The following is a 72,089-nucleotide window of genomic DNA, read 5'->3' as shown; positions in this document are numbered from 1 at the left end:
TAAGGGGCTGTGAATCCCTTTCCACAGTCCCCACATTTCCATGGTTTCGCCATGGTCTAGGTGATCTTCTGTCTCTCCACGTTTGACGATCAGTTGATGCCTTGTCCACACACAGAACATGTGAAATGAAATGGAAATCACTTATTGTCACAAGTAGGTTTCAAATGAAGTTACTGTGAAAATCCCCTAGTCGCCACATTCCGGCGCCTGTTCGGGGAGGCTGGTACGGGAATTGAACCGTGCTGCTGGCCTGCCTTGGTCTGCTTTAAAAGCCAGCGATTTAGCCCAGTGTACTAAACAGCCCCTTCATGTGTACACCTGCTGTGAATAGTATAGTATTTTTTCAGGCTGTGTAACAGGTTAAAGTTCTTTCCACAGTCAGTGGACTGGAAGTGATGTTTAAAATCTCTTGAAGCATTCAAAATTAGCTAAAATTTTTTGTTCCAGATTCAACGGCCAATGATATTCATTTCCTGAGAATTAAGTGACTGTCAATTCTTAACTTGATGTTTAGTTTGAGATACCGGCTTCAAACTCCTTCCGATCTAACATCCTGCAAAAGATGTTTACAAACGTCATCACTGTCAGTGCAGAATAGAAATTCAGAACAGACAATTCTATCAAACATTCTTTCCTCTCTCTTTCCCCCAAATGCTCTCAATCTCCATCCCACACACTCTCCCTCCATTCTCACTCTGCTGTATCTAATATTCACCCTCCCAAATCTCCTGACGCTGCATATTCAGGCTGATTGACAGATCCATGCTCACTGTTTGCTGTCCTGGACACAGAGGCTGCCAGACAGATAGATGTCTATGTTACTGGACGATAAGTGTGTGTAATATACAGTCTGGATTCACTTCCTTCCCCTCCCAATTCTCCTGAAGGTGCTGATTGATGCTGATCAACAAATCTAAACTCACTACAACCTGCACAAGAGTAGAGGCTCTCCATCTAAGTATATTTACTGATTAGAGGTGGGGAGATTCTGTGGAAGAATTTTATTCAGTCATGGAGTGGTCATGACCGGGAACTCGCTGCCCACATGGGTAGTGGAAGTCAAGATGATCAAGAATTGAAAATGGAATTGAAGAAGAAAATAGACTTTCAGGGGAACAGGGATATCGAGGGGGAATGGGACTGACTGGATTGCTGTACAGAGAGTCAGCATTGACTTGAGTTCCCAAATGGATTCTGTCAGTGCTGCAATGACTGTATGTCTGGAAATATATAATGTAGCTACAGTACTATATTACAAAACTAGAAATAATAATACATGTATTTTATGACAGAACCATCAGTAATACATCTAATACATTCCATATAAGAACAGTAGACATATGTTAATGTCTTTAAGGGGGAGAGAGACCTGGGCCAAGCTTTGCAGAGTCTGCGCCCTCCCTGGATTCACTTCCTTTCCCTTCAGTTGCTGCAAGTGACCAATTGAAGGTCAGAATGAGAAAAGAAATGGAAAGTGGGAGAAAATAAAGTGTTTTACTCACAGATGTTGGAGACAGGAGGACGTTTCAGTCTGTGAAGCTCATTCAGGGTTGGAGGAACAACAGCTTTGCTCGGCACAAACCTCCATGTCCAGCTTCCGCATTGAGACAATGGGGGAGCTCTGATTGGCGGAGGAGCAGAGTTCTTCCGGTTCTCCTAACTTCCCATTGGTCAACACCTCAGCAGTAAGGTCAGCAGAGGTGTACTCCCCTGCACATGCGCAGCTGCCTCTCTCCTTGGACATGCGCAGCCCTGAGCCGAGGGGAGAGAGAGAGAGATCACGAAGCGGCTTCTCGCTTTGGCCGGAGCCGGTTGCCTGGAGGAGGTGCAGGGAGCGGGGAAACGGGTGGGGGTGAGCGGATGATCAGGGCACGAGAGCCCGGAGACGTCACCGCGGAGCAGGGTGATTGCTATTGGATGATTCAGGCAGGGCTCCATAATGACGTCACAATGCGGAAGTTGCCTAATTAGCTCCAGATTGAAACTTCCTCCTCTGTGCAACATAGAATTTCCAGTGCAGGAGGCCATTCGGCCCATCAAGTCTGCACCGGCCCTTGGAAGCAGCACTCCACTTAAGCCCCACACCTCCATCCTATCCCCGTCACCCAGTAATCCCACCTAACCATTTTTGGACATTAAGGGCAATTTAGAATGGACAGTCCACTTAACCTGCACATCTTTGGACTGTGGGAGGAAACGGGAGCGCCCGGAGGAATCCCATGCAACACTGGGAGAACGTGCAGATTCCACAGAGACTGACCAAGCCGGGAATCGAACCACGGACCCTGGCGCTGGTAAACAACAGTGCTAACCACTGTGCTATTGTGCCACCCCTTCTGGGAGGAAATCAATGTTTCCTCCTTTCCATTGCTTTTCACATTCTGGGGGGTAATTGGTGACTTGCAGCAACTAAAGGAAAATAAATCCTGTCTGTATATTACACACATTTTTAGTCCAGTAATATAGACATACGTCTGTCTGGCAGCCTACATGAAGATTTTGAGGCCTCTGTGTTCTGGACCAGAAGCAGTGAGCACGGATCTGTCAATCAGCCTGAATCAGCACCTTCAGGAGAATTGGGAGGGTGAATGAACATTAGATATAGCAGAGTGAGAATGGAGGGAGAGTGTGTGGGATGCAGATTTAGAGCTTTTGGGGAAAGAGAGAGTAACAATTGTTGAATACAAACTTGAATTGTCTTCTTAATTTCTATCCTGTGCTGACAGTGATGTCTTTCTGTAATCTTTTACAGGATATCAGAAGGTGAGGATTCACATACAGAAATCTCAAACCCAAATTCACATCAAAATCTGACTGCATTACTCAGGCACTCGGGTGCAGAATATTCTTGTTTTTTAAACCTGGAAGGATAAGTGTTTGTCCGTTCTGTCTGCTTCAGAAGGCTTGAACCATCAGTGTGACTGGAAAAGCACCGAGACACACTCAAACACCTGAGTGAGAGTGTTCCACTGACTGTGGAAAGAGCTGTAACCAGTTACACAACCTGAAAAAACATTGCACCATTCACAGTGGGCAGAGACCGTACACGTGTAAGACTTCAACTGATTGGTCTGGAGACACAAGGGCACCTGCACCATGGAGAAAGGGTGGACTTGTGAGGACTGTGGGAAGGGATTTAGGTACTCGTCTCAGTTGAAAACCCACCAACGCAGTCATGCTGGGACTAGGCCATTCAGCTGCCTGAAGTGCAGAAAGGGATTCAGTGATTCGTCCAGCCTGCGGTGACACCAGCGAGTTCACACCGGGGAGAAACCATTCACCTGCACTGAATGTGGGAAAGGATTCACTCAGTTACATAGTCTGCAGACACACCAGCGATTTCACACAGGGGAGAGGCCGTTCCCCTGCTCTCAGTGTGGGAAGGAATTCAGTCAGCTAGCCCACCTGCTGTCACATAGGCGAATTCACACAGGTGAGAAGCCATTCAGATGCTCTGTGTGTGGGAAGAGTTTCATTCAGTCATCCAACCTGCAGGCACACCAGCGGGTTCACACCGGGGAAAGGCCATTCATCTGCTCTGTGTGTGGGAATGGATTCACTCACTTAGCTACCCTCCAGACACACCAGCGAATTCACACCGGAGAGAGGCCATTCACGTGCTCTGTCTGTGGGAGGGGATTCGCACACTTACCCGCCCTGCATAGACACTGCCGAATTCACACGGGAGAGAGGCCTTTCATCTGCTCTGTGTGTGGGAAGGGATTCATTCAATCATCCAGCCTGGTCAGACACAATGTCACTCACACCAATGAGAGACCTTTTAAATGCTCTGACTGTGGGATGGATTTCAAAAGCTCTAAGGTACTAATGATCCACCAGCACATTCACACTGAGGAGAGACCGTTCAGCTGCTCTCACTGCACAAAGAGGTTTAGAAGGTCATCCACATTGCGGAGACACCAGCAGGTTCACACCGGGGATAGGCCATTCACCTGCAGCGACTGTGGGAAGGGATTTGGTTATTCATCGACCCTGCTGAGACACAAAGTCACTCACACCAATGAGAGACCCTTTAAATGCTCTGACTGTGGGAGTGCCTTCAAAGGTTCTGAGGATCTGTTGTCCCATCAGCGCATTCACACTGAGGAGAAACCATTCAGCTGCTCTCACTGCACAAAGAGGTTTAAAATGTCATCCACATTGCGGACACACCAGCGGGTTCACACTGGGGAGAGACCATTCACCTGTACCGTCTGTGGGAAGAGTTTTGGTGACTTATCGACCCTGCTGAGCCACAATGTCACTCACACCCATGAGAGACCCTTTAAATGCTCTGACTGTGGGATGGATTTCAAAAGCTCTAAGGTACTGATGATCCACCAGCGCATTCACACTGAGGAGAGACCGTTCGGCTGCTCTCACTGCACAAAGAGGTTTAAAACGTCATCCACACTGAGGAGACACCAGAGAGTTCATACCGGGGAGAGCCATTCACCTGTTTCGTGTGTGGGAAGGGATTCACTTGGTCATTCCATCTGCTGAGGCACCAGCAAGTTCACAAGTGATGACAGGGATTGTGATGTCTGCTGATATTGCTGCTGTTAATCACATCCAGAACTGAACCCTGTTCATTCTGAGAGTGGGTAAAGTGGGAGGGTCGGAGGGTTTCTTTCTGCTGGACTGGCCGGGCCCACATTTTTGTGCCCAGTGGGCTGATGCTCTTTGACACTGGGAGTGTTTGGAAACAAAAAGACCTTTATTGTTTGGGTGAACATTAGTATAGTTTTAGGTAGGCTTAATTTAATCTTTCTATGCCTGGAAGACAGCTGCAGTTAGATTTTAAAGGTTGTCTTTGTGGGGGGTTAGCTTCAATCCCAGCTGAGATATTATTGTGTTTCGAGAGCTTTCTCATCTGTCACGCGAGGGGGATATTAGGAAACTCGGTTCAGAAATGAGACCCCAATGTAGCAGGCAATTTAGGGGTTGAACAGACGGAGGGGAAAAAAACCTGCCTGCACAGTCAGAGGGATACACCCACACCTGGCCAAGCTACATTGTTGCAGTCAGACTTTTAAAAAAATTAAATACTTTTATTCTCCTCCTTTTTCACATTTTCTCCCGGATTTACACCCACCAACAACAAACAATAATCAACAACAAATATGTCAAACCCCATAACAATAACAACGATCCCATCCTCCCACCAACCCCCAAACATCACCCCGCATGTTTACATAAACAAATGACAAAAAGGAATCAGGGATTACCCATAGTCATCTTTAATATATACATCCCCCCCTCCCCCCAACCCATCCCCCCCCCCCCCCCCCCAACTAATGTTCGATGTTATCCAGTTCTTGAAAGTGCATAATAAATAGTGCCCATGACTTGTAGAACCCCTCCGCGCTTCCCCTCAATTCGAACTTAACCTTCTCTAGGGTCACATATTCCAACAGGTCCCCCTGCCACGCCAGGGAACAGGGTGGAGAGGCTGCTCTCCATCCCAGCAGGATCCGCCTTCGGGTGATCAACGAGGCGAAGGCTATGATATCTGCCTCCGCACCCGTTTCCAACCCTGGCTGGCACCCCGAATATGGCCTCCCGGAGACCTGGGTCCAGTTTCACACGTATCACCTTGGAAGTTACCCTAAACACCTCCTTCCAGTACTCCTCTAGCTTTGGACAGGACCAAAACATATGAACGTGATTAGCGGGGCCCCCCCGCAACGTTCACACACATCTTCTACTCCTTCAAAAAATCGTCTCATCCTCGCCCTCGTGAGGTGTACTCTATATACCACCTTCAGCTGTATCAGCCCCAACCTCGCACATGAGGTGGAGGCATTCACTCTCCGGAGCACCTCACACCAGACCCCCTCCTCTATAACTTCTCCCAGCTCTTCCTCCCACTTTGCTTTGATTATTGCAGTCAGACTTAAACCCGTTTGTGGGATGCCCCAGATCCATTGTTCTTTGGGACATTCCAGTCTGACTAGCAATTAGCCCATTGCAGAGTCTGATGGCCTCTTTGTCCATCAATGGGAGGTTTGTTGCATACCAACAGCACAACTCTGTTCTTTTGTATAAATGGGAGTGGGCCATCAAATCAGCCAAAATAACAGTTATAAGTTGAAGTGTGGAAACACCAGAAAACCTGTGTTTGAGGGGTTGGGTGGAGTTAGAGAGAGAGAGAGAAGGAATGGTGTTTTAAACAGCTACAGCCGGAGGTTTAGGAAATAGACTGAGAAAGCTTTTTCACAGTAACTTCATTGGAGTGTTGATGTAAGCCTACTTGTGACACTAATAAAGATGATTATTATTATGAAAGTTGCCACCGAGGCAGTCTTTGGTAAAGGGTCATGAATGAATGTCCATAACAGAATAAAAATTGTTTTGTTAAATGCAAGTATCGCCTTTGCCTGTTTGTGCAAGTGGAACGAGAGCTGCATGTTCATGTAAAGTTATGTTTAATGGGAACTAGTGCATTAAGTTTATGAAACTACATGTAATCTTTTAATATTAGGATTGAAGTTTAAAAGTTTAAATATAATTTTTGTTTTAATAAGGTTTGTTTACAAAATAACCAAGCCCTATTTATTTTATTATCACTCCTGGAACAAATCGATCTTTCCGCACTACCTTAAAACTTTAAAAGGTTCTGGTCCAATATTTTAGCCACTGGTGAGAACTGACCAGGCGTCCATAACAAATTGGGGCTCGTGGTTGGGATATTCTTATGCATAATTCCTTGTTTGGCTTGGGGTTATCGAACTTAAAGACCGTGGGTGTGTGTGGATCGATTGCCTCCTTTCCCGGTTTGAAATATTGAATAGGGAGTGACTGGAGATGGTCCTTGCAGTTGTTATAAGGTCTCCTGGGGGTGGAGGAAATCACTCGGGAAGATTTAAAAGGGAAATCGAAAGCAAAGCTTTTGAGTTTGGCAGAGGAACTGTAGTTAACTCTGCCAAAAGGGCCAAAGAAGGCAGAGATAATACAAACCATGGTTCAATATCTAAACTTACAGTATCATAGTCTAACCCATTAGAATTAGCTCAAATCAAATTAAAAATTAAAGAATTGGAAATGCTGTAAAAACTGAGAGAAATAGAGATGGCAAATGAAGCCAAAGAAAAAGAGTTTTTCAAAGGGAAATGGAAATGAATTGGAAATGGAAAGGAATAAGATTGAAATGGAAAGGGAAAGATTAGCAAAGGAAGAGAGAGAGAGATTGACCATGGGAGAAGGGCACGAACGGGAGAGAGAATGAGAACTGTAGAAACTGGCACTGGAAGGAGAGTGATAGAAATCAACCTTTTGAGTTAGCTAGAGATGATAGATAAAAGGTTTAAATAAGAGATCATTAAGAGTAATTGCCGAAATCATATTAACCATGAGAGTGAGAAAAGCTGACTAGCTGGGAATTGATCAGATAAGACCTAATTTTCAGAATTTGCAATCGAACAAACTGCTAGAGTCCACAAGCTCAAATAGCAGACAGACCCTTTGTGTTAAAGAACTGGGCTAAGATCCCAGTTCCATTTCCATGGTAATGCCAAGTCAGCCCATAGTGATACGTTCTGATGCGAATTGTGTTTCACTCGGACAATGTTATGGAAAATTACCCCAAATCATTTATCTCTTAAATTGACAGACAGACAGTGTGGTCGAATTGAGCGAATTATCAATTAGTTAAAGCCAATCACAGCTGTAAAGAGGGCAACACTTTAAGATAGTAATCTCCTTAAAAATCAATTGTTGGAATGAGAAAATTCATTCCGGAATCACTTTTACCTATTTTCTAAAACCTATTCTCTCTGCTTGTTTTGCAAAATCACCATTTTATTTTGTTTTAAATCACGCAGTCATTTTGTATTGTGCATCTTGATTTGGAGCTGAATTACCAAAAACTATTATTGTATTTTGAATTCAACGATCTGTATTTGCTAAAGACAATCTATCAGACTAGCTTGCTGCAGGGCGAGTTGGAACTTTCTGAATTTTGTACTGAAAATCGAGCTTAGCAGTAGACACTATAAGCTGACAAATAAAGTTTCAAATATCTTTAGCGAGAAACACAGTCTGGAATCTCTGTTATTGGGGACCTGAGAAGGGGTGACACATATCCAGGGTTCCGAATAGACGCAGGGATCCATCAATTGGCGAGCCAGCCAGGGGCCGACCTGGATTCTCTCAGAGAGCAATGATGAAAAATGTTGGAGACAAGGCAGGAGCTGAGAAAGAAATCCCCCCTAGTCAAAGGTTTAGGAGGGGCATGTTTAAATATATCCAAGGCTTTCTAAGAGTCGATGAGAACGACTTTGAAGCTTATTTTATATCCTTTGAGAAAGTAGCTAAACAATTGAATTGGCCAAAGACGACGTGGGTGGTGCTTGTTCAAATAAAGGTTGCAGGTAGAGCTAGTGATGTGTTTGTCTCACTGTCAGAGGAGGTATCTGGGCATTATGATGTGGTGAAGAAACCAATATTAAGTACCTATGAACTGGTGCCAGAAGCCTACAGACAGAAGTTTGGAAATCTAAGAAAAGAACCAGGTCAGACCCATATAGATTTGGAAAGAATTGAACAAGCTAATTTTGATAGGTGGACAAGAGCACTAAAAATAAACCAAACGGATGTGGCACTTTGGGAAATAATTATTTTGGAGGAATTTAAAGATTCACTTCCCGGAGTAGTGAGAACTCATATCGAAGAGCAGAGCTCAAACGGCTAGACAGGCCGCGGATATGGATGACGATTTTGAATTGGTTTGTAAAGCAAAGTTTAGTGTTGATATCAATTTCAATCTGCGAAGGATAGAAACTGGGTATATGAGAAGTTCACAGGGGTCCATGCAGAGGAGGTGTAGTTGGTGATTGAGGAGAAGGACCCTTGCACTCAACAAGAGGAGCAGCATCAAACAGGGTGGTACTGAAGCATTCTGGGAGAAATCAGTGCAATCACTGAAACTTGGAAGGGGATTGAGGAGGACCCACTGTCAAAGAACGGAATAGGCCCAAACATTACATTGCTGTAGTGTTTCCATCCCTCACTCCTCAAACCCAAAACAATAGGGAGAGAGACTGCACCAAACCTGCGAGAAACACTCTTCTGAGTGTGGATTTAAGAAGGCAGCTGATTGGTGAGGACGTTCTCGTGAATATTTTCCAATCTATTAAAGTAATTTAATATTTAACAGAGGGTTAGTCATGACAGTTGGTGGAGCTTGGCGTTCCACCTGCGAGACGTGGTCAATCATGGATGCTGACAACATCCCTGACAATTACATCTGGGGGAAGTGTATCCAGCTGCACTTGCTGACTGAACAAATGGATCGGTTTGAGCAGCAGCTGCAGGTAAGAAAGAGCAGCCAAATGGCGGGAAGCGTCATAGATAGAAGTAAAAGAGATGTGGTCACACCCAAGGTACAGGAAGATAGATGGGTGACCGTTAGACAGGGCAGACAGTCAATGCAGGAGTCCCCTGGCTGCCCCCTCTCCAACAAGTATGCCCTTTTGGATACTGATGAGGAGATGGCCCATCAGATGACAGCAGCAGCAATAGCCAGAGTGGTGGCACTACTGCTGGAGCGGGTTTGCTTCAACACAAGAAGTATAACAGGTAAGATGGATGAATTTACAGCCTGGATTAATGTGGGGAATTATGATATTGTTGCTATTATGAAGACATGATTAAAAGGACAGGACTGGCAGCTTAACGTTGTGGGATATCTATTTTTTAGACGAGACAGAGGGGGTAGTTGAAGGAGTGGGGGAGTTTCACTACTGGTCAGGGAACATCACAGCTGTGATGAAGGAGGACATCTTGGAGGGATTCTGCAGTGAGGCATTATGGGTTGAACTCACAAAGAGGAAGGATGGAATCACAATGTTGGGGTTGTACTATCGGCCTCCCAACAAACAGCGGGGTACAGAGGAACAGATATATAGTCAGATTCTGGAAGATGTGAAAGTAGCAGGGTTGTTGTGGTGGGTGATTTTATTTCCCCCATAATGACTTGGACTCCCAGGGGTTTGGATGCAGAGCAATTTGTAAGGTCTGTCCAGGAGGGTTTTTTGAAATGTTGATAGTCCAACCAGGCAGGGGACCTTACTGGATCTGGTATTGGGGAATGAGCCCGGCCAGGTGATAAAAGTTTCAGTAGCGGAACATATTGGGAATAGTGATCATAATTCCATAAGTTTTTGAACACGCATGGATAAGAACAAGAGTGGTCCTCGAGTGAGGGCGCAAAATTGGGGGAAAGCTAACTATACCAGAACTCAGCCAGAGCTGGAGAATGTGGATTGGGAGCAGCTGTTTGAGGGTAAATCCGCAATTGATATATGGGAATCTTTTAAAGACCAGTTGATTAGAGTGCAGGACAGGCATGACCCTGCAAAAATGAAGGACAGAAATGGCAGGATTAGGGAATCATGGATGACAGGGGAAATTGTGAGACTAGTCAAAAAGAAAAAGGAAGCATACATAAGGTCTAGGCCAGGTTTTTCAAACTCAGGGGCACGACCCACGGGTGGGAGTCGGGAGGGTCGCAAAGTGATTGGTTGCAGCGTTCCCGAAGGGGGAAGAAGTCCCGAATAACCGGGCCTGGCTTTTAAGAATGCCGCTGCTGGCAGTCCTCGTCTGGTTGCGGTGTTTGAGGGGCGGCGCAAGGCTGAGTTGTGTGCTGGTCACCGCACCTGGGTGGGGGGGGTGGGAACTGGGACCGGCGGATGTCCACGTAGGTGCATGATGCTGACAGTGGTGGCCCCAGCTTGGAGCTCCGCTTTGATGCTTGTCCTCTGCGTGCTGCTCGGCTTGTCCCCCGCCACCGATCGGCAGTATGTGACCTGCGGCTCTGTGGTCAACTATTCAACAGCCGACACAATGTCTGCTTGCACTCCCACAATGTGAAGTCCTGATTGGGCAGTGGTCAGCAGTCTGTGACTGGGGTGGATGCAGCTACTGGACAGTGGCAGCGAAGCTAGGCCAGGTTTGTCGGCAAGGAATACCAATCAAACCAGGCAAGTCAATACGGCTGACACATTGGGAATCGAACCTGGGATCCTGGAGCTGTGATGCAACAGTGCTAACCAGATATCTGATATAACGACTTCCTCTAATTGCCCCAATCTGTATAATTAGTGTTGACATTGTTACGACACCCTGGGTGAGAGCACGGTCAATTCCAGCCCCACAGACCCCGGAGTCCCAACATAAGTGAATTAACCAATAGTTTGTGTATTTTCCTGAGATCTTTGACCCTTGACTGCTCCAATCAATGACTTACAGGCACAAGATTGGAAGTAAAATATGAAAAACTTTATTTATAAGAAGAGATAAACATGTAATTGTAACAATGGAACAACGGTCTGCTAATCTAATTATTCCCCTCACACTATCCCACCCTCCACCCCCACACACATGGCAGGCACACAGTGGGGTAGGGAAGGGTTAGAAAAACAGGCATTAAACTGGGAATGAGAGATCGGTATCTTTGCTGAGGTTGTGATCTTTGCAGGTGGTGATCTCGGAACACGAGGTGTCGAAAACCACCGATTGGTTTGGATCTTTTAGTATCAGCCTTCAATGAGACCTCGGGCTGCAGGAATTCCTCTGGCGAGTCGCCTTTGCCAGATTGATTCTCAATATCACTGAGATAACATTAGAATTCTCTACCTGAGGGTTTACAGCTGGTTCTCCATCCACTCTGCCTTCCAACTGCTTGTCTGGTCTTTGTGCAGGGTTTCTAGCTGTGGTATGAAGAGAGAGAGAAGGGTCTGGTCTTCAGGACCTTTTAGGATTCTCAGGAGAGAAATATCAGACTGGGCTTTTCCCAGCCTTTCAAACAGAGGATTAAGCTTTCACAGGCTTGGCTGGAGAGACTGCTTGCAGCATTTCAATCAGAGGTTACTTTCACAGGCCTGGCTGGAGAATGTTTTAATCACCAGCCTTAGCTGATAGTGAGAGAGTCCAGACCTGGTCACTCCAGGGTTTTAGCAGAACTGAATTAAAATGGAGTCTGCGCTTCTTCATCGCAGAAACCTCAGAAGCACTCTACCAATCAAAATTGAGAACTGAATTAGTCCCGGAATCTCAGAAGCATTGGTTAGCTGCTAGCCAAGTCCATCAAAATGACATCACCGGACTATGCCACATAGTACACTGCACTAAGGGGGGAGTTCTCTTGGGCCAGTTCAAATAGCACCTTAGGCCAAGGCGGCGGCGGGGGGGGGGGGGGGGGGGTCAGTTTAAAACCAAAGTTTGCAGTTTCATAGCAGCCAGCAAGGCAGAAATTAAAAAGGAAAACAAGGGCAAGTAAGGATTCAAAAGAGGTTCCTCACAACATGGCTATAATGGGTATCGCTAAAACAGTACCTGTTAACATTTTGTTATTCATAATACATTCAACATATATGTGTTAATCCCCTGAGCTGGCATCCAGTCAACCTATGGTTGGCATTTTGTGATGGGTTAAATAGATGTTCATTTGTAACCCACAGTGGGACTATTCCCTTGATAATTTGTCTTAGATTTTCTCACACCTGTTCAAGCGCCCACGATCTAGAGATGCTACGGACATCATTCTTATTTGCATCATCCAAAATATCTTTTCCCTATCCCAATTAATTTATTAATGGCGACTGCATGATTTCCTAATAGAGGGGCCAAGTTTTAAATTACCCGGGTCATGCCTTGGTCGGTACCCAGTTGAGTTCAAGGAATCCCCTCTGTCAGTCCGATGGAGTGTTTTTATAATATCTTTAAAACAGAACACAAACATCTTCCAGGCATTAACACATTTACTTTTTCCTTGTTTTCCTTAAACATGTTTTATTTTCCATAGGTAGCTCGCTAAATTATGTGTCTGACTTCCTTTTCAATTTTAAAATGATCTCAGCAATGGTTTTGAGCTGTCTTCTTTAATTCTGCCAAATCTACTTCCTAAACAAACCACAGGGGTCCAGTGTGTTTGAGGTGGAATGGATTCATGTCTCAGTCTAAATGAAAGAGTTAACTCCCTCTCGTTCAAAGTGCTTCTTATTCCTCTAGTAAGTGTCCCTTTTAATGAGCTGGCAGCCCTACCTCTGATTTCCCCGATCAGGGCAACATTTACACAAATCAAGGTTAAGTTTGCCAAAACCAATAATAAAACAAACCCATAAACATTCAAATGAAGCAAAAACAACAACCATTTTCACAGCTGTAAATTTCAAACAGTTCATTCTCTTGTCGCTCGAGGACCTCAAAGACAGAACACTGCAAACTCACAATCCCTCACTGCAAATTTAGACACACACAGTTATCACTTTTCATAATTCCCTAGAAATATGGGACACATATTAAACAGGCAAGGAGTAAAACTGAGACGACACACGAGCCGACGATAGGGAGTTAACAAGTCATTAGATCGCTCACACAAACAGCACTTACACACACACAAGGAATCATTCACACAGGAAAGGATTTGTGTTCATTTTCTCTCTATTCTTTGTTGTCCTTTCCTAATTATCTTAACCTCACTAGTGACTGGGTGGGATTTAGGTTGTGGGAAACAGATTGTTACATTTTGTCAAAAATAAATACATTACCACCTGCAAAAATGCTTGTTCCTTGTCTGGGGGGATGTGACAAACAGGGGGCGGGATTCTCCCCTACCCGGCGGGGTGGGCGGTCCAGGCGGGATGGAGTGGCGGGAGCCAGTCCGGCGTCGGGCCGCCCCAAAGGTGTGGATTTCTCCGCACCTTTAGGGGCCACGCCCTCACCTTGAGGGGCTAGGCCCACGCCGGAGTGGTTGGCGCGCCGCCGGCCGGCGGGAAAGGCCTTTGGCGCCACGCCAGCCAGGGCCGGAGGGACTTCGCCGGCCGGCGGGAGTCCGCGCATGCGCGGGAGCGTCAGCGGCTGCTGATGTCATTCCAGCGCATGCGCAAGGGGGGGTCACCTAGGCGTCTACCATCGCGGAGACCTACATGGCCGACGCGTAGTAAAAAGGTTCCCCCACGACACAGGCTCACCCACCGATCAGTGGGCCCCGATCACGGGCCAGGCCACCATGGGGGCACCCCCCGGGGCCAGATCGCCCTGCGCCCCCCCCCCCCCCCCCAGGATCCTGGAGCCCGCCGGTCCCGCCGGTCAGAGAGGTGGTTTAATTCCCACCGGCGGGACTGGCATGACAGCAGCGGGATTTCGGCCCATCGCGGGCCGGAGAATCGGCGGCGGGGGGAGACCGTCGCGGCGCGATTCCTGCCCCCCGCCGAATTTCTGGCGCCGGAGAATTCAGCGGCCGGCGGGGGTCGAATTCATGCCGCCCCACAGCGATTCTCCGACCTGGCGGGGGGTTGGAGAATCCCGCCCAGGATATATTTCTCACACTGATTCCAAATTGCCCTGAATTATGCTTAAAATTTCCACATTTAACTGGTCTTGTTGAATTCCCACAAATCCACAATTAAACTTTATTTAAATTAAAATAGACATCTACAGAATCACAGACACAATTTTCTGGGTGATCTAAAACAAATCTGCTGAAATGGTTAATTTTCCTACAGAACCTAAAGGGACAGGGCGACTTGGCACGCAATGTGTGTCCCCTTTCACAATTTACGACTTCTTTTGTCCTATGTGCTTCAATTTAATTTCTGTTGTCTATTCTTTTCCCCTTCAATTTCCAATATTTGCTACTTAAGCAAAGTTGCAAGCGATATTTTGTGAAATGAGTTGTTAACGGACTCTCAACATGTTTTATCACCCAAATGTACTGGGGAGTTAAAATTGGATTGCTGCCAAACTCGTCTTATCTTTGTTTTGGAACAGACTGACCTAAACATGGGTTACTTACTTTCAAACCTATCTCTTGAATCCTAACGGTTTTAATTTTTTTTAAATCAGAGTTTCACATTAGATGAAGTTTAGTTTCCTATCCAAACAAATTGTAAACATTTTTTTTTAGAACTAAACACAATTAAAACCTCTTATTAGCATCTCAAATGGAACAGTAAATTCAAATGTTACATTTTTAACCATAACTGTTGCTAACTCGCCAGAACAAGGGAGGGGAGAATATATGACTGAATGTTTAGGGGAGCTTCTCCCTTGGTAATCGCAGGAGGAGCTGTACTTGTCCTTATCTACTTGCTCTGAATGGCCTTGGTTTAAAGTTTGTAAAAATGCTTTTTCACAGACAGAGTTTTCCTTTGAGACATAAGCCTGTATTTCATTTCCAGCTGTCCAGCTGAATTGTTTCATTTTATCGTTCAGTTTCCTGTGTCTTCAGGCAGGTAAAGTGACACCATTGCCATTCCTCAGCAAATTTGTGTTCCTTCAGGATTAGTCTTACCCTGTGGGTTTACTAAATGTCTCTCCTTTTCCTTCAATTCCCAATATCTATTGGTTCTGGCCACAGGGAGATGAGGCTCAGTATCCTCGGCCCAAGGGCGGTTGGTGATTGTGTTTTATCCACTGGGGCGGCCCCACCCTATCTGCCCAACTGTGTTGCTGCAAACTGCAGCCACCGGCTGGACTGGATTGTCTCATTCCTTTGTCTAATTATTCACTAAATATAGGCTGCTCAGAATTATTACCCCTTTTGTTCTCTATCCTTTTTTTTAGAAAATATTTTATTGAGGCATTTATAGTTTTAACATTTTAAACAGAGAGATCCAACACGCGCAAAAGCCCCACAATAACACACCCGACTTCCCCAGCCCAAACTCCTAACTACCCATACATTAGATTCCCTTCCCTTAGTCGGCACTTCCATGCCTCCACCACCCCCCCCCCCCTCCCCCTGCTGACAGTCAGTTTTCCTTAAAGAAGTCGATGAACGGCTGCCACCTCCGAGCGAACCCCTGTAGTGAACCCCTTAAGGCGAACTTGATCTTTTTTAGCCTGAGAAACCTTGCCATGTCACTGACCCAAACCCCGACTTTGGAGGCTCCGAGTCCCTCCATCCCAGCAAATTCCATCTCCGGGCCACCAGGGAGGCAAGGGCCAAAACGCCGGCTTCTCTCCCCCCCGCCCCCCCCCCCGGATCTTCTGACACTCCAAATATTGCCATTTCTGGACTAGGAGTCACCCTCCCTTCCAGGACCTCTGACATGACATCTGAAAATCCCTGCCAGAATCCCCTCAGCCTCTTACACACCCAAAAGATATGTACATGGTTCGCAGGACTTCCCCCGCATTGCCCACATCTGTCCTCCACTTCCTCAAACAATCTACTCATCCGGACCACAGTGATATGAGCCCTGTGGACCACCTTGAACTGGATCAGGCTGAGCCTGGCACACGACGAGGATGCATTGACTCTCCTCAGGGCCTTCTCGCATAACCCGACTTCCAACTCCCCTCCCAGCACTTCCTCCCACTTCCTCTTCACCTCCCCAATTGGAACCCCTTCCCACGACATCAGTTCCTTGTATATTTCCGAGACCCTCCCCTTCCCAACTCCTGTTTTAGACACCACCTTATCCTGTAGTCCCCTTGGTGGGAGGTGAGGGAAACTCGGGACCTGCCTCCGAACAAAATCCCGTACCTGCAGGTACCGGAACCCGTTCCCACCCGGCAACTCAAACTCCTCCTCTAGTTTCTCCAGGCTCGGGAAACCCTCCTCAATGAAGAGATCCCCAAATCTCTCAATCTCTGCCCGCTGCCACCTTCTGAAGCCCCGTCCAACCCACCCCCCCCCCCGGAGGAAACCGGTGATTATCACAGATCGGTGACCACACCGACACCCCCTCCAGTCTCATATGCTGCCTCCATTGCCCCCATACTCTCAGGGCTGCCACTAACACTGGGCTTGTGGAGTACAGAGCCGGCGAGAATGGCAGAGACGCCATTAACAAAGCCTTCAAGCTCGTGCCCTTACAATGTGCCACTTCCACCTGCTCCCTCAGCGACCCCTCCCACTACCCATCTCCTAAACATTGATATATTAGCTGCCCAGTAATAATTAATAAAGTTCAGGAGGGCCAAACCCCCCCTCCCCGCGCCCCCGCTCAAGAAGGACCTTCTTCACCCTCGGGGCTTTCCCGGCCCATATAAAACCCGAGATCGCCGCGTTCATCTTCCGAAAAAATGCCTTGGGGATGAAGATTGAGAGGCACTGAAAAACTAACAGCAATCTCGGGGGGACTGTCACCTTCACAGTCTGTATCCTCCCCGCCAATGACAGCGGGGGCACGTCCCACCTACGGAAGTCCCATTTCATTAGCTCAATCACCCTGCCCAAATTTAATTTATGAAGCTGACCCCAGTTCCTAGCCACCTGAATCCCCAGGTACCTAAAACTCCCTCAGTCTCCACTGCTGCCCCCTTGCCTGGATCACAAAAACCTCACTCTTGCCCATATTCAGTTTGTAACCTGAGAACTGGCCAAATTCCTCTAATATCCCCATAATTCTGACATTCCCCCCCCTTTTGCGCTGTGTTTCTGGGGTTGGGTTGGGTCACTGTTATACTGTGTTTGGGACCATTGGTTTGCTTTAGGTTTGTTTCTGTTCTTTGGTGGGGGGGTTGTTCTCTTCGATTGGGTCTGGCTGGGGTTGTTTTGTTTGCACCAGGATGGCTGGGGGGTGCTAGGATGCTAGGTGCCTTGGGCGAGGGCTTCCAGGCTAGCTGAGCGGGATAGTTCACAGAAGCGCAGTGGGGGGTGAGCAGGTGGTTAGTGAGGGGATGGGGGTTGGACTGTTGTTTAGGGGGTTTGCGAGGGGGGGGTGGAGGGGGGGGAATGAACTGGGGACGGGCTTCTAAAAAGTGATAGGAGGAGGATCGATGACGGTGGGTGCCCGAGAGCGGGCCTGAGGAGGTGCGGGACGCAGGCTGCTGTCTGGCCCAAGAGGGAATGCCGGTGGTATTAGTGAACATCTATGCCCCGAACTGGGATGACGTCGAATTTATGAGGCAGGTGCTGGGGAAGATCCCCGACCTGGACTCGAATCGGCTCATTTTCTGGATCCGAGACTGGATCGGTCGAGGTCCGGGAGGGTGTCTGCAGCAACGAAGGAGCTAAGGGGGTTCATTGAGAACATGGGGGGGGGGGGGGGATCCGTGGAGATTTGGGAGACTGAGGGCGAAGGAATTTTTATTCTTCTCCCATGTGCACAAGGTGTATTCCCGAATGGAGTTTTTTGTTTTGATAAGACGCTGCTGACAGGGATGGTGGTGGATGTTGAGTGCTCGGCAATAGTGGTGACAGACCATGCCCCGCACTGGGTGGACCTGCGGGTGAGCAAAGGTGGGGCCAGCGCCCGCAATGGAGGCTGGAAGTGAGGTCGTTGGCGGAGGAGGAGGAGGCGTGTGAGCGGGTGAGGAAGGCCATCCAGGGATATGTAGAGATAAAGGACACGGGTAAGGTCTCGGCAGGTAAGGTATGGGAGGCACTAAAGGCAGTGGTCAGGGGGGAGTTTATTTTGAATTGGGCACAGAGGGAGAAGGCGTAGCAGGCGAAGATAGAAAGGCTAGTGGAAGAAATGCTGCAGGTGGATAAGAGATATGTAGAGATATGTAAACTGGGGCTGTTTATCACAGGGCTAAATTGCTGGCTTTGAAAGCAGACCAAGGCAGGCCAACAGCACGGTTCAATTCCCGTAACAGCCTCCCCGAACAGGCGCCGGAATGTGGCGACTAGGGGCTTTTCACAGTAACTTCATTGAAGCCTACTTGTGACAATAAGTGATTTTCATTCATTTTCATTTCATGCCCCGGAGGCAGGGCTGCTAAAGGAGCGGCAGAGGCTGCAGATGGAGTTTGGGCTTCTATCTACGGGAAAGGTGGTGGGGCAGTTGAGAAGGGTGAGAGGGGCGGTGTATGAGCATGGGGAGAAGGCGAGCAGGATGCTAGCGCACCAGTTGAGGAAGCAGGAGGCTGCGAGCGAGATCGGGAAAATGAAGGACGTGGGAGGGAATATTGTCTTGGACCCGGCGGGGGTGAATGGGGTGTTTATGGACTTCTATAGCTGTTTGAGTCGGAACTCATAGAGGTGGTTTTTAGAGGGGTTGGAGTTCCCGAAGGTGGATGAGGAGCTGTTGGAGGCCCCAATTGGACTGGTAGAAGCGGTGGAGGGGCTTGAAGCGATGCAATCGGGCAAGGCCCCGGGTCCGGACGGGTTATTAGAAATTCTCGGGAGTATGAAATGAATGAATGAAAATCACTTATTGTCACAAGTAGGCTTCAATGAAGTTACTGTGAAAAGCCCCTAGTCGCCACATTCCGGCGCCTGTTCGGGGAGGCTGTTATGGGAATTGAACTGTGCTGCTGGCCTGCCTTGGTCTGCTTTCAAAGCCAGCGATTTAGCCCTGTGCTAAACAGCCCCTGGTGTATTTGGACTGCTGCTAGTAAGGGACTTGAACAAGGCAAGGGAACTAGAAGTGCCCCCCCCCCCCCCCGTCCCCCGACGTTGTCACAGACTTCGATCTCTCTCATTTGAAGCATAAAAATGACCCGGAACAATGTGAGTCATACAGACCGATCTCACTGCTAACTGTAGATGCCAAACTATTGGCTAAGATCTTGGCCTTGAGAATAGAGCATTGTGTCCCGGGGTGACAGGGGAGGACCAGACGGGGTTTGTGAAGGGGAGGCATCTGGCGGCCAAGATCAGGATGTTACTCAGTGTGATCATGGTACCTCCAGAAGGACGAAAGGTAGAGGTGGTGGTTGCCGTGGATGCCGAGAAGGCTTTTATCGAGCAGGACTGTTTGTGGGAGGTCCTGGGGCGGTTTGGATTTGGGCAGGGTTTTGTGGACTGGGTCTGGTTGTTATACCAGGCACCAGTGGCATTTATACAAACAAACCAGGTGAGTTCAGATTATTTCAGGCTGCACGGAGGGACTGCCCTGGCTATAGGACCATTGGCGATGGCACTGAGAGCGTCAGGGGTCTTGCAGGGGATAGTGGACATTATATAAGAGACCATCCTTTTAGCCAGACAAATAAATGTGCCAAGCTGAGGGAGCAAAGGATGTCAATGTCTTTAAGAGAGAGAGAGACCTGGGCCAAGCTTTCCAGAGTCTGCACCCTCCCTGGATTCACTTCCTTTCCCTTCAGTTGCTGCAAGTGACCAATTGAAGGTGAGAATGAGATAAGAAAGTGTTTTACTCCCAGATGTTGGAGACAGGAGGAAAGCTCTTTCTCGCTCGCGCTGATTGGCTGGAGGACCAGAGTCCTTCCGGTCGTAACTCTTTCCATTGGTCAATACCTCAGCAGGAAGGTCAGGGGGTGGGCTTTCCCTCACACATGCGCAACCGCTCTTCTCTCTTGGACATGCGCAGTCAAAGGCCGGGGGCAGATCGCCGACAGGCTTCTCGCTCTGGCCGGAGTTGTCAGCCGGTTGCCTGGAAACCTTGTCTCGGGGAGTGGGGCGGAGCTGCTGTATCCGCCCGCCGGGCCTCCGCACTGGGACCGTGAGACGTCACCGCGGATTCCTATGGGTGCACCGGAAGGTTGCTGACCGATGGGAAGAGTTGGTGAGCCGGAAGGACTCTCTTCCACCATCCAATTAGCTCCCTCGTTGTCTGAATGCGGAAGCTGGACAATGAGCAAAACTGGGGCCTCGCACAGACGGAAACCCCCTCCTCTCTCCAACATCTGTGAGTAAAACACTTTCTTTTCTCCCCCTTTCCATTTCGTTTCTCATTCTGACCTTCAATTGGTAACTTGCAGCAACTGAAGGGAAAGGAAGTGAATCCAGGGAGGGTGCAGACTCTGGAAAGCTTGGCCCAGGTCTCTCTCTCTCTCTCTCTCATAAAGACATTGACATCCTTTGCTCCCTCAGCTTGACACATATATTTGTTCACAATTACAGGGCTGGTTTCTCCAGGCGATTGCTGACATTTAAGAAGCCAGTAGATTATTGTCGGACAGAGACATGTCTCATGTTATATGGTACAGATTAGATATATTATTTATAGTTCTCTAACAAAGTACATTTATTATTATTTCGAGCCTTGTAATATTGTACTGTCGCTACATTACATATTACCAGTCATCTCTTCCCTCAGAGGGTTATTAGTCTCTGGATTTCTCTTCCACAGGGACCAGTGGGGTGTGGGGGTCATTGAATATATTCATGTATGAGTTAGACAGATTTTTAATAAATTGTTATTTTTTAAAATCATGTTTTAAACAATGAACGCAACAGAGTAACAGAAAAAATGGTGGAAAATGGGCCCAAAGCGGAACAAGAGACATTGCCAATATAAATACAAGCAACACATTGCAGAATTAATTTGGAACAGGATATTTGAGGGACCAGAGCCTCGAGATGAAATGATGGATTAATTGAACAACCGATTAACAGGTTAAAATAGTGAATGGGGGAAGAAGGTAAGATTATATAAAAACGGAGGATAACAATTCAGTTTGTAAACCCAAAAATATTACAGACTAACAGCATAATCAAATTAAAATGAATGACACAACATAGATGACATAGAACTCCTGTAGTGCAAAAGGCCATTCACCCCTCAAGTCTGCACTGAGCCTCAGAAAGAGCATTTAACTGAAGCCCACTCCCCATCCTATCCTCGTAACCCGGTGCATTGATCATGGTCAACCCACCTAACCTACACATCTTGGACACTAAGGGGCAATTTAGCGTGACCAGTCCACTTTAGCTGCACATCTTTGGACAGTGGGAGGAAACTGGAGCACCCGGAGGAAACACACCCAGACACAAGAAGAATATGCAAACTCCACACAGACAGCCACCCAAGGCTGGAATTGAACCTGGGTCCCTGGAGCTGAGGTAGCAGTACTAACCACTGTGCCCTACTCCCAGCCTAAGTTAAATTGAATTCACTCATGGAAGCCCAGGAGGAGCAAGTCAGTCAAATTAGAGCCTATGTATTTGAGATGGGAGTCCCATACTTTACCCAATGCATCAGACTCAGAATGAATTACAGACATTAAAAATTGAATGGAAATGCATTCCATAATCAGCCTCTGCCAGTTTTGGATAGAGGGAGAACTGACTGGTCTGCTTCTGTATTGAGCCTGATGAATGTTGGCTCCATCCTAACCCAATCCCTAAGACGAGAGCCCAATTGATGAAGCCTAATTTTCAGGAGACCATACCCTCCCTTAGCTCCTGGTGATTGGAGCTTAACAAACTTGAGGCGATATTTCTTTTTGTTCCAGGTAGAGTCATAGATGTTTACAGCATGGAAACAGGCCCTTCGGCCCAGCTTGTCCATGCCGCCCAGTTTCTGTCACTAAGCTAGTCCCACTTGTCAGCATTTCCCTCTATACCCACCCTGCCCTTGTTACTGTCTAACTGCTTTTTAAATGACAAAATTGTACCTGCCTCTGGCAGCCATTCCAGATACTCACCACCCTCTGTGTGAAGAAATTTCCCCTCTGGTCTCTTTTGTATCTCTCTCCTCTCACCTTAAACCTATGCCCTCTAGTTCCAGACTCCTACCTTAGGGAAAAGATGTTGACTATATACCTATCTGTGCTCCTCATTATTTTATAGACTTCTATAAGGTCACACCTAAGCCTCCTACGCTCCAGGGAAAAATGTTCCAGCCTCTCCTTATAACTCAGACCATCAAGTCATGGCAGCATCCTGGTAAATCTCTTCTGCACTCTTTCTAGTTTAACAATATTCTTTCTATAATAGGGTGACCAGAACTGAACACAGTAGTCCCTGTGTGGTCTTACCAATGTCTTGTACAACTTCAACAAGACATCCCAACTACTGTATTCAATATTCTAACCAATAAAACCTAGCATACTGAATGCCTTCTTCACCACCCTGTCCACCTGCAACTCCACCTTCAAGGAGCTATAAACCTGTACACATAGATCTCTTTGTTCTGTAAGTCTCCCCAACTCCCTACCATTAACTGAGTAGGTCCTGCCCTGATTTGATAAATTTCCCTAACGACTCTGGTCGACAGCAGTATAGGCAGCATCTGCAGAGGGTAGGACAGTCTGGGCAACACATTCATTTTAATGAAGGCGATTCTCCCTCGCCATGAAATCGGAAGAGCCGACCACTGGGCAAGGTCCCACCTAATAGCCACCATCAGCTGTGGAAAGTTGGCCCCATATAGCTGTCTGAAAGAGGGGGACATTGACATTCCCAGGTTTTTAAATGGCATGGTGTGGGGGGGGACATCTGAAGGGGAAGTTAGCACGAGGAGGGGGCTTACCCCTCAACCCCTCCCCACCGACATGGGCTCGAACTCAGTAAAATTGATCTCGATACGAGAGAAGCCACTAAACCTATCCACTACTCCAATAAAGGCCGGGACTGAAACACTGGAGTTCGATACAAACAGCAGCCTGTCATGTGCACACTCAGAGTGATCTTGTGCTGCCTCACCACACCCTCAAGTCCCGATATCTGAGGATCCGATCTAATATCCTCCGGCAAGGGCTCAATGGCCAACGCAAACAGCAAGGGGGACAGAGGGCAGTCCTGTCTAGTCCCTCTCTGAAGCTCAAAATGTGACATCCTTATACCATTGGTAAGCACTGCCGCTGCCGGTATGTGATATAACAATTGAATCCACTCATTATAATCCTCACCCAACCCGAAGCCTCGCAGCGGATACACCAGATAATTCCACTCAACTCGAGCAAAAGCTTTCTCTGCATCGAAGAAGATCAGCAGCCCATCCAATGCACATTTCTGCAAAGCCTGAATCACATTCAGCAACCTTCCAACATTGTTACTGGAAAATCTTCCCCGTATAAACCCAGTCTGGTCCTCCCACACGATTGTCGGAAGGATGTCCTCCAGCCTTATCGGCAAAATATAAGATCGCAGTTTCAAGTCAACATTCAAAAGAGAGATTGGGCGATAAGAGGTCCACTCCTCTGGGTCCTTGTCCACCTTCAGAATCAAAGAGATATTAGCCTCACGAAGAGACGGTGGCAGCATCCCAGAGTCAAAAGAGTGACAATACATATCTACCAACAGGTCCAACAACAAATCCTCAAACCCCCGATAAAACTCACACCCACAGACATCTGGTCCCGGGACTTTACCTGACTGCAGCTCCTTCATGGCCTTTGACACTCTGCCCTAGAAAGGGGAGCATTAAGAGCCTCACGCTGGCTTTCTGAGGCCTCCTGAAGCTTCAGGGAAGAGAAAAAATGTTCCACACCCACCAACACATCACCAGACTGCTCACACTTGTATAATCCTGCAAAGAATTCCTGAAATCCAAGTTTGTCTTCATGACCCATTTCCCTCTCCCAAGCCGAACAGAGGTAACTTTTCTTTGTCAAACAGGCTAAGTATTTGCTCAGCTTATTCCCCAAACTCGTACAACTTCTGCCTCGCAAACGTCCAACTTTTTTGCTGAGACAATCGGGAGCCCAAAGCCGCTCCTGCCGTGTTAACCCAAAGCCGCCCTTGCCGTGTTAACCTCCTTCAACAATAGCTGACTCGGGCCCTCCATATGATTTATTTGCTTTCGCCAAACAAAACTCCAGATGCCGCTAGTTCTCCAGCATCCTGCACCTTTTACTAGCAGGGTAAGAAATGATCAGCCCCCCGAGTATAAACTTTACACGTCTCCCACAAAATGGAGGGGGAAATACCAGGGGTCAAGTTAACCGAAAGGAAGAACTCAAACTATTCCGTAAAGTGTGTAGTAAATGAAATGTCTCTTATCAGGGAGGCTCCAAACCTCCACATTCTCGACCTGGGGGTGAGCCCTCGAGCAGAAACTCCAGACAAACGGGGGAAGGTCTGCGATTACGATGCTCCCTGTGGTGCAAGTGGACACCAGGTGTGGGATCGTCCTCGGCACAAACAAATTGTTGATTCTAGCATGACATTGATGTGGGGCTGGAAAGAAGGTAAAATCTCCGCCCCTCGGGTGCAAAGTTCTCCAAACATCCACATAACCCACCTCCTCACAAGCCGAGGCCAACACCCTAGCTTGCAGCGTGGGGGGGGGGGGGGTCTTGGTAACCGGGAGCTTATCTACCAGCGGATTTAAGGGACAGTTGAAGTCACCAACCACAAAAGAGTTAGTTGAAGCTAACTCTGCAAAATCCACAAAATCCTTTATAATGAACTCCGGGGAGTAATTCGGGGATCCCTAAACGTTCATTATTAAAACAACATCTCCATGCACCGAACCTCGAATGATCACATATCTACCTCCTTTGTCCTTGGTGCAGGTTTCAACCTTAAATGTGATATTTTTATTAATAAGGATCGCCACACCCCTGCTACTTGATGAAGGAGGTGAAAAGTCCTGCCCCACCCAATCCCGCCTCAATTTGAAGTGTTTGTCGTCCCCCCCCCCCCAAGTCCAAGGAATCCACCGAAGACCCTGGCGAAGGAGGGCGCCGGACTCGTTTTGCCACTGGCCGGACACCATTTGCACAAGGCGCTGGATCGGGCGGTGTGTAACGAGACGGAGACCGGTGCTTCCGTGATGAACGCTGTAACGGTTGTACATCCAAGGCCCGTGGACCCGATGATTCCCCCTCTGATGAGTCCTGTGTCTCCATCTCGGAGTCAGAGTCTGCTGCCTCCATCATCTCGGCGTCTCTATCTCCACGCAGTTCTGTAACGACCTGCGCAGGCTTTGAGTGAGGCACCAGAGGAAGATTGTGAGGGCTACTTTCCATTGTCTCTGGTCTCTGTGGCTGTGGAAATGAGCTCTGGTGGTGGGAAATCTTTGGAAGGGATAGTCTTCTGGACCGAACGTGGTCTACATGTTTGCGCTGGAGACGACCCTGGGCTTGCACCTGTTAAGATATTGGGCCCATTTGGCGAAAGATTACGCCAGGGACCCACTGGGCACCATCAGCAAAATTCCGAATGAACACTGGGTCACCGGGTGCAAACTGCCGAATCGGCCGATGCCGAGAAAATCCCTGTCCCTGTCATTCTTGTGTGCGGCGTACTTTTGCGCCAATGTCCAGGAAAACCATACTAAGGTGGGTGCAAAGTCTCCGGTCCATTAGGATTTCTGCGGGAGCTACCCCAGTCACCGCATGGGGGGTGGTCCTATACGAAAACAAAAAGCGAGCCAGTCTCGTGTCCATTGACTCGGAAGACTGCTTCTTTAGGCCTCGTTTGAATGTCTGCACTGCTTGCTCCACCAACCCATTTGAAGCTGGGTGGTAAGGGGCAGTGCGGGTATGGAGTATGCCGTTCATCTTCATGAACCTCGCAAACTCCTCACTTGTGAATGGAGTGCCGTTATCCGTGACCACCTTGGGGAGGCCATGCATACTGAAATACCATCGCATCTTCTCAATTGTTGCGCAGGACGTTGTGCCCAGCATCTTGTGCACCTCTAGCCATTTAGACTGGGCGTCGATTAATAGAAGGAACATGGATCCTTGAAAAGGGCCGGCGAAATCCGCATGCAAGCGCGCCCAAGGCTGCCCTGGCCATTCCCAGTGATGTAGAGGCGCGGCCGGCGGAAGCTTCTGATGCTCCTGGCAAATGGAGCAGTTTTGGGCCACCTTCTCAATGTCGGTGTCGAGGCCTGGTCACCAGACATAACTCCGGGCCAACATTTTCATTTTGGTCACACCTGGATGCCCATTGTGCAAGTAAGTCTCTTAGTATCAGCTCCTGTCTTTTTCCGGGACAATCACACGCGTCCCCCACAAGAGGATGCCGTCTTCCACGCTGAATTCTGACAGCTTGGACGAAAATGCCTGCAACTCGCCTGGGAGCTGTCTATGCTGCCGACAATACAGGACTCAGGACTATGTGCCAAACCTTTGACAGGACTGGCTCTGTCTGGGCCCACTCGCAGATCTGTGATGCCGTGACAGGCAAGGTGTCCATAAAATTTAGGGTTGCAACCACCTCACCGGTAGTGGGGGTCGACATGGGGCTGGTCGATAAAGGCAATCGGCTCAGTGCGGCGGCATTCTTTATCTGCGTTCCTGGTTTGTGCTCCAGAGAATACTCGTATGCAGTGAGCAACAAAGCCCAGCGCTGGATCCGTGCGGAAGCAATGGGCGGTATTGGCTTATCCTCTCTGAAAAGTCCCAGCAGAGGCTTATGATCAGTCACGATAGTGAAGTGGCGGCCATGCACATACTGGTGGAAACATTTCACCATAAAGACCACTGCCAGGCCCCCCTCCTTGATCTGCGCGTACTTTTTTTCCGCTGCAGTCAATGTGCGGGAGGCAAAAGCTATCGGCCGCTCGGCCCCGTTCTCCATCTTGTGGGGTAGGACGGCCCCAATACCATACGGGGATGCATCACATGTGACGAGCAAAGGCTTTCCAGGATCATAGTGGGTTAGTAACCCAGACGACGACAATTGTTGCTTTACCCGCCGGAAAGCGGTTTCTTGCGGCTGACCCCAAACCCAGGTGTGATTTTCCTTTAGCAGAAGGTGCAACGGGGCCAGCGTAGTTGCCAGATTGGGGAGCAACTTCCCGTAATAGTTTACGAGGCCGAGAAAACAATGAAGATGCAAAGTGTCAGTCGGGGCGGGGGCCTGTTGAATAGTGCGCACCTCTGCAACGGGGTGCAAACCTTCGCGGTCCACCCGATAACCCAGGTCGACTACTTCCTTCGCCTGAAAGACGCACTTTGTGCGACGTAAACGGACTCCAGCCTCCGAAAAACATCTTGAGGACAGCCTCCAGAATTTTCAAATGTTTCTGCTCCCACGTCTCTGTAATCAAAACGTCGTTTAAGTAGACAGCGACACGCGGTAAACCTCTCAAAATGCACTCCATAACGCGTTGAAAAATAGCGCAGGCAGAGGATACTCCAAAGGGCAAACGTGTATATTCATACAGGCCCCGGTGTATATTAATTGTTACATATGGTCGGGAGGCAGGGTCCAGCTCCAACTGTAGATAGGCGTGACTCATGTCTAATTTTGTGAATGAGAGTCCGCCTGCAAGCTTCGCGTCGAGATCCTCTATGCGAGGCATTGGATATTGGTCGAGTCGGGAAGCCGTATTCACTAAGATTATAGTCGCCGCACAAGCGAACTGTGGCACCTGGCTTCATTACAGGTACAATTGGTGCTGCCCAATCAGCGAAACGGATGGGCCTGATAATACCCAAAGTCTCCAAACAAGTGAGCTCCCCTTCTACCTTCTCGAGCAAGGCGTAAAGCACCGGGCGGGCCCGGAAATAGTGCAGCGTGGCTCCTGGTTCAACTTGGATATGGGCTATGGCCCTTTTTATTTTCCCCAACCCGGGCTGGAATACATCTGGGTATCGTCTTAGCACCTCAGTCAACCCTCCAGAAACTGTTTGGAGGATGTGCTGCCACTGCAAGAGCAAATGGCGCAACCAGTCCTGACCAACAGGCTGGGCCCATGGCCGCGCACCACGATAAGTGGGAGACGCCCCTCCTGGCGTCCATAAACAACAGGGGTCATCGTAGTTCCTGCGCTGTCCAATGGTTCCCCCGTGTAGGTGGCCAACCTGGCCTGTGTGTCAGTTAATGTAAGGGTCTGTATACCCTGCTTCATGCGGTCGAATGTCCTCTGGGCGATCACGGAGACCGCTGTGCCAGTGTCCAACTCCATCTCAAGCGGGTGACCATTGACCCTTACTGTCACCTTAAAGGGGCCACATGGGGAGCTGCCACACAATGCAGCTGCAGGCAGTCGTCCTCCGTCTCCACATCCTCAGGAGTAGTCGCCGCAGGTTCATCCACATAGAAGGTACGGCCCCTGGGCTGGTCCCAGTTTCGGTCAGAGAGACGGCGCCTCTGGCGCCCCCAGACCGGCGTCCGATGTCTGACATGGACATGGCTCCTCATCCATTGGTTCTGGAGAAGGCTCCCTTCGGGGAGGAATGTCCAACAGCCACTGGCGTCGATCCGGACGTCGCCTCGCCCAAGGTACCGCAGGAGTTCTGGGGGACGTTTTTGGACGGAAGGGGTGGTTGCGCCCCAAGACATGCACCTCCATTCCCTGTAGCTCTTGCACTCCTCATTCTGCGCTCTCTCGTGACAATACTATTTGAATGGCATGTTGAAAAGTCAATGTTGGCTCAGCTATCAACTTTCTCTGGGTGGCCGCATTGTTAATACCGCAAGCCAAACGGTCTCGTAACATTTCTGACAAGGTCTCACCATAGTCACAGTACTCCGCAATCTTGCGTAGCCTTGGATAGAATGTCGGCAAGGGATTTTCCTGGGGTCCTCTCAGCGGTATTAAACCGATAACGTTGGACTATCGTGGACGGGGTTGGGTTAAAATGTTGCCCCACGGCAACCGTTCCTAGACTATCTCGCGGAGAGTTAGAGGAAGGTTGGTCAGCAGCAGCAGCAACCTTTTTTTTGGGGGGGGACGTCCTGGGAGGGGGGGACTGCCTGGGAGGGTGGATGAGCAAGAGATAACATGAAGGGTTGGGGAAACTGGCATGTACGGGTGAGGGCCAGTGTACAAAGCTGTGTAAATATATCATTTTGCCATGTATACATCTTGCTCTGTGCGATTTCTCGTTTTTTTTTGTTAGGGGGGGGGGGGGGGGGGAGGAAGGGAGAAAAGTTGTGTTAAAAAACTTTAATAAATATATTAAAAAAAAAAAAAAAATGTTGCCCACTAAGTTCACAAGTTCATCAAACGTTTTGGTGTCTGCCGCAGGTGGGTACGTAAGTCTCCTAATCACCCCAAACATATGCGGGCCGCAGGCGGTGAGCAATATGACCACCTGGCGCTCGTTTTCGGTGATATTGGAAGCCCGGAAATAGTAATGCATCCGTTGTGCATACTGGTTCCAGCTTTCCAGCGCAGCATCAAAAACATCCAAACGTCCATACATGGTGTAATAGAAAATAACTTCCAACCTGTATCCAACAAAAATCCAGGGAGGTGGCTTCAGCAGTGTAGACAGCTATTCACTTTAACCCTCATTGCCAGTTTTGCGAGGGCCACGAAGAATCCAGCACAAGTTTTAAGGATACAAAGAAATAACATTTATTTACAATAATATATATATACACAATAGCAGCAACTTTGCTTGCTGCTCACTCCTTCCTGGCTGGTTCCAAACTAGCCAGCTTTATTTATACAGGGAATCTGCTAATGATTTCTCCGGCCCCCTCATTGGGGAAGCTCATACTCCCACAGGATTATGGGATTGTCATTAGTCTCCAGCCAATGGTAAACAGGCAGGTTATAACAAAAGCTATGTCAATTTTCTCCTTAAGAAAGGAGAGGATCTTTTTCCTTCTGATAGGGTGATGGATGCCCCATACATTCCCTGAGAAAATTTGCAGATTAACTGCTACCATTAGCTAGACGACAGAGAGAACAGGAACAGATTTTCACACCACAATCGGGCGTGCCCTATTACCCCCTCCTCCAACTCACTTTCCACCACAGGCACCAAAGTTTCCCCAAACTACTCCTTTCACAGATAAAAGCCCCGTCTGTACCAGAGTAGGATAAAGTTAGCAACACATAAACCCTCCCAAAATAACAAAAATACAAAAGAATCACCACCACAATAGATCCAAGGGGACATTCCTCAATAAGACTGAGGACCCGAAGGATTAACCCCACGGCCAGACTGTCGTTACCCTCAGGATACCTTCTCCAAAATGAGAAGAAAAGAAGGGCCAACAAGGGATTGGGGATCGAATGTCCCTCCCGCATTTTAGACCCAGCCGTGAAGACCTCAACACCCACCCTTCGGCAATGGCGCCACTCGGTTCTGCCATGATTAATGCTCGGATCTTCACAGAGTGCATATGACAGGGGCGAGGCTGAGCAGGTTCTTTGGGGTGGAGGACAGTTGTGGGAGGTGCTCGGGGGGGCCCAGCAAATCACGTCCATATGTTCTGGGCGTGCCCGGTGCTGGATGGGTTCTGGAGGGGCATTGCGAGGACTGTTCTAAGGTGGTGAACACCCGGGTTAAGCCGAACTGGGGGTTAGCACTATTTGGGGTATCGGATGAGCCGGGAGTGCAGGAGGCGAAAGAGGCCGGTATTCTAGCCTTTGCGTCCCTGGTAGCCCAGCGGAGGATTCTGCTGCAGTGGAAGGATGCGAGCCCCCCAAGCGTGGAAGCCTGGGTCAGCAACATGGCAGGATTCATTAAATTGGAGAGGGTAACATTTGCCTTGAGAGGGTCGGTGCAGGGGTTCTTCAGGAGGTGGCAACCGTTCCTAGACTTTCTCGGAGGTGGTCAGCAGCAGCAGCAACCCGGGAGGGTGTACTTTGTGTTTACTACTGTGTTTATTATTGCTTAATGGGGGGTTTGTATCTTGGGGGAATTCGCGATGTAGTTGTAAGATGTTTACTTATGTGTTCTTTGTTTTTCTTTTCTCTGTAAGGGGAAGGAAGTGACCCGTGTTGAAAATATGTTAAAAATTTGAATAAAAATATATTTTTATAAAAAATGATTACCGCTCGGATAATAGAAGAAAGATGATGGATAATCAGCACACGGCACATCTACCATAACTGAGATAAGATAATCCGAGTCCCTGCAACACTCGAGGAGAAGAAGACATTCAATCGGCTCTCACAGAATAACAACTCCCTTCAACAGGATAAAAGATAACAATTTCAGACAACAACACCATGATAGGGAAAGAGTTCAGATTAGAGCCTGAGTTAGTCTGAGCTGCAAATCATCGCTCCTATCCTTGCCCTTCAAGGATTTAGCGAAGACCAAGACAGTAGTCGGATTATCGAAAGACTTGATCTCGTAATGTGCCACGGTCAACACCCTTCTTGATGTGGAGATGCCGGCGTTGGACCTATAAAGCGACATAATTCACTCCCGCGGCCTTGAGTTCCCTTCAGATTTCATTGAAGCCTCGATGCTTCGTTTGTGTGGCTGCCGAAAAATCCTCACTTCCTCATGGAGCCAGTTCCCACCTCACCTTGCCCGTCTCCAGGACCCTCTGGTGATCTTTCAAGTTGTGGAAGTGAATGATTACAGGCCTGGGATGAAAACTATCCCTCAGACTCAAAGACAGGATCCGAGGCCCTTTCTAATTTGAAACACCCAGGCTTCACATCCAGCTTGAGAAAATGTGGCAGCCGGTCCTCGAAGAACCCAATGGGAGCCTTACCCTCCACACCTTCTGGCAGGCCGACGACTCGGATATTCTTTCTCTGACCCTCGGTTCTCCAAGTTTTCCAGGAGTCCACCACATCACTCAGCCGGTTTTCCAAGGATTTAATTCTTGCCTCCCCGAGGAGGCATCTTGCTCAACATTCAGGATTCCCTCCTCAGGATCGTCGATCCTTTCCTTGGTGTTTTACAGCTCGGCCTCCTGAGCTCACAGATATTAAGCCAGCACACTCAGCCTCTGGTCAATAACACTGAGAATGTTGCTGACATAGACCAGCCAATGATCCTACAGAATAAATGAGCATGCTTGATGGGCCGAATGGCTGACTGCAGCTCCTATTTGTTATGATCTCTGTGACCAGGACAGGAAGCAGTGAGCATGGATCTGTCAATCAGCCTGAATCAGCACCTTCAGGAGAATTGGGAGGGTGAATATTAGAAGAAGAAGAAAAGAAGAAAATTGTTTTATTGTCCCAAGTAGGCTTCAATGAAGTTACTGTGAAAAACCCCTAGTCACCACATTCCAGCGCCTGTTCGGGGAGGCTGTTACGGGAATTGAACCGTTCTGCTGGACTGCCTTGGTCTGCTTTCAAAGCCAGTGATTTAGCCCTGTGGTAAATAGCCCCTGCAACAGATACAGCAGAGTGAGAATGGAGGGAGAGTGTGTGGGATGGAGATTTACAGCTTTTGGGGAATGAGAGAGGAAAGAATGTTCTCTAGGAACTAGAATTGTCTGTTCTGAATTTCTATCCTGTACTGACAGTGATGTCTTTTGTAAATTGTTTTTACAGGATATTAGAAGAGGAGGAATTACAGACAGAAATCTCAAAAGTCACGTCTCGATCTGACTGAGTCTCTCAATTCCTTGGAGCTGAATATCACCGGACTTTGAATCTGGAAGGAGAAATGTTTGTCTGTTCTGTCGGCTTCAAAAGATTTTAACCATCAGTGTGACTGGAAAAGCACTGAGACACACACACCCGAGTGAGTGTGTTCCAGAGCACTGAATGTGGAAAGAGCTTTAACCAGTTACGCAGCCTGAAAAAACATCACACCATTCACAGCGGGGAGAGTCCGTACACGTGTTCTTTGTGTGGACGAGGCTTCAACTTATTGTCAAACCTGGAGAGACTAAAGGAGACCCAAAACATGGCGAAACGGTGGAAATGTGGGGACTGTGGGAAGGGATTCAGATTCCCATCTCAGCTAGAAGCTCATCGACGCATTCACACTGGGGAGAGGCCGTTCACTTGCTCTCAGTGTGAGAAGGGATTCACTGATTCATCGAACCTGCGGACGCATCAGCAGGTTCACACTGGGGAGAGGCCGCTCACCTCTCAGTGTGAGAAGGGATTCACTATTTCTTCGAGCCTGCGGACACACCAGCTAGTTCACACTGGGGAGAGGCTGCTCACTTGCTCTCAGTGTGTGAAAGGATTCATTACTTTAAAGAGCCTGCAGAAACATCAGCGACTTCACACTGGGGAGAGGCCATTCACCTGCTCTCAGTGTGAGAAGGGATTCACTACTTCATCGAACCTGCAGATACATCAGCGAGTTCACACTGGGGAAAAGCCGTTCACATGCTCTCAGTGTGAGAAGGGATTCGCTACTTCATCGAACCTGCGGAAACACCAGCGAATTCACACTGGGGAGAGGCCGTTCACCTGCTCTCAGTGTGAGAAGGGATTCACTACTTCATCGAACCTGCAGATACACCAGCGCGTTCACACTGGGGAGAGGCCGTTCACCTGCTCTCAGTGTGGGAAGGGATTCACTCAGTTATCCAACCTGCGGAGACACCAGCGAGTTCACAGGGGAGACGGCGTTAACCTGTTCTTAGTGAGAGAAGGGATTCAGATATCCATACGCCCTGCAGGAACACCAGCGAGTTCACACCTAGAAGAAGCCATTCACCTGCTCTGAGCAGGGGAGACATTCAATGATCCGTCCCAACTACGGAGACACTAGTGAGTTAATTCTGGGGAGAGACCATTCATCTGCTCTCAATGTGGGGTGGGGGTTGTGATTCATCACACTTGTTGTGACTCCAACAAGTTCACAATAAATTACAGATGTTGGCTCCGTTGTGATTGTTTCTGCTCTCACTGACATCCAGGGCTGCATTTTGTTCATTCTGACATCTGGTGAATGGTGATGATTGGAGGGTTTCTTTCTGCTGGACTGGCCGGTCTAACACCTCTGCCTCCGGTGGGCTGACCATTTTTGAGCCTCGTTGCGATTACCTGGTTCCATGTGTGACGAGGAGCACAGAATGAAAAGGTGTCTGCATGTTGGAAGATATTTAGTTCCCAAAGCAGCCACATTGCCATGAAGATGGGCTACGGTGGTTACATGGTTCTTTTGCCTAATTTATCTGGGTGTTTCTCGCAGAGGGAAACTGTCATGGTCTGAGGGGCAAGTTGTGGTAGATTGGGAAATTACAATAAACATCACTGAAAGTGGCAACGCAGGTGGATAAGGAGCTAAGAAGGCAGACGGCATGCTTGTCTTCATTGGTCGGGCATTGAGTATAAAAATTGGCAAGTCATGCTGCAGCTGTACAGAACCTTAGTTAGGCCACACGTGGAATATTGCCTACAATTCTGGTCACCATATTACCAAAAGGATATGTCACCCAAGTCACATCCAAGGCTGGAATCGAACCTGTGTCTCTGGCATTGTGAGCAGCTGTACCACTGTGCAGCCGAACTGTATTGCTTGATTAGAGATGGGTGTGCGGGAGAAACTTTATTTCGGAGCGAGTTGTCAGGACTTCTAACTTCCTGCCTATGAGGTTGGTGGAAGCTGCGATGATTATTGATTTCAAAATGAAATAGCTTGGGAGCATGAAGGAACTAAACTTACAAGGGAACATGGATATAGAGGTACAATTGTACTGACTGGTTTGCTCAGCAGATTCGGTATGGTTTCAAATTAATGAATAGACTCCTTCTGTGCTATAATCACTCTATGACTGGAAAAATAAAACATAGATACACAACTACATCACAAAACTAGAAATAATAACAAATATATTTTATTACAGAACCATCAATGATAGATCTAATCTGTACCATATAACAACAGTAGAAATTTCTCTCTCTGATATTAATTTACTGTCCCCTCAAATGTCAGCCATCTCCTGGGGAAACCAGCCCTTTAATTGTGAACATTAGGAAAGAGTCAGCACCTTCAGGGGAGGAGAACTGGGCGTGGGAGGGTGGGGATAGGGTAGATGGGATAAGGGTGAGGGTGGGGAACTGGGAGAGTATCTGCGTTTCTGTTGTTTTAGAAATAAACCTGTTCAAAGTACGACTCAGCTTTCGATCGATTCTTCCTCTGCAGACATTATTTTGAATGATGTGGAGATGCCGGCGTTGGACTGGGGTGAGCACAGTAGGAAGTCTTACAACACCAGGTTAAAGTCCAACAGGTTTGTTTCGAATCACTAGCTTTCGGAGCACACCTCCTTCATCAGGCAAGTCACCTGATGAAACGATTGGAAACAAACGTGTTGGACTTTAACCTGCTATTGTAAGGTACTATTTTGAATAACATGGTAGCAGAGGATCAACACTAAACTTTGGTGCTGGATAGGGCTTTGGCTTCATCATTAACAGCAAAATACAAGGTTATGAGGAAAGTATTTTCGGAATTCGTTGAGAATGATTTGGATACTGAAAACTGATTGGATATTCCATTACCGTTTTGGATAAGTCGTATAAAAAAGATGAGTTGTTGGAAGCATATGAAGCATTGTTAACCTTTGATAGATTTCAGGAAATAGGTGGTCATCCATGGATAAATATATTACGGACTTTGATAAGTCATGTAAGAGATGAAGGGGTTTCATCTTGAAATCCCAGGGTCTGTATTCTCAATTAAGTTGCTCGGTTGTGGAGGCATTTTTCATGCCGATTGCATTTTGTTGCTGATGTGAATTTCAATTCCATGGGAGAGACTCTCTCCTCGTCATGCTGCTCTGTAAAAGCACGTGTTGTGGAAATTACTCATTTCCAAGTACTTTCGTGTTAAATACAGAAAACTCACAACAAAGCAAAGGATCAGGGGAGACTGGATGAACAGATGAAGGAGAAGAGAAGGACAAGAGTGGTGAGAATGTGGAGCTCGCTGCCACACAGAGTGGTTGGTGCTGTTCCCATGAGTTTGCTGCCCTTGTCCTTCATGACAGTCAAGGTTATGGGTTTAGAAGGTGATGTCGAAGGAGCCCTGGTGAGCTCATAAATCATTGAATTTACAGTGCAGAAGGAAGCCATTCAGCCCATCGAGTCTGCACTGGCTTTGGAAAGAACATCTCACTTAAGCCCACGCTTCCACCCTGTCCCCGTAAACCCACCTAACCTTTTTGGACACTAAGGGCAATTTACTTTGGCCAATCCACCTAACCTGCACATCTTTGGACTCTGGGAGGAAACCAGAGCACGCAGAGGAAATCCACGCACACACGGGGAGGATGTGCAGACTCCGCACAAACAATACCCAAGCCTGGAATCGAACCTGGGACCCTGGAGCTGTGGAACAACTGTGCTAACCACTGTGCTACCGTGCTGCCCCTATTACTGTGCTAACGTCCTGCCCCTATTATTGTGCTAATGCCCTGCCCTATCACTGTGGTACCGTGAAATATCTTGTAGATGGTACACACAATGCTACCATTGTGCTCTGGAGGTCAAGGGAGTCACTGTTTCGGGTGGTGGACGGGGTACTCAACAAGCTGGTGCTTTGTCCTGTATAAAACATGTGGAGATGCCGGCGTTGGACTGGGGTGGGCATAGTAAGAAGTCTCACAGCACCAAGATAAAGTCCAACAGCTTTATTTAAAATCACAAGATTTCTGAGCACTGCTCACTTCACCTGATGAAGGAGCAGTGCGCCGAAAACTTTTGATTTCCAATAAACCTGTTGGACTTTAACCTGGTGTTGTGAGACTTCTTACTGTATAAAACAAACTCCATAATTTAAATAAGACTGATAAAAAATAATTGTTGCCGGAAAGGACTGTGACCGAGAAAATATAACCAATTCAGTCCACTTGAAAAAGATCTGCTCTTCAAAGATATATCAGAAGACATCACATTTGATGTTTGTAGTTGAATTTATTACCTCAGCAACTCACTGAGACACCAGACTGACAAAGGCATTGATTGGACAATAGCTGGAAACAATGATCTGAAACGTTCTGTGAGTGAAACTTCTCTCTTTAGCCTGGAATGGACTATGTCAGAGTTAAAGGCAATACCAGGTTAAATTACATTGAATATACAGCACAGAAACAGGCCATTCAGCCCAACCAATCTCTGCTAGTATTTCTACTTCACTTCATCCTCCTCCCATGCTTTCCCATCTGACTCTATCAGTGTGTCCGTCTGTTTATTTCTCCTTCATGTGTTCATCCAGCTTCCTCTTCAATGTATCAATGTTATTCACCTCCACTCACTGGTAGTGGGTTCCACATTCTCATTACTGTCTGGAAAGACGTTTCTCCTGAATTAAGTTTTGCTCTTACCCCTACAAGTGGGAAACATCCACTGTGTTTATCATAAGCTTTGATAATTTTAATGACCTCAATTAGCCCATCAGTCTTGTATTTTGAGGAGAGAAAAGTGACCAAGCCTACTCATTGTGAACATTGAGAAATGAAGACTCACTGAGAATGGGTGGGCTGGGTTGTATGAATTAGATAGTTAATCAGACTGTTCATGAACAGGTACTTGGTGTTTGGGAGTAGTCGGGGAGTTCAAGTGGCCGTCCTCAATAAAACATTAATTTTCATTTGGACAGCACATTTAAAAAAAACATAGAGTACCCAATTATATTTTTTCCAATTAAGGGGCAATTGAATGTGGCCAATCCACCTAACCCTCACATCTTTGGATTATGGGGGTGAAACCCATGCAAACACGGGGAGAATGTGCAAACTCCACATCGACAGTGACCCAGGGCCGGGATCAAACCCAGGTCCTCAGCACCGTTGGCAGCAGTGCTAACCACTGCACCACCGTGCTGCCCTCTTTGATAGCACATTTGACTTAATAAAATACGTCAAGGATATTCCAGGAAAATTGTAAAAGAAAGTTTCATGAAGGTTGTCCAAGACCGTGATGTGACACAAATTCTACATCTCATTCCCCAGATATTCTCTCCTTCCTATTGATTTCAACACTAATTCATCCCATTATCTCCTCCTGCTTTCCCCCAAAATCTCCTCCCCTGAAGGCGCTGACTCTCTAGTTCAGTGTCACACTAATCTATTGTGCCCTCCCCTCCCCTCCCCCTCCTCCCCCCCAAAAAATATTTCACCCAGGCGTCGAAATCTTTACACCTTAAATTAACAAGCTGTTTTGCTAAGGGGGCGCCACAATCAACTCCACTGACTACCCATATGTACTGTGTGTCAGGGTGGGGTCATTCGTGCGCCCCCCCCCCCCATTTCAACCTATTCCAAGGAGTTTGGAGACTGGACTCAGGATGAGTAATGGCGGTCATAGCCCCCATAATCCCCTGCGGTGGTGAAACCGCTCCATTCGCCGGGCGGGCGGCCCGGACTGCGCATGAATTTGGGAGCGATGGGAAGCTGCACATGTGCAGGAAGATCCCACCTCCTGACCTTTCTGCTGAGGTGTTGACCAATGGGAGCAGTTGGAAGACCGGAAGGACTCTGGTTCTGAAGGAAAAGGAAGTGAATCCAGGGAGGGTGCAGACTCTGCAAAGGTTGGCCCAGGTCTCTAAGTATATTCCCGGATTGTGTGAAAATTGGTGGTGGTAAATAGTGAGGAGGATAGTCTTTGGTTACAGGAGGATAATAATCTTTATTATTGACAAAAGTAACCCTGCAGCGTCCATCTAATTCAGTTAGAAATTATTGATCATCTCTGCTTGAGGACGTTCATAGGCAGAAAATTCCAGCTCATGATCAATCACTACCTCCTATATCTTAACCAACTGGAACAATCCTATACATTAAACACAATTTTAGTCCTGTTACATATTTCCGTTAGGCTGGCAGTCCGCTTGAAGATTTCCAGGTCTCTTTGTCCTGGACAGGAAGCAGTGAGCATGGATCTGTCAATCAGCCTGAATCAGCACCTTCAGGAGAATTGGGAGGGTGAATATTAGATACAGCAGAGTGAGAATGGAGGGTGTGTGTGGGATGGCGATTTACAGGTTTGGGGAAATGAGAGAGGACCATAGAAACCAGAAATGTCTGTTCTGAATCTCTATCCTATACTGACAATGATGTATTTTGTAAACTCCTCTTACAGGATATCAGAAGAGGAAGAATTACAGACAGAAATCTCAAACCAAACCTCGCGTCTCGATTTGACAGATTCACTCAATTCACTGGGACTTGAATATCATCGGCCTTTGAATCGAGAAGGAAAAAGTTTAGTCTATTCTTTCTGCTTCAGATGGTTTTAACCATCAGTGTGACTGGAAACTCACTGAGACATACATACCTGAATGAGAGTGTTCCAGAGCACTGACTGAAAAGAGCTTTAACCAGTTACACAGCCTGAAAAAAACAGCGGGGAGATCTGTGTGAGCCTTCAACTGATTGTCCAACCTGGAGAGACACAAGGACACCCCCACCCTGGAGAAACCATGGAAATGTGGGGACTGTGGGAAGGGATTCAGATTCCCATCAGCACTGGAAACTCATCGACGCATTCACACTGGGGAGAGGCCGTTCACCTGCTCTCAGTGTGAGAAGGGATTCGCTAAGTTATCTAATCTGAAGAAGCACCAGCCAGTCCATGTCGGGGAGAGGCCAGTCACCTGCTCCACGTGTGGGAGGGGTTCAGTACTTCTTCCAGACTGCTGACACACCAACAAGTTCACACTAGGGAGAGACCGTTCAGCTGCTCCCACTGCACAAAGATGTTTTGAATCTCATCCCATCTGCTGACACACCAGCTCCTGCATACCGGAGAGAGGCCGTTCACCTGCTCTCAGTGTGGAAAGGGATTCACTCAAATAAGCAACCTACAGGCACACCGAGTTCACACTGGGGAGAGGCCGTTCACCTGCTCTGACTGTGGGAAGGGATTCACTCGGTTATCCCACCTGCAGAGACACCAGCGAATTCACACTGGAGAGGGGCCGTTCATTTGCTCTGACTGTGAAAAGAGATTCACTCAGCTACCCAATCTGCAGGCACACCAGCGAGTTCACACTGGGGAGAGGCCATTCACCTGCACCGTGTGTGAGAAGGGATTCACTCGGTCAACACTTCTGCTGAGACACCAGCAAGTGTGAGGTTATCCACTTTGGTAGGAATAACAGCAAAAGAGATTACTATTTAAATGATAAAATATTAAAACATGCTGCTGTGCAGAGAGACCTGGGTGTGCTAGTACATGAGTCGCAAAAAGTTGGCTTACAGATGCAACAGGTGATTAAGAAGGCAAATGGAATTTTGTCCTTCATTGCTAGAGGGATGGAGTTTAAGACTAGGGAGGTTCTGCTGCAATTGTGTAAGGTGTTCGTGAGGCCACACCTGGAGTATTGTGTTCAGTTTTGGTCTCCTTACTTGAGAAAGGACGTACTGGCACTGGAGTGCGTGCAGAGGAGATTCACTAGGTTAATCCCAGAGCAGAAGGGGTTGGATTACGAGGAGAGGTTGAGTAGACAGGGACAGTACTCGTTGGAATTTAGAAGGATGAGGGGGGGATCTTATAGAAACATATAAGATTATGAAGGGAATGGATAGGATAGATGCGGGCAGGTTGTTTCCACTGGCGGGTGAAAGCAGAACTAGGGGGAATAGCCTCAAAATAAGGGGAAGTAGATTTAGGACTGAGTTTAGGAGGAACTTCTTCACCCAAAGGGTTGTGAACCTATGGAATTCCTTGCCCAGTGAAGTAGTAGAGGCTCCTTCATTAAATGTTTTTAAGATAAAGATAGATAGTTTTTTTAAGAATAAAGGGATTAAGGGTTATGGTGTTTGGGCCGGAAAGTGGAGCTGAGTCCACAAAAGATCAGCCATGATCTCATTGAATGGTGGAGCAGGCTCGAGGGGCCAGATGGCCTACTCCTGCTCCTAGTTCTTATGTTCTTGTACAGATTTTAGTGAGTTTAGATTTGTTGATCAGCACCTTCAGGAAAATTGGGAGAGAAAGTAAGTGAATACAGTCTGTATATTACACACATTTTCCATCCAGTAATATCGACATCTATCTGTCTGGCAGCCTGCATGAATATTTTCAGGTCTCTGTGTCCAGGACAGGAAGCAGTGAGCGTGAATCTGTCAATCAGCCTGAATCCCTCCCCTCCCCCCTTCCCGTGGTTCGCCTTACTTTCCTCTTAGGTTTAGCTGTGTCGTGTGTGTGTGTGTCTTCCCCCCCCCCCCCCCAGTCTATCTCTCCCTTTCATGCTTTGGCCACTTTCCCCTGATTCTTGGCTACCTGGCTATTCTTCCTCTTGTTCGTTGGCCTCAAACAGGTCCCGGAACAATTGGGTGAATGGCTCCCACGTTCTGTGGAAGCTGTCGTCTGACCCTCGGATGGCGAATTTGATTTTCTCCATTTGGAGAGATTCCGAGAGGTCGGACAGCCAGTCTGCAGCTTTGGGTGGTGCTGCTGACCACCAGCCGAACAGGATTCTCCGGCGGGCGATCAGGGAGGCAAAGGCAAGGGCGTCCGCCCTCCTCCCCAGGAATAGACCTGGCTGGTCTGATACCCCAAAAACCACCACTTTCGGGCATGGCTCCACCCTCACCCCCATCACTTTGGACAATGCGTCGAAGAAGGCTGTCCAGTACCCTGCAAGCCTGGGTAAAGACCAGAACATGTGGGCTTGGTTGGCCGGGCCTCCTTGACACCGTTCACATCTATCCTCCACCTCCGGGAAGGACCTACTCATACGGGCTCTTGTTAAGTGGGCTCTATGTACCACTTTTAGCTGTGTCAGGCTGAGCCGTGCGCACGTGGAGGTGGAGTTGACTCTATGCAGTGCTTCGCTCCAGAGACCCCGCCCTATCTCAGTCCCGTCCTCCTCCCATTTCTTTCTTGTTGCGTCCAGTACGGTGTCGGCCCTTTCTATCAGTCGGTCATACATGTCACTACAGTTTCCTTTACCTAGTATGCTTGCGTCTAGTAGTTCTTCCAGTAATGTCTGTCGTGGCGGTTGTGGTACATCCTTGTCTTCTTTCGTTGGAAGGTTTTGAGCTGTAGATACCTTAGTTAGTTCCCCCTGGCTAGCTGGAATTTCTCTGTCAGTTCGTCCAGTGTTGCGATCCTGCCGTCCATGCATAGGTCCCTGACTGTCAGTCTCCCTCCGTCCTGCCCCCACCTTTTGAAGGTGGCGTCAGTCAGCACTGGTGTGAACCTATAGTTGTTGCAGATGGGAGCTTTGTCCGACATTCTGGACAGGCCAAATTGCTGCCGTTGTTGGTTCCAGGATTGGAGGGTGGCTATCACCACCAGACTGCTGGAGTGTTTTTTGGGTGGGGTTGGGGGTGCTGCCGTGGCGAAGGCCCGGAGGGAGGTCCCCCTGCAGGAGGCCTCTTCCGCGCGCACCAACTCGGCTTCTGGCTTCTTGATCCATCTCTTTATTCGCTCGGTCGTCGCCGCCGCCCAGTGGGAGAATTGTAGGTTTGGGAGGGCTAGCCCCCCCTGGATTTTGTTTTTTGTAGGACCTTCCTTGGGATCCGAGCATTTTTCCCCCCCCATACGAACGCCATGATTAATTTGTCCAGCGCTTTGAAAAAGGCCTTGGGGATGTAGATCGGAATGGATCTAAGTAGGAAGAGGTACCTGGGCAGGACATTCATTTTGATCGTCTGGACCCTCCCCGCGAGGGAGAGTGGGAGTGTGTTCCATCTTTGCAGGTCCTTTTTTACTTCCTCTGTCAGACTGGTGAGGTTCCATTTGTGGATCCCTTTCCAGTCATGGGCTATTTGGATCCCCAGGTAGCGGAATTTGTGTTAGACTTGTTTAAACGGCAGTCCCGTTAGTGCTGCCCCACTTACTTGTGGGTGTACGGGGAAGATCTCGCTTTTGCTTATGTTGAGTTTGTAGCCCGAGAAGGCGCGAAACTCTTTCAGGAGCGCGATGATTCCGTCCATGCTGCTCTGTGGGTCCAAAATGTAGAGGAGCAGGTCATCTGCATAGAGTGAGACTCTGTGCTCTCTGCCTCCCCTTCGAATCCCCTCCAGCTTTTTGCTGCTCTGAGCGCGATTGCTAGTGTTCGATCGCTAGAGAGAACAGCAGCGGGGACAGTGGACATCCTTGTCTGGTGCCCCTGTGCAGCTGGAAGTATCGGGAGTTGGTATTGTTGGTCCGTACGCTCGCCATAGGAGCGTTGTCGTCCCAGCCTCCCCGAACAGACGCCGGAATGTGGCGACTAGGGGCTTTTCACAGTAACTTCATTTGAAGCCTACTTGTGACAATAAGCGATTTTCACTTTTTTCATTATTTTATAGGAGCTTTACCTAGGAGGTGAACCCTGTTCCATGCCCGAACCGCTCCAGTACCTCTGAGGTATTTCCATTCGACTCTGTCGAAGGCCTTTTCTGCGTCTAGGGAGACGATTACCTCTGGTGTTCTCTCCCCGGAGAGGGTCATTATCACGTTCAACAGGCGTCTGATGTTCGAGGTAAGCTGTCTACCTTTGACAAAGCCCGTCTGGTCCTCTGCGACCACCTCAGGTACACAGTCTTCTAGCCTTTTGGCTAGGATTTTGGCCAGTATTTTGGCATCTGCGTTCAGCATTGAGATGGGTCTGTATGACCCACATTCCGTTGGGGCTTTGTCTTTCTTAGGTATCAGCGAGATTGAGGCCTGTGCTAGCGCGGGTGGCAGTGTGCCTTAGCCAGCGAGTCTGTAAATATCGCCCGCAGGTGCGGGGCCAGTGCTGTCGCAGATTTTTGTAGAAGTCCGCCGGGAACCCGTCTGGTCCCGGTGCCTTCCCCGCCGCATGGAGCTAATGCTGTCCATGATCTCTCCCAGTACTAGTGGTGCTTCCAGGCCCCGTTTTTCCCACGTGCTTGGCGGATTTGGTGCACTGCTTTCCTGGTGGAGAGCAGGTCAAAGTTCCTTTGTAGCTCTTTCCTCTCCGCTAGGAGCTCTACGGTCGGGGCCTCGGAGTATTTACGGTCTACCTCCAGTATGGAGTCGACCAGCTGCTGCCTAGCCGCCCTTTCCTCCCTAACTCTCTCAAACACCTTATTAATCTGTTCCGGAGCCGCCACCAACTCCTCCATCCTGTCCCGCACCTGAACCTTCTCAGCTGATGCACCACTTTCCCTGTGCACAATAGGTCAAACCTCGCCTGTAACTCCTTTCTCTTTGCCAGGAGCCCTGGGTCCAGGTCCCCCACCTACCTCCCATCCACCTCCAAAATCTCTTCCATCAGTTGTTGGCATTCCTCCCTCTCCTTCCTATCCACCTTGGCCTGAAACAGGATCACCTCCCCCCTTACGACCACTTTCAGAGCCTCCCAAACCACCAATGAAATGCCGAGCAGAACCTGAGTTGACACCTTGAACCACAATGTCTGAAGAATGGATCTGTGGTTAGAAGAAAGATGTCATTCGACAGTTCGAAGTAGAGTAAATTTGACCTGTCTGGGACACGGGTCAGAAGGAGAATAAGAACCAAGCATCAAAGATTCCGTTTCAGCGACGACCGAGGATCAACCGGGACAAATGGGTGAGGCTCAGAGAATAGAACAGACCTCCGAGAGGAATGTGGCCAATTCAGTTCAAAGGGGTAATATCTACTTATGTCTGAAGCTCTGACATCACCTCGGTCAGAGTTTCCCCGGTGAGGGGAGCGGCCCCACCCGACGACCCAGCCCCCGCCACCTTCCTTCCTGCAGGACTCACAGCAGCACTCGCCGGCGGACCTTCGCTCACCCCCTTCTTTCCAGCACCTTTCCTCTGGGACTTCGTCAGCCTCCTTATGACTTCCCACAACAACTCATCTAAAAGCTGTCCCAAAACCAGACATAAACGTCCAAAAGTCCGAGACTCTCGCAGGAGCCACCTAACGAGTGACATCCACCGACATGTTGTCACCGGAAGTCCCCGGAATGAACAATATCAATATGACACCAGCATCTCCATATTAACGACAGGCCATTCATCTGCTCTGTCTGTGGACAGAGCTTCACTCAGTCAGGCAGCCTGCTGGCACTGGGGAGAGGACATTGAAAAATGTTCCAGGAGTGGGAAGGAATTCAGCCAATCCTCCAGCCTGTTGACACACCAGCGAGTTCAAGCTGGGGAGCTGCTGTTTCCGTGTTCTCTGTGCGGATAGAGAGTCATTCACCCATCCCACTTCCTGACACACCAGCGACTTCATGTTTGACTGCAGGGGTTGGACTCTGCTGAGGGGAATATTCACTCTATCTGAGCCCCTCAGAATTACACACAACTCAATTCAATCTCCCTTCAGCCTCCTCTGTTCCAATGAGAACAACCCCAGCCTCTCCAATCTTTCCTCATCGTTAAAATTCTCCATCCCGTAAAACATCATCATAAATCCCCTCTGCAGCCTCTCTCGAGTGATCACATCCTTCCTGTAATGTGGTGACCAGAAATGTCCACAGTGCTCCGGCTGTGGTCTAACTGGTGTTTGATCCAGTTCCAGCACAATCTCCCTGCTCTTATATTCTTGGCCCTCGGCTACCAAAGGAAACTATCCCACCAGCCTTCCTTTTTTAAAATATAAACGTAGAGTAACCAATTAATAAATTCCAAGTAAAGGGCAATTTATTGTGGCCAATCCATCTACCCTGCGCATCTTTGGGTTGTGGGGGCAAAACCCATGCAAACAAGGGTGATTTTCATTTTCATTTCATTTCATGTGCAAACTCCACACGGACAGTGACCCAGAGCCGGGATCAAACCTGGAACATCGGTGCCGTGAGGCAACAATGCTAACCACTGTGCCATTGGGCTGCCCCCACCTGCCTTCCTCAGCATTGAGGAGAGAGAGAGAGGCAGCAGAGGGAAAGGCACCAAAGAGAAGAGAGGAGCACCAGAGACTGAGACAGGAGAGGGAGAACAGTGAGACAGAAGGCAAGAGAGGCACCAGAGAGAGGAGCACCAGGGACTGAGGGAGGCAGGAGAGAGAGGGGAGAGGAGAGAGCGAGAGTGGGAGAGACCCTAGTCAGTAACAAAAATAAGTAATGAAATTGAGTTCAGACACATCTTCATGAACTGACACCACTTTGTTCACAGATTAACAGAGTAATCACTGTACTTGAATCAATGTTATTCACTTTTGGAATTGAATGAATTAAGGGTCAGATTAACTATCACAATAACCCAGTATCAGATAGGTCTGTTTAATACAGAACAGGGTTAAACCCAGTGTCCAATATTACAGGTCTCTGTGGCTGTTGGAAGCCTGGTTTCACTGTACAGCTGACAAACCCACACCTTCAGTTAACTCGTCTACCCAGGGTCTGTTTATAAACCCTCATCACAACCTATTACCTGGTTAGCTATTTATATATGGTCATCATGGTCGGGCAGCTAACACACAGCTCAACCTGAAACTATGGTTCTTTCTACTGATTCCAGCTCTGACAAGGGATCAGAGCATCTCCAGCCCTCAGCTCTGTTACTGGGCTGTCATTGACATGAGGAACAGAGAGACAGCAAGTTGCCTGAGGCTTAAATGGGAAGTTGAAACTTGTGACTCAAGACCAACTGCGTAAGATCTCTGAAAAGATCAATAACTTCAAAAGATAAATTCTAAACCCAGTGAACAAACTAAAGAATCATAAGACAAAAACTTCAAGTTTATGACTTTTACTGCAACAAACAAACGAAAAATAACAATGCCTGAACACTATTTTTATAGGGAACGTATCCCATAAACTATAAATAGAACGTTGCCCTTTTACTTTTAACACAATCAAAAATCACACTCCATGGTTTTGTCGCTGAAGTTGTCACTCAATTCTCCTGGAACCAGCCCAATGTGATTCTTCTTTCCTGTGTTTACTTCCATTCGATTCCTTTGCCTGACTGGCAATCCTTAACTCCAGAAGTATCTTTTGCAGCGATGGTTCTACTAATGATATTCAGGTCCTGATTAATAATAATAATCTATATTGTCACAAGTCGGCTTACATTAACGCTACAATGAAATTACCGTGAAAAGCCCCTAGTCGCTACATTCTGGCACCTGTTCGGGTACACTGAGGGAGAATTCAGAATGTCCAAATTACCTAACAGCGTGCCTTTCGGGACTTGTGGGAGGAAACCGGAGCACCCGGAAGAAACACATGTAGACACGAGGAGAACATGTAGACTCTGCAGTGACCCAAGCCGGGAATCGAACTTGGCACCCTGGAACTGTGAATCAACAGTGCTAACCACCGTGCCACCATGCTGCCCATAACCAAGTGACTCTTCCAAATCCTGAAGTCTTTTTTTCGGTAAATAATCATCTAATCATAGAATCATAGAATTTACAGTGCAGAAGGAGGCCATTCGGCCCATCGAGTCTGCACCGGCTCTTGGAAAGAGCACCCCACCCAAGGTCCACACCTCCACCCTATCCCCACAGCCCAGCAACCCCACCCAACACTAAGGGCAACCTTGGACACTATGGGCAATTTAGCATGGCCAATCCACCTAACCCGCACATCTTTGGACTGTGGGAGGAAACCGGAGCACCCGGAGGAAACCCATGCACACACGGGGAGGATGTGCAGACTCCGCACAGACAGTGACCCAAGCCGGAATCGAACCTGGGACCCTGGAGCTGTGAAGCATTTGTGCTATCCACAATGCTACCGTGCTGCCCACCTGTAAACCTGTAAACCTAATGGAAATTAAGAACAGACAATTCTAGTTCCTATGAAACATTCGTTCCTCTCTCATTCCTCAAAAGCTGTAAATCGCCATCCAACACACTCTCTCCATTCTCACTCTGCTGTATGTAATATTCATCCTCCCAATTCTCTAAAGGTGCTGATTCAGTCTGACTGGCAGATCCATTCTCACTGCTTCCCGTCCTGGACAGGCCTGAAAATCTCCATGCAGACTGCCAGACAGAAATATGTCGATATTACTGAACTCAAAATGTGTGCAACATAGACTGGATTCACTTCCTTTCTCTTCAGTTGCTGCAAGTCACCAACGTCCCCTCCAGAATGAGACAAGAAATGGAAAGATAAAGTGGACTTGGAGCAGCTGCTCCCTATTGTGGGGCATTCGAGAACGAGAAGAGGTAGCAAATTCAAAACAGAGTTGAAGAGAAGCTGCTTCTCCCAAGGGCTGTGGATCTGTGGAATTCACGACCCCAGAATGCGGTGGAGCTGGGACAGGAGTAAATGTAGGGAGGAGTTAGACAGATTTTAAATCGGGTTTAGGGTTATGGAGAAATCTCAGGATGGTAGAGATAAGGCCAGGATGAAATCAGCCATCATCGAATGGCAGAGCAGACTCGATGGGCCAAATGGCCTAATTCTGCTCCTATATCTTATGATCTTATGAAAGGGGGATACATTGATTTGCTCCCAGATGTTGCCCAGAGGAGGAAGTTTAGTCTGAAACTCATTGTCCAACCTCCACAGTGTGACATCACAAAGGAGCTCGTCCTCCAAATCAGCCAATAGGAATAAATCCGCTCCGCACTGACGTCATTGCGTTAGAGCACACACGCCCAGCGCGCGGACACGGGAGCCCCGCCCCCACCTTTTGTTCCCCTCCCCCAACACTTCCTCGATACAGTTTCCAGGCAACCGACTGACAGCTCCGGCTATCGATGATTTCCTCTCCCCTGGCCCGGGACTGCGCATGTCTGAGCGACAGGGGCAGCTGTGCATATACACGTGAGCTCACATCCGCAGACCTTACTGCTGAGTTGTGACCAATGGGATGATTGGAGGACCGGAAGGACTCTGCTCCTCCGCCAATCAGAACTCCCCCATTGTCTCATTGCGGAAGCTGTAAACCTGTAAACCTAATGGAAATTAATAACAGACAATTCTAGTGCCTATGAAACATTCGTTCCTCTCTCATTCCTCAAAAGCTGTAAATCGCCATCCAACACTCTCTCTCCATTCTCACTCTGCTGTATGTAATATTCATCCTCCCAATTCTCTAAAGGTGCTGATTCAGTCTGACTGGCAGATCCATTCTCACTGCTTCCCGTCCTGGACAGGCCTGAAAATCTCCATGCAGACTGCCAGACAGAAATATGTCGATATTACTGAACTCAAAATGTGTGCAACATAGACTGGATTCACTTCCTTTCTCTTCAGTTGCTGCAAGTCACCAACATCCCCCCCAGAATGAGACAAGAAATGGAAAGATAAAGTAGACTTGGAGCGGCTGCTGCCTCTTGTGGGGCATTCAAGAACGAGAGGTAATAGTCTTTGGATAAGAGGTAGCAAATTCAAAACAGAGTTGAGGAGAAACTGCTTCTCCCACGTGCTGTGAATCTGTGGAATTCACTACCCCAGAGTGCGGTGGAGCTGGGACAGTGAGTACATTTAGGGAGGAGTTAGACTTTTAATCGGTTGAAGGGTTCTGAAGAACTCTCAGGACAGTGGAGATAAGGCCAGGATGAGATAAGCGATGATCAAATGGCGGAGCGGACTCGATGGGCCAAATGGCCTAATTCTGCTCCTATATCTTATGATCTTATGAAAGGGGGAGACATTGATTTGCTCCCAGATGTTGCCCAGAGGAGGAAGTTTTAGTCTGAAACTCATTGTCCAACCTCCACATTGTGACATCACAAAGATGCTCGTCCTTTAAATCAACCAATAGGAATAAATCCATTCCGCAGTGACGTCACTGCATTTGAGTGCACTCGCCCCGCGCGCGGATACAGGAGCCCCGCCCCCGTCCATTTTTCTCCCCTCCCCGACCCATCCTGGAGACAAGGTTTCCAAGCAACTGGCTGACAGTTCCGGCTATCGATGACTGCCTCTCTCCCCACCCGGGACTGCGCATGGTCTCAGGGAGAGGGGACTCTGCGCATGTGCAGAGGGAGCTCACCTCCGGTGACACTGCTGAGTTGTGACCAATAGGAAGATTGGAGGACCGGAAGGACTCTGCTCCTCCGCCAATCAGAGCTCCCCCATTGTCTCAATGCGGAAATTGGACATGGAGGTTTCTGCCGAGCAAAGCTGTTGTTCCTCCAACCCTGAATGAGCTTGAGCTGCACACAGACTAAATCATCTCCCTGTCTCCAACATCTGTGAGTAAAACACTTTATTTTCTCAGTCTGACCTTCAATTGGTGACTTGCAATAACTAGAGAAAGGAAATGAATCCAGGGAGGGTGCAGGCTCTGCAAATGTTCGCCCAGGTTTCGCTATCTCTTAAAGACATTGACATCCTTTGCTCCCTCAGCTTGACATATTTATTTGCCTGGCTAAAAGGATCATCTCTTTCCTAATGTTCACAATTAAAGGGCTGCTTTCCCCAGGAGATGGCTGACATTTAAGGGGACAGTAAACAGGACATAATTTCTTCCCTATCAGTTTATTTCCATCATCAGCAAACTGACGGAAGGAGTCAACAGTGCAATCAAATAGCACTTTATTGAGCAATAACCTGTTCGTAGACGTTCAGTTTGGGTTCCGCCAGGGTCACTCAGCTCCTGACCTCATTACAGCTTTCAAACATGGACGAAAGAGCTGAATGCCAGAGGTGAGGTGAGAGTGACTGCCCTTGGCATCAAGGCAGGATTTGACCGAGTATGACATCAAGGAGACCCAGCTAAAATGGAGTCAATGGGAATTGGGGAAAACTCTCCGTCGGTTAGAGTCATACCTGGCACAAAGGAAGATGGTTGTGGTGGTTGGAGGTCAATCATCTCAGTTCCAGGAGTTCCTCAGGTCAGTATCCCAAACCCAACCATCTTCAGCTGCTTCATCAATGACCTCCCTTCCATCATAAGGTGAGAAGTGGGGATTTTTGCGAATTACTGCACAATGTTCAGCACCATTCACGACGACTCAGATAATGAAGCAGTCCATGTCCAAATGCAGTAAGACCGGGACAGTATCCAGATGTGGGCTGATAAGTGGCAAGTTACATTTGTGCTATACAAATGCCAGGCAATGACCATCTCCTACAAAGGAGGATCTAACCACCACCACTTGACATTCAGTGGCAATACCATCGCTGAATCCCCCACAACCAACATCCTGAGGGTTACCATTGATCAGAAACTGAACTGGACTACCCACATTAATATGGTGGTCACCAGGGCAGGTCAAAGACTACAGCGAGTAACGCACCTCCTGACCCCCAAAGCCTGTCCACCATCTACAAGGTACAAGTCAGGTGTGTAATAGAATAATCACCACTTGCCTGGTTGAGTGCAGCTCCAACAACACTCAAGATGCTTCTCTACACCATCCAGAACAAAGCAGCCCGCTTGACTGCTCTCCCTTCCACAAATATTCAAACCCTCCAACACCGACGAACACATCTCCTACAAAGGAGGATCTAACCACCACCCCTTGACATTCAGTGGCAATACCATCGCTGAATCCCCTACAACCAAGATCCTGAGAGTTACACAGCCGTGTATATCATCTACAATGTGCACTGCAGTAACTCACCAAGTTTCCTCAGACAGCACCTTCCAAACCCACGACCACTACTATCTAGAAGGACAAGAGCAGCAGATACCCGGGAACCTCACCACCTGGAGGTTCACCTCCAAGTCACTCACCAGCTGGACTTGGAAATATATCGCCCTTCCTTCATTGTTGCTGGGGGCGATATCCTGGAACTTCTTCCCTGACAGCACAGGGGATGTACCTACAACTCAAGGACTGCAGCGGTTCAAGAAGGCAACTCATCACCACCTTCTGAAGGGCAACTAAGGATGGGCAATAAATGCTGGCTGAACCGTGACTCTCACGTCTCGTAAATGAATTTTTTAAATTGTTATATCGGACAGAGATATATGGAATGTATTATATATATTATTGATGGTTCTGTCAGAAAATACATGTATTATTAGTTCTAGTTTTGTCATATAGTACTGGACCTACATTATATATTTCCAGCCATACAGTCATTGCAGCACTGACAGAATCTATTTGGTAACTCAAGTCAATGCTGAGTCTCTGTACAGCAATCCAGTCAGTCCCGTTGCCCCTCGATATCCCTGTTCCCCTGCAAGTTTATTTTCTTCATATTTTATTTTGAATTATTGATCATCTCGACTTCCACAACCCTTGTGGGCAGTCGCCTTCAGTAGGGACCACTCCGTGACTAAATAAAATTCTTCCTCAGAATCATCCCATCTCTAATCAGTAAATACACTTAGATGGAGAGTCTCTACTTTTGTACAGGTTGTAGTGAGTTTAGATTTGTTGATCAGCATCAATCAGCACCTTGATGAGAATTGGGAGGGAAAGGAAGTGAATCCAGTCCGTATATTACACATATTTTTTGTCCAGTAACATAGACACATATCTGTCTGGCAGCCTCTGTGTCCAGGACAGGAAGTAGTGAGCTTGGATCTGTCAATCAGCCTGATTCAGTGCCTTCAGGAGAATTGGGAGGGTGAATATTAGATACAGCAGAGTGAGAATAGAGGGAGATTGTGTGGAATGGAGATTTAGAGCATTTGAGGGAAAGAGAGAGAGCAAACAATGTTCGATAGAAACTAGAATTGTCTGTTCTGAATTTCTATCTTGTACTGACAGTGATGGTTTTTGTAAAATCTTTTTTGCAGAAAGTTCGAACGAGAGGAATTTGAGGTGCATATCTCAAACTAAATATCACGTCAAGAGCTGACTGAGTCATTCAATTATTGGGAACCGAATATCATCGACCTTTGAATCTAGGAGAAATGTTTGTCTATTCTGTCAGCTTCAAGAGATTTTAAACATCGGTGTGTTTAGAAAAACACTGAGACACACACACACACACCCATGTGAGACTGTTACAGAGCACTGACTGTGGAAAGAGCTTCAACCACCAGTTACATGGTCTGAAAAAATACTACATCATTCATATCAGGGAGAGACTGTACACATGTTCTGTGTGTGGACGAGGCTTCAACTGATCGTCCAACGTGGTAAGACGCAAGATCATCCGGGCTATGGAGAAACCATGGAAATGTGAGGACTGTGGGAAGGGATTCACTAAATTATCCAGCCTGCAGACACACCAGCGAATTCACACCGGGGAGAGGCCATTCATCTGCACTGTGTGTGAAAAGGGATTCACCCAGTCATCCAACCTACAGACACACCAGCGAGTTCACACCGGGAAGAGACCATTCACCTGCACCGTGTGTGGGAAGGGATTCACTCAGTCATCCAGCCTGCTGAGCCACAATGTCATTCACACCAATGAGAGACCCTTTAAATGCTCTGACTGTGGGAGCAGCTTCAAACGTGCTGTAGGTTTGATGATCCACCAGCGCATTCACACTGAGGAGAGACCATTCAGCTGCTCTCACTGCACAAAGAGGTTTCGAAAGTCATCCACACTGCGGGAACACCAGCGAGTTCACACTTGATTCACCTGCTCTGATTGTGGGAAGAGATTTAGTGATTCATCTGCCCTGTTGACACACCAGTGAGTCCACACTGGAAAGAAGCCATTCACCTGCTCTCACTGTGGGGAGGGATTCACTCAGTCGTCCAACATGCTGAGACACCAAAGGGTTCACAAGTAATGTTGGGTTGGATTCTGCTGTTATTCCTGCTGTTAATCACATCCAGGACTGAACCTGGAGTGGGTGGAGGGGTTTGTCTCCTCGTCAACTCCTGGTGCTCGGATGTGGCGACCCTGGTGAACTACTGCTCCCCGGACCTGGAATACCCGACTGTGAAGTACCGTCCATACTGCCTTCCACGGAGTTCACCTCTGCCATCATCACGGCGGTCTACATCCCACCCCAGGCGGAAGTGAAGAAGGCGCTTGATGAATTCTAACCGCTATAAATAACAATGAAACCGAATACCCGGAGGCCTTGTTCATCGTGGCCGGGGACATCAACCAGGCCAACCTCGAGTGTACTGCCAAAATTTCACCAACACATCTCCTGTCCCGACAGGTACCCCAACATCCCTGACCACTGCTGCACAAACATCAAGGGCGCCTGATGATCCATCCACTGGCTGCACTTCGGAAAATCGGACCACAAGATGGCGCTCCCTCTCCCGGCATACAAGCAGAAACTTAAGCAGAGAATCCGGTTAAGAAGGTCGTGCAGTGCTGGTCCGAGGCAACAGAAGAGCTCCTGTGCAACTGCTTGGAGTCAGTGGACTGGTCCATATTCAAGAACTCAGCAGTCAAACTAAACGAGTATGCCAGCACCATCACAGACTTCATCAGCAAGTGGTAGAAGATTGTGTGTCAAAGAAGGTAGTACGTATCTTACCCAACCAGAAACCATGGTTTAATTGGGAGATTCACTCCCTACTGAAGGCCATGTCTGAGGCATTCAAGACAGGTGGCTCAACCTGTAAATCTAGGTACGACCTCTGCAAAGCCAACAGGGACGCCAAGCGACAATATCACGTGAAGCTAGAGTCACAGACTAACGACATGGACTCACATTGGTTATGGCAAGGCTCAAACAACATAATGGGCTACAAAGTAAAGCCGAGTAGAATCTTCAGCAATAGCGCACCCCTCCCCGACAAACACAATGCATTCGATGCTTGTTTCGAGCAGGAAACCAACAAACCGTTGTCAACTGCCTCAGCAGTCTTGGACACACCAATACCCACCGTCACAGCCTCCCAAGTCAGAATGGCGTTCTTGAAAGTGAACCCTCAGAAAGCGATGGGTCCTGACGAGATCCCAGATCGCGCACCCAGATCCTGCGCTGACCCACTGGCAGGCGTGTTTGCGGACATCCTCAGCCTCTCCCTACTACGTTCCCACCTGCTTCAAGAAGACCACCATCATACCAGGGCCAAAGAAGAACCAGGTAACGTGCCTCAATGACTGCAATCCGGTGGCCTTGACAGCGATCATTATGGTGTGCTTCGAGAGGTCGGCCATGACTCACATCCAACTCCACACTCCCAGAGTGCCTTGATCCACTGCAATTTGCATACCGCCGCAACGGTCCACAGCAGACGCCTTCTCCCTGGCCCTACACTCATCCCTGCAGCAACTCGACAACAAGGACACCTACATCAGACTCCTATTCATTAACTACAGCTGTGCCTTCAACACTATAATCCCAGCCAAGCTCACATCAAAACTCCAAGACCTAGGACGTGGCTCCTCCCTCTGTAATTGGATCCTCGAATTCCTGATACATAGACCACAATCAGTAAGGATAAACAACAACTCCTCCACGATAGTCCTCAATACTAGGGTTCCACAAGGTTGCGTACTTAGCTCCTATACTCCCTGTACACACACGACTGTGGCAAAATTTGGCTCCCGCTCCCATCTATGAGTTTTCTGATGACACGACCGTAGTGGGTCGGATCTCAAACAACAATGGGTCAGCGTACAGGAGGGAGATAGAGAATCTAGTGGCATGGTGTAATGGACAAAGACCGGGTCCCAAACACACACAGCGACTGGAGACACAGCAGGAGATGAAATGGTTAATGTGGCCAGGGGATTGAGACACCATTGTGACACCATCAAGACATTGACACACTCCAGAGAGAAACTGACTTAAAAACAATCAGGATCGAATTAAACACACTGGACATGGTCAAAGTGGGAGTGAAATTAAAGCGATAATGGGACAATGAAGGGCTTGGGAGAAATAATACTGAGTAAGAACTGTCCAGAAAGAGAGAGCTGGAGAATCTTTTACATCCATGTTTGATCTGTTCCTTGAAGCATCTGTCCTAATGTACCAGTAACTGAGAACTCACGGCGCTAATTCAGGAGAAGAAAAGATGGAGTAGATGTTACCCCAGGCGGAGCCAGAAAAGAAATGGGAAATAATGAAGTGACATTGAGTGAGGAGTCAGAAAGACTCTTCCCCCCCCCCCCCCCCCCCCCCAAACACACCCTTCTAGGTGTGCACTGTAAGATTCCTGGAGGACCCCCTACTTCAGGTTTTCTTGCTAATTAGTGAACATTAAATTAAATTCTATGATTGGCTGTGGATTTATTTTGAAATTGATTGTTACACTTCTCCTGTTTTTATTCCTGTTGTGATTGCACTCTGGGTAAGGATGGGTGACAGGTGACAGGATGGGAAATTGTGGTTTGGATCTTCACTGACCAAATGTTTTATTGATCTGAAATGTGTAAAAGGGACCAAACTCCAGCAGAAATCGAGCAGAGCTGAGAACAGACAACTTACTGTGGGAGAGGCCAATGTTCTGGCCTTTGCCTCTCTGGTGGCCCAGAGACGAATCCTACTAGGATGGAGGGACTCGGAACCCCCAAATTTGGGGTTATGGGTTAGTGACATGACGGGGATTCTCAGACTCGAGAAAATCAAGTTCGCCTTGAGGGGATAGCGACAGTGGTTTACCGTTCATTGACTTCAAGAAAAATTAAGCTGTCAGCAGGGGGGGGGGTTTGAGTAAGGTTAGGAACACCAGTGGAAAGGGGGGCTGGGGAACGAGGTCCTGTTTTTGTAAGCCATGTTGGCTGGGGTTTGTTACTGGATGGGTGTGTTGTTTATCTTGTTTTGTTCCTTTTGATACCTGATGGTTAAAATTGTTACAATTATAAATGCCTTAATAAAATATTTTCAAAAAAAAAACAACCTACGGTTCTGCTTCCTACTGATGCCAGCTCCTTTCCAGGGATCACGGCATCTCCAGCCCTTAGCTCTGTTGCTGGGCTGTCAGTGACATGAGCAATAGAGAGACAGCAAGTTGTCGAAGGCTTAAATGGGAAGTTGAAACTTGTGGCACTAACCAACTGTGCAAGATCTCTGAAAAGATCAGTAATTCAAAAAAATAAATTGTAAATCCAGACTAGGAGCTTTTCACAGTAAATTCATTTGAAGCCTACTTGTGACAATAAGTGATTTTCATTTCATTTCAAATTAAAGAGTCATAAGACAAAAACTTCAAGTTTTATGACTTTTCCTGCAACATACAAACTAGAAACAACAATGCCTAAGCACTATTAAAAATGGAATGTATCCCATAAACTATAAATAGAATGTTGCCTTTTTACTTTTAATACTATCAAAAATCACACTCCATGGTGACGTTGCTGAAGTTGTCACTCAATTCTCCTGGAACCAGCCCAATGTGACTCTTCGTTCCTGTGTTTACTTCTATTCTATTCCTTTGCATGACTGGCAATCCTTAACCCCAGAAGTGTCTTTTGCAGTGATGGTTCTCCTGATGATATTCAGGTGCTGATATAATAATAATCTTTATTGTCACAAGTAGGCTTACATTAATACAGCAATGAAATTACTGTGAAAAGCCCCTAGTCGCCACATTCCGGCACCTGTTCGGGTACAGAGGGAGAATTCAGAATGTCCAAATTACCTAACAGCACACCTTTCGGGACTTTTGGGAGGAAACCGGAGCAGCTGGAGAAAACCCACACAGACAGGAGGAGAACGTGCAGACTCCGCACCGACAGTGACCCAAGCCAGGAATCGAACCTGGCACCCTGGTGCTGTAAAGCAACAGTGCTAAGTACTGTGCTACCATGCCGCCCATAACCAAGTGACTCTTCCAAATCCTGAAGTCTTTTTCTGCAAATCGACTAATATCCTGGAAAAGGTATTCACAATGGAAATTAAGAAGACAATTCTAGTTCCTATGAAACATTCTTTTCTCAAAAGCTGTAAATCTCCATCCAACACACTCTCCATTCTCACTCTGCTGTATGTAATATTCATCCTCTCAATTCTCTAAAAGTGCTGATTCAGGCTGACAGCTCACTGCTTCCAGTCTTGGAGAGGCCTGAAAATCTCCATGCAGACTGCAAGACAGAAATATGTCTATATTACTGAACTCAAAATGTGTGCAACAAAGGATTCACTTCCTTTCTCTTCAGTTGCTGCAAGTCACCAACGTCCCCCCCCAGAATGAGACAAGAAATGGAAAGATAAAGTAGACTTGGAGCAGCTGCTCCCTATTGTGGGGCATTCGAGAACGAGAAGAGGTAGCAAATTCAAAACAGAGTTGAGAAGCTGCTTCTCCCAAGGGCTGTGGATCTGTGGAATTCACGACCCCAGAATGCGGTGGAGCTGGGACAGGAGTAAATGTAGGGAGGAGTTAGACAGATTTTTAATCGAGTTTAGGGTTATGGCGAAATCTCAGGATGGTGGAGTTAAGGCCAGGATGAGATCAGCCATGACCGAATGGCAGAGCAGACTTGATGGGCCAGATGGCCTAATTCTGCTCCTATATCTTATAACTTATGAAAGGGGGAGACATTGATTTGCTCCCAGATGTTGCCCAGAGGAGGAAGTTTTAGTCTGAAAATCATTGTCCAACCTCCACATTGTGACATCACAAAGGAGCTCGTCCTCCAAATCAGCCAATAGGAATAAATCTGCTCCGCACTGACGTCATTGCGTTGAAGCACACACGCCCAGCGCGCGGACACGGGTGCCCCGCCCCCACCTTTTGTTCCCCTCCCCCAACACTTCCTCGATACAGTTTCCAGGCAACCGACTGACAGCTCCGGCTATCGATGATTTCCTCTCCCCTGGCCCGGGACTGCGCATGTCTGAGCGACAGGGGCAGCTGCGCATGTGCACGTGAGCTCACAACCGCAGACCTTACTGCTGAGTTGTGACCAATGGGATGATTGGAGGACCGGAAGAACTCTGCTCCTCCGCCAATCAGAGCTCCCCTATTGTCTCATTGCGGAAGCTGGACATGGAGGTTTCTGCCGAGCAAAACTGTTGTTCCTCCAACCCTGAATGAGCTTCACACAGACTCAATCATCTTCCTGTCTCCAACATCTGTGAGTAAAACACTTTCTTTGCTCCCCCTTTCCATTTATTTACTTATTCTGACCTTCAATTGGTGACTTGCAGCAACTGAAGGGAAAGGAAGTGAACCCAGGGAGGGTGCAGACTCTGCAAAGCTTGGCCCAGGTCTCTCTCTTTTAAGGACATTGACATCCTTTGCTCCCTCAGCTTGACACATTTATTTGTCTGGCTAAAAGGATCGTCTCTTTCCTAATGTTCACAATTAAAGGGCTGCTTTCCCCAGGAGATGGCTGACATTTAAGGGGACAGTAAACAGGACATAATTCAACCCAGCCAATTCCTTCCCTCTCAGTTTATTTCCATCATCAGCAAACTGATGGAAGAATTCATCGACAGTGTAATCAAACAGCACTTCACTGAGCAATAACCTGTTCGCAGACGCTCAGTTTGGGTTCCGCCTGGGTCACTCAGCCCCTGACCTAATTACGGCCTTGGTTCAAACATGGACGAAAGAGCTGCATGCCAGAGGTGAGGTGAGAGTGACTGTCCTTGACATCAAGGCAGCATTCGACCAAGTATGGCATCGAGGAGCCCCAGCTAAACTGGAGTCAATGGGAATCAGGGGGAAACCTCCGCTGGTTGGAGTCATACCTGGCATAAAGGAAGATGGTTGTGGTGATTGGAAGTCAATCATCTCATCTCCAGGGCATCACTGCAGGAATTCCTCAGGGCAGTTTCCTCAGCCCAACCAACTTCAGCTGCTTCATTAATGACCACCCTTCTCTCAAAAGGTGAGAAGTGGGGATGTTTATGGATGACTGCACAATGTTCAACACCATTTGCGACTCCTCAGATATTGAAGCAGTCCATGTCGAAACGCAGCATGACCTGGACAGTATCCAGGTGTAGGCTGATAAGTGGCAAGTTACATTTGTGGTACACAAGTGCCAGGCAATGACCATCTCCTACAAAGGAGGATCTAACCACCACCCCTTGACATTCAGTGTCATTCACATCACTGAATCCCCCACAACCAACATCCTGAGGGTTACCATTGATCAGAAATTCAACTGCACTAGCCATATTAATACGGTGGCCACCAGGGCAGGTCAAAGACTACAGCAAATAACGCACCTCCTGACCCCCAAAACCTGTCCACCATATACAAGGAACAGGTCAGGCGTGTAATAGAATAATCACCACTTGCCTGGTTGAATGCAGCTCCAACAACACTCAAGATGCTGCTCTACACCATCCAGAACAAAGCAGCCTGCTTGACTGCTCTCCCTTCCACAAATATTCAAACCCTCCAACACCGACAAACAGTGGCAGCCGTGTATACCATTTACAATGTGCACTGCAGTAAATCACCAAGGTTCCTCAGACAGCGCCTTCCAAACCCATGACCACTACTATCTAGAAGGACAAGAGCAGCAGATACCTGGGAACCCCACCACCTGGAGGTTCACATCCAAGTCACTCACCAGCCGGACTTGGAAATATATCGCCCTTCCTTCATTGTTGCTGGGGGCAATATCCTGGAACTTCTTCCCTGACAGCACAGGGATGTACATACAACTCAAGGACTGCAGCGGTTCAAGAAGGCAACTCATCAGCACCTTCTGAAGGGCAACGAGGGATGGGCAATAAATGCTGGCCTCATCATCGACGTCCATAATGTTATATCGGACAGAGATGTATCTAGTGTTATATGGAATGTATTAAATATATTATTGATGGTTCTGTCATAAAATACATGTATTATTATTTCTAGTTTTGTAATATAGTATTGTACCTACATTATATATTTCCAGTCATACAGTCATTGCAGCACTGACAGAATCCATTTGGTAACTCAAGTCAATGCTGACTCTCTGTACAGCAATCCAGTCAGTCCCATTCCCCCTCGATATCCCTGTTCACCTGAAAGCTTATTTTCTTCATATTATATTTTGAATTGTTGATCATCTCGACTTCCACAACCCTTGTGGGCAGTGGGTTCCTGCTCATGCCCACTCCATGACTAAATAAAATTCTCCCTCAGGATCACCCCATCTCTAATCAGTAAATACACTTAGATGGAGAGTCTCTACTCTTGTGCAGGTTGTAGTGAGTTTAGATTTGTTCATCAGCATCAATCAGCACCTTCAGGAGAATTGGGAGTGGAAGGAAGTGAATCCAATCCGTATATTACACACATTTATTGTCCAGTAACATAGACACATATCTGTCTGGCAGCCTCTGTGTCCAGGACAGGAAGCAGTGAGCATGGATCTGTCAATCAGCCTGATTCAGTGCCTTCATGAGAATTGGGAGGGTGAATATTAGATACAGCAAAGTGAGAATGGAGGGAGAGTGTGTTGAATGGAGATTTAGAGCATTTGAGGGAAAGAGAGAGAGCAAACAATGTTCGATAGAAACTAGAATTGTCTGTTCTGAATTTCTATCCTGTACTGACAGTGATGACTTTTGTCAAATCTTCTTGCAGGAAGTTAGAATAAGAGGGGCTTGAGGCCGATATCTCAAACTAAATATCGCGTCAAGAACTGTCTAAGTCACACAATACTTGGGAACCGAATATCATCGGTCTTGAATCTGGAAGGAGAAATGTTTGTCTATTCTGTCTGCTTCAAAAGATTTTAAACATCAGTGTGTCTGGAAAAGCCACCGAGACACACACACCCGAGTGAGTGTTCCAGAGCACTGACTGTGGAAAGAGCTTTAACCAGTTACACAGCCTGATAAAACATCACACCATTCACATCAGGGAGCGACTGTACATGTATTCTGTGTGTGGACGAAGCTTCAACTGATCGTCCAACGCGGTGAGACGCAAGATCACCCGGACCATGGAGAAACCATGGAAATGTGAGGACTGTGGGAAGGGATTCAAAGGCCCATTCGGGCTGGAAAGGCATCAACGCAGTCACACTGGAGAGAAGGCGTTCACCTGCTCTGTATGTGGGAAGGGATTCACAGCCCCACATGAGCTGGAAAGGCATCAACGGAGTCACACTGGAGAGAAGCCATTCACCTGTTCCCAGTGTGGAAAAGGATTCACTGACATTGGCAACCTGCGGAGACACGAACGAGTTCACACTGGAGAGAGGCCATTCACCTGCTCTGACTGTGGGAAGGAATTCACTCGGTTATCCCACCTGCAGAGACACCATCGAGTTCACACTGGGGAGAGTCCATTCACCTGCTCTGTGTGTGGGAAGGGATTCACTCAGTTACCCAACCTGCTGGTCCACCATCGAGTTCACACTGGGGAGAGGCCATTCACCTGCACTGTGTGTGATAAGGGATTCACTCGGTTAGCCCACCTGCAGGCACACCAGCGAGTTCACACCGGGGAGAGGCCATTCACCTGCACTGTGTGTGGGAAGGGATTCAGTCAATTATCCAGCCTGCTGAGCCACAATGTCACTCACACCAATGAGAGACCCTTTAAATGCTCTGACTGTGGGAGTGGGTTTAAAAGCTCTCAGGTACTGATGATCCACCAGCGCATTCACACTGAGGAGAGACCGTTCAGCTGCTCTCACTGCACAAAGAGCTTTAGAACGTCATCCAACCTGATGAAACACAAGCGAGGTCACACCTAACCATGAAGCAGAATACCTGGAGGCCTTGTTCATTGTGGCCATGGACTTTAACCAGGCCAGCTTCAAGAGTGTACTGCCAAAATTCCACCAACACATCTCCTGTCCCAACAGGGACCCCAACATCCTTGACCACTGCCACACAAACATCAAGGGCGCCTCTCGATCCATCCCCCAACCGCACTTCGGAAAATCGGACCACAAGACGGTGCTCCTTCTCCCGGCATACAAGCAGAAACATAACGGGAGAATCCAATTAAGAAGGTCGTGCAATGCTGGTCTGCGGCAACGGAAGAGCTCCTGCGTGTCTGCTTGGAGTCAGTGGACTGGTCCATATTCAAGAACTCAGCAGCCAACCTAAACGGGTATGCCAGCACCATCACAGACTTCATCAGCAAGTGGGTAGAAGATTGCGTGAAGAAGGTAGTACGTTTGTTACCCAACCAGAAACTATGGTTATTCGGGAGATTCGGAAGGCCACATCTGAGGAGTTCAAGACAGGTGACGCTGACCTATACAAGAAATCTAGGTGCGACCTCTGCAAAGCGAACAGGGACATCAAAAGACAATACCAGACTAATTCAATGCATTCTATGTTCACTTCAGCAGGAAACCAACAAACATTTGTCAACTGACCCAGCAGCCTTGGACACACCCATACCCAGCGTCACAGCCTCCCAAGTCAGATTGGCCTTCTTGAAAGTGAACCCTCGGTAAGCGGTGGGTCCTGACAGGAGCCCTGGGCGTGCACCCAGGTCCTGCACGGACCAATTGGCGGATGTGTTTCCGGACATCCTCAATCTCTCCCTACTCCGTTCCGAGGTTCCCACCTGCTTCAAAAAGACCACCATCCATACCGGTGCCAAAGGAGAACCAGGCAATGTGCCTCAACGCCTACCATCCGGTGTCCTTGACATCGATCATTATGATGTGCGTCGAGAGTTTGGCCATGAGACACATCAACTTCAGACTCCCAGAGTGCCTTGATCCACTGTAATTCGCATACCACCGCAACCGGTCCACCGCAGACGCCATGGCCCTACCTGTCCACCGCAGATGCCACCGCCATCTCCCTGGCCCTACACTCATTCCTGGAGCATCTCGACAACAAGGACTCCTATGTCAGACTCCTATTCATTAACTACAGCTCCGCCTTCAACACCATAATCCCAGGCAAGCTCATATCAAAACTCCAAAACCTAGGACTTAGCTCCTCCCCCTGCAATGGGATCATCAACTTCCTGACCCACAGACGACAATCAATAAGGATAAACGACAATGCCTCCTCCACGGTAGTCCTCAATACCGGGGCTCCACAAGGCTGCTTACTTAGCTCCCTATATGCAAAATTTGGCTCAACCTCCACCTCTGTGTTTGCTGATGACACGACCGTAGTGGGTCGGATCTCAACCAACAATGGGTCAGCGTACAGGAGGGAGATAGAGAACCTAGTGGCATGGTGTAATGACAATAATGTCAGCAAAACTAAGGAGCTGGTCATTTACTTCAGGAAGCAAAGTATCGTACACACCCCTGTCTGCATTAATGGGGCCGAGGTGGAGATGGTTGACAGCTTCAAATTCCTCGGTGTGCACATCACCAACAATCTGTCCTGGTCCACCCACGTCGATACTACGACCAAGAAAGCACAAGAGCGCCTATACTTCCTCAGGAAACTAAGGAAATTCAACATGTCCACATTGAATCTTACCTTTTATTACAGATATACCATAGAAAGCATCCTATCTGGCTGCAGCACAGCTTGGTATGGCAACTGCTCGGCCCAAGACCGTAAGAAACTGCAGAGTCGTGAACGCAGCCCAGTCCATCACACGAACCTGCCTCCCATCCATTGACCTGTCATGGCTTATATGTTCCCAGTGCCCCATTCTATCCCTGCAGCACTGCAGTTTAGTTCCCTCAAATGCCGATCCAATTTCTGTTTGAAATCTTGCATTGACTTCATTTCCACACAACACCTGCCCCTCACAGGTAGCAAGTTCCAGGTCATTACCATTCACCGCATCAAAATATTCCCCGCCCCTCCAACTCGATTTTCAAATTTACTGATGACACCACCATAGTGGGTCGGATCTCAAACAATGACGAGACAGAGTACAGGAATGAGATAGAGAATCTGGTGAACTGGTGTGACGACCATAATCTCTCCCTCAATGTCAACAAAACGAAGGAGATTGTCATCGACTTCAGAAAGCGTAGTGGAGAACATGCCCCTGTCTACATCAATGGGAACGAAGTAGAAAGGGTCAAGAGCTTCAAGTTTTTAGGTGTGCAGATCACCAACAACCTGTCCTGGTCCCCCCCATGCCGACACTATAGTTAAGAAAGTCCACCAACGACTCTACTTTCTCAGAAGACTAAGGAAATTTGGCATGTCAGCTATGACTCTCAACAACTTTTACAGATGCATCATAGAAAGCATTCTTTCTGATTGTATCACAGCTTGGTATGGATCCTGCTCTGCCCAAGACCGCAGGAAACTACAAAAGGTCGTGAATGTAGCCCAATCCATCACACAAAATAGCCTTCCATCCGTTGACTCTGCCTATAATTCCCGCTGTCTCGAAAGGCAGCCAGCATAATTAAGGACCCCACACACCCCGGACATATTCTCTTCCACCTTCTTCCGTCAGGAAAAAGATACAAAGGTTTGAGGTCACGTACCAACCGACTCAAGAACAGCTTCTTCCATACTGCCATCAGACTTTTGAATGGACCTAGCTCGTATTAAGTTGATCTTTTCTCTACACCCTAGCTATGACTGTAACATTATATTCTGCAATCTCTCCTTCCTTTCCCATGAACGGTATGCATTGTCTGTATAGCATGCAAGAAACAATACTTTTTACTGTATACCAATACATGTGACAATAATAAATCAAATCAAATAAACCTGTCATATTCTTGTCCACCTCTCTAAAATCTCCCCTCAACCTCCTTTGCTCCGAGGTGAACAATCCCAGGCCTGACATGAACAAACAAACAGAATATGTTAATACCTGAGATCGAACGGGAATGTTTAATTTCTGTTTGAAAGATACTGGGAATATTGTCCTGGACAATTAATGATTGGAATGTTTGCCTTGGGTGTGGGTGAATGGAATATATCAATCTGGTATCCTCCGACGTTCTAGTGAAAGTCTGGAATGTGCAGACGGGATGAAAAAGTTGATCACTATCTCTTGGAAATATTGACGTGCTTTAAAAAAAAATTTAGAGGACCCAATTATTTTTTTCCACTAAAGGGGCAATTTAGCGTGGCCAATCCACCTGCCCAGCACTTCTTTTGGGTTGTGGGGGTGAGACCGACGCAGACACAGGGAGAACGTGCAAACTCCTCACAGACAGTGACCTGGGGCCGGGACCGAACCCGGGTCCTCGGCGTCGTGAGGTAGCAATGCTGACCACCGTGCCACCCAGATATATTTACACCCTGGCCCATGAACTTTATTTTAAAGAAATCCACATTTGAAAGCCCAGATACTACACGAAATATCACCACCATAACAGGGCAGGTAAGACCAACAGACACTCACTTTGATCTTTTCATCAGAGCATCTGAGAGTTAAGAATATGTGACATGATTTTGGGATACCGGTGTGGGTGTGCAGATGTGATTTCTTACATGTGAAAAATAACAAGCCTAAATTCATGGTGAAATGGACTGAAGACCGGGTCCCAAACACACACAGCTACTGGAGACACAGCAGGAGATGAAATGGTTAATGTGGCCAGGGGATTGAGACACCATTGTGACATCATCAAGACATTGACACACACTCCAGAGTGAAACTGACTTTGAAACAATCCGGATAGAATTAAACACACTGGACATGGTCAAAGTGGGAGTGAAATTAAAGTGATAATGGGACAATGAAGGGCTTGGGAGAAATAATACTGAGTAAGAACTATCCACAAGTTGGATAAGAGTAATTAGAGAGCTAGAGAATCTTTTACATCCATGCTTGATCTGTTCCTTGAAGCATCTGTCCTAATGTGCCAGTGACCTAGAACTCACGGTGCTCCTTCAGGAGAAGAAAAGATCGAGTAGATGTTACCCCAGGTGGAGCCAGAACAGAACGGGAAAATAACTGAATGAAATTGAGTGAGGGGTCAGAGAGAGTTTTCCTCCCCCTCAAGGTGTGGACTGTAAAAATCCTGGAGGACCCCCTACTTCAGGTTTTCTTGCTAATTAATGAACGTTAAATTAAATTCTATGACTGGCTGTGGATTTATTTTTATTTGATTGTTACACTTCTCCTGTTTTTATTCCTGTTGTGATTACGCTCTGGGTCAGGATGGTTGACAGGTGACAGGATGGGAAATTGTGGTTTGGGTCTTCACTGACCAAATGTTTTATTGATCCGGAAGGTGTAAAAGGGACCAAACTCCAGCAGAAATCGAGCAGAGCTGAGAACAGACGACATGCTGTGTGGGAACAGGGAGATAAACAGCTCCCAGAGGACAGAGAAAACAAGAGTGCCTGGAATCCTGGACAACACCTGGGTGTCAATGCCACCATGTTTTCACTGCTTGGCATGGGAATGCTGACTCCCTGTACTGGGGACGGAGCGTGGGGAAGACAATTGTTTGAGAGTTTGACGTGGCTTGGGCGGGTACAGATGGTTCAATGACAGGTTTTGTAATTGGTCCATGTGCAAGGAATCTTTTTAAAATCCTTGTCTGTTCTATGTGTCCCTTTATTTTACTGTCTTGCTCACTGCTGCACTATTGCAGTTTCTGGGTTTGAACTACAGACTTTGGAAACACCCCGCTGCAAGCTGTTAGTTGAACTGGCCAAAGGGATTCCCCTCTGTGCTGTGTGGTCGGGTCCCGTGATGTCATTTTGATGGACTTGACTAGCAGTCAATCAGCTCAGATTTACCCCATTCTTCATTGTGATTGGTGGAACCCTTCAGAAACCTCTGAAGGGAAGGCTAGGAGAAGAAGCAATCTCCATTTTAATTCACTTCTATTTACACCTGGAAGGCAGCACACTGCAAGTCTGGACTCTCTCTATTTTTACCTCTCTGCCTGGCGATTTAAAATGCTTCCAGCCAGCCTGTGAAAGCGAAAGCAGATCTCTCTCAGCTGAGGGCTTGTGGCCAAATACCTTCCTCTTTCTGCACAACCTGGGAGCGGTTGGCAAGTTGTCATTTCCGTTCTGATTAAGCAACTGTGAGGCCAGAGCTCTGAGTTTTCTCTCACCTGTTGGACTCCTCCTGAGGGTTCAGGATAAAGAGAGGAGCCATTGAACATCCATTTAAAACTCTCATGTTGAGAACTTCAGTGAGGCTGGTTGTCCGTCTGGTGGTCCATCAATGACCCTGACTCCACCACTCCCTGGAGAAGAGAGATTCACAGACCCATAGACCTCAGGGGAAAGAAATATCCTCATCTGTATCTTAAATGGGAAATCCTTTTTAAATGTAGTTCTAGTCTCTGCCACAAGGGGAAACATACTCTCCACATTCTCTCTGTCAGTTCCACTCAGGATTTCACGTGTTTCAAAAAGATCATCTCACATTTTTCTAAACTGCAATGGATACAGTCCCAACCTGACCAACCCTTCCTCAGAGGGTTACCTCCCCATTCCAGGAACCGATGGAGTCAACTTTCTCTGAACTGCTTCTAATGCATTTCATTTTGAAATAAGGAGACCCAAACTATACACAGTGCTCTAAATACGGTCTCACCAAGGCCCTGTACAACTGCAGCAAAACATCCCGACTTATATTCCAGTCCCTTTGCAACAAATGACAATATTCAATTTGCCTTCCTAATCACTTGCTGTACCTGCAAACTAATTTACTATGGTTCCTGTACCAGGACACTGTCATGTGAGGGTACCTTTAAGACATGGATGTTTAAGCAATGTACCTTTAAGAAAACAGTGATGTCAGAGTGGGTGGGGCTGAGCTTAGGTCAACCACTTTGCAGGTTTTTAGTTTCAGTTTAAAAAGCAGCGTGTGTGTGTCTGTGTGTTTCCAGAGAGCTGCAAGTTTTGAAAAGAGCTGGGTGTGTGTCTGTGTTTTGCAGTGAGCTGGATCTCTACCATGAAAGACTATCTCTGGATCATTTGGGTGATTTAAAGTAAAGCCTTTAACCTGATGTGATACTGTTTCAAGGTGTTAAGTCTCTTGGAAGTTTGAAGGAACATTTTAAGGAGTTATTTACTGTTGCAATATTTTCTGAGTTATCTTTGAAGTAAGGGGTGTTAAGAGATCCAAAGTTTAGTTAAGTTGAGTTCATGGAATAAACAGTGTTTTGTGTTTAAAAACCCACGTGTCCATAATTGTAATCCCACATCTAAGGAAAAAGCCGTGTGCTCGGAAAAGCAAGAAATCCATTAAAGGGAGAGGTTGGTTGAACTCCATGATACATTTTGGGGTTCTGAAAACGCCCAGATATCGCTGTACCTCATGCTTCAGCAATCTCTCCCCATTTAAATAATGTTCTGTATTAATTAACCCTTTCTGCCAAAGTGGACACATTCACATTTTCCCAAGTTATGGTCCGTCTGTCAATTTGTTCCCACTCACTTAACCTATTTCTTGTCTATTATTATTATTTGCAGACTCCTTAAGTTCACTTCACAAATTACTTTCCTACCAAGCTTTGTGCCATCATCAAATTTAGCTGCCATACATTCAATCCCATCATCCAACTCATTCATATAGTTTGTAAAATAGTTGAGGGCCCAGCACTGATCCTTGTGACATTCCACTTGTTGCATCTTACCAACCCAAACGTAACCCATTTATACCTACTCTCTGCTTCCTGTTAGCTAACCAACCTTCTAACCATGCTGATATGTTGCTCCTCCCGCCCACCCCACCATCCTGAGCTCTTATTATGTGCAATAACCTTTGATGTGGCACCCTGGGGAATACCTTCTGGAAACCTAGATAAACAGGTTCCCCTATATTGACATTATTTCCTGAAAAAGACTCCATAAATTAGTCAATCCCAATTGACTCTCTGAACCATATTTTCAAACATTGTGTCAAAAACTAAAATCTCCTCTCCCCCTCTGGCTCCTTTACAATTAGCTTAAGAGAGACTCACTTTCAGTTAAAGAGCCTGTCAACCTCTTTCACCCACTTTCCCCAAAGTGAATGAATTTAAGCAGAAAAATACCACCAAAAATCAAATATTTTCAATGAAACAAGTTTATTCATGAAATAGAACATGGTTGTAAATAATATCGGAACATTACTTGCGGATCAAAGACAACCAGAGTAAAGAGTAACCATGAAAGGATGTTCACAATATTCGGGACCCAAATGTTTCTCTTCGGTTCCTCTGTAGCTTGTTCCTCTGACTCCCTACTTTGAACACAGGAGCACAAAACCCTGGGTTCGAGACACCATCAGCCCTAATCATCCCCATCACCTGATTTCCCAGTCAGTCCTCCAGCAGCTTCCTGTCTATTAGTGTGACACCCATAGCAGATTCCCAACTGGGGCACAGGCCCCGTTCTTCTCAGCTAAATTCAGCCCTCAGCTCAGTTGCCTCGCTGTCATTGACACGATCAATAACGAGACAGAAAGGTGCCAGAGGCTTAAATAGGTAGACAGAACTTGTAGATTAGAATCTCTGTAAAGATCAGTAACTTCAAAACAAAAATCAAATCCCCAGTCAACAAATTAAAGGATCACATGACATGACTTAAGGTTTTATAACTTTTACTGGAACAAACAAACTAGAAGCAACATTAACTAAATATTATTTTTGTAGGAAACCTACACCATAAAAGTATCAGTCCAAAGTGATTCCTGAGGGTTCCGTTCTTTTCTTTTCCCAATCTGGCAGCCTTTAACTCCAGAACTGTCTTTCACAGTGAAAGATTGGCGAACTACCAGAAAACCGAGACTAGCATAAATAGGTCATTATTTGGTTGGCAAGATGTAACGAGTGGTGTGTCACAGGGATCAGTGCTGGGGAGTCAATCTTTTACAATTTATATCAATGACTTGGATGATGGGTCTGAAGGTAATGATTGTTGAGTTTGCTGTTGATGCAGGCAAAAAGGAAAAGGGGGTGGTGTTGCACTGATAATAAGGGACGGCATCAGTACATTAATAAGGGAGGATCTCAGATCAGGAATACAAAATGTGAAATCTGTTTGGGTGGAGCTAAGGAACAGCATGGGATGGGTTTGGTGCCAGAGGCACAGTGCTGCCTACACACTCCAAGGAGGTTGTACAGTTTTTTACAGCACTGTTGGCCTGTCTGGACGGTGTTGCTCACGGAGGTTACTGCCTCTGCCACCTGTGCCCAGGCATGATGAATGGTGGCAGCTGGCAGCTTCCTTCCCGGGCCGCGGTACAGGGTTGCCCGCCTCTCCTCCACGGCGTCCAGCAGGGTCTCAAGCTCGGTGTCCGTAAAGCGGGGTGCCACTCTCCTCACTGCCATCTTGTTGGCTGGGATGGTGTGTGGGGAGTGAAGTGTGTTTATGCAGCTTGTCAGCCTCCTGAGTGTCAATCGTGAATCCGGCAAATCCGGCACCGTTTCTCATTGGAATGGATTGAGTTCCATGTGGTGCCGGTCCTGGCCCCTCAACAGTCGTTGAATTGGACCAGGTGCGGCATCAGTTTTGCTATCGTAGAACTCGCGAATCCTGTCCTAGCATCAACACTTAGTCTCAGGAATGGAAAATTTAGCCAAAGAAATCTCCCAAAATTAGAGATCCAAGGAACGAGGGAGAATGAGGAATAAAGGATCACTCAGAGGCTGCATTGGAGAAAGTAATGGGATTGAATATTGATAAGTCCGGGAGACCTGATATTCTACATCTCAGAGTGTTGAAAGAGGTTGCTATCGAGATAACAGATACATTGATGATCATCTTCCACAATTCTATTGATTCTGGAATGGTTCCTGCAGATTTAAGGTAGCAAATGTCACCCTATTGTTCAGGAAGGGAGGGAGAGAAAAAATGGTGAACTACAGACCTGTTAGCCTGACATCAGTATTGGGAAAATACCAGAATCTATTATAAAGCATGAGATAAATGGACACCTGGATAATAATAATTAACCTGGATTTATGATATGGAGATGCCACTTCTGCACTGTAAATTCTATGAAACTATGAAACCTGTTGGACTTTAACCTGGTGTTGTAAGACTTCTTAACATGGATTTAGGAATAGGTAATCATGTTTGACAAACTTTTGGGAGTTTTTGAGGATGTTATTAATAGAATTGATAAAGGGGAGTCCGTGGATGTGGCACACTTGGATTTTCAGAAGGTTTATGATAAACACCCCACAGGAGGTTAGTCAGCAAAATGAAAACACATGGGATGGGAGGTAATATACTGGCATGGATTGAGAATTGGCTAACAAGCAGAAATCAGAGGGGAGGAATAAATGGGTCATTCTCACCTTAGCAGTTGGGACGAGTGGGTTACTGCAAAGATCAGTACTTGAGCCCCAGCTGTTCATAGTTTATACAATGATTTGGATGTGGGGACTAAATGTAATATTTCCAAGTTCGTAGATGACACAAAACTGGGTGGGAATGTGTGTTGTCAGGAAGATGTAAAGTCTGGTATTGTCTCTTGGCATCCCTGTTGGCTTTGCAGAGGTCGTACCTAGATTTTTTTGCATAGGTCAGGATCGCTTCTCTTGAACTCCTCACACCCGGTCTTCAGCAGGGAGTGAATCTGCCGATTAAACCACTGTTT

General features: G+C 47.5%; 2 protein-coding genes and 1 long non-coding RNA gene across 6 annotated transcripts in view; 1 reads left to right on the top strand and 2 right to left on the bottom strand.

Annotated features, from left to right (window-relative positions):
- Window positions 1-1,841, bottom strand: part of LOC140420297 (uncharacterized) — a 22,248-nt gene extending 20,407 nt beyond the window's left edge. The window contains exons 1-2 of one of the 2 annotated variants that reach the window (XR_011946274.1): window positions 1,503-1,841; window positions 1-553 (exon numbers count right to left, since the gene is read on the bottom strand). The exon at window positions 1-553 is cut by the window's left edge and continues 9,032 nt beyond it. The gene's annotated coding sequence lies outside the window, so the exon portion shown is untranslated. The remainder of the gene's footprint in view (window positions 554-1,502) is intronic. The other variant, XM_072504332.1, reaches the window with a different exon arrangement.
- Window positions 1,842-20,236: 18,395 nt separating this feature from the next.
- LOC140420295 (uncharacterized) lies at window positions 20,237-55,903 on the top strand. Of its 3 annotated transcripts, none has more exons than XR_011946273.1 (3): window positions 20,237-20,546; window positions 39,243-40,250; window positions 52,652-55,903. XR_011946273.1 is itself a non-coding variant. In XM_072504330.1 (3 exons), exon 3 carries the CDS (start codon window positions 33,106-33,108, stop codon window positions 33,880-33,882), a length of 777 nt encoding a protein of 258 aa, XP_072360431.1. In that variant the 5' UTR covers window positions 20,237-20,546; window positions 21,098-21,282; window positions 32,748-33,105; the 3' UTR covers window positions 33,883-34,045. The 3 variants fall into 3 exon arrangements, 2 of the variants coding, with proteins under 2 accessions (XP_072360431.1, XP_072360430.1); XM_072504330.1 differs by lacking the exons at window positions 39,243-40,250; window positions 52,652-55,903 and adding exons at window positions 21,098-21,282; window positions 32,748-34,045; XM_072504329.1 differs by lacking the exons at window positions 39,243-40,250; window positions 52,652-55,903 and adding an exon at window positions 32,748-34,045.
- Window positions 55,904-69,553: 13,650 nt separating this feature from the next.
- The window catches only part of LOC140420302 (uncharacterized), a 7,248-nt gene continuing 4,712 nt past the window's right edge, over window positions 69,554-72,089 (bottom strand). Inside the window, exon 2 of the long non-coding RNA XR_011946280.1 lies at window positions 69,554-72,089. This exon is cut by the window's right edge and continues 2,209 nt beyond it. This is a non-coding gene — a long non-coding RNA (uncharacterized lncRNA).

The sequence above is a fragment of the Scyliorhinus torazame genome, chromosome 5 (assembly GCF_047496885.1).
Source record: "Scyliorhinus torazame isolate Kashiwa2021f chromosome 5, sScyTor2.1, whole genome shotgun sequence".
NCBI classification, from domain to species: domain Eukaryota; kingdom Metazoa; phylum Chordata; class Chondrichthyes; order Carcharhiniformes; family Scyliorhinidae; genus Scyliorhinus; species Scyliorhinus torazame.
This window is presented reverse-complemented; position numbering and strand designations above follow the sequence as displayed.

What these genes read in the sequence shown, in the direction of transcription:
- LOC140420295 (XM_072504329.1), top strand. Translation starts at nt 33,106, where the DNA reads ATGGCGAAACGGTGGAAATGTGGGGACTGTGGGAAGGGATTCAGATTC.